Here is a 72,089-nt window from a genome sequence, read left to right as displayed (position 1 = left end):
TGCTGGGTCATTTCCGCTTGGGTGGTCTCGTGACTGCTCACAGAGTCCAGAAGCTGCTGGGTTTGATGTCAGCAGCTGCGGCGGTAGTTCCTCTTGGCCTTCGGTCTTCACCCGAAGAGCGACAGGCAGGTGAGGCTGCGTGTGTCCCAGGCTTGCATCAGAGCCCTGCGCCCTTGGAGGGACCGGGAGTTCTTACTCCGAGGTGTCCCACTGGGGGGCCTTCCACACAGGAGACGGGTCCTTTCGATGGACGCGTCCCTGACAGGCTGGGGAGCTGACTGGGAAGGACGGACGGCGAGGGGCATGTGGCAGCCCCCATGGACGTTGGAGCACATCAACGTCCTCGAACTGAAGGCCATCCATCTTGCCTTGCAGAGATTCCTGCCGGTGTTGCAACACCAACACGTTCTTGTGAGGACGGACAGTACCGTGGCGGTGTACTACGTCAATCACCAAGGGGGAACGAGGTCCCAGCGGTGCCTCAAAGTGGCGGAAGCCTTACTGACTTGGGCATGGCCGCGGCTGTCTTCACTGAGGGCAGTGCACATCCCGAGTGTGGAGAACAGAGCAGCCGACATTCTCTCCAGGACGGGGCCACTCCCGGGAGAATGGAGATTGAGCGCGGAGGTTGTAAGCCAGATCTGGATGCGGTACGGGATCGCACAAGTAGATCTCTTTGCATCGGCGGAGACAACGCACTGCCCGGAGTGGTACTCCCTCACAGGGCAGGGGGGCAGTTTGGGCCTGGATGCTCTGTCACAAGAATGGCCGACAGGCTTGTTGTATGCTTTTCCTCCACTCCTCATAGCGCAGGTTCTCCGGAGGATCCAGGAGGGCCATCACTCAGTCCTGCTGGTGGCTCCACGGTGGCCAGCGAGGCCTTGGTTCCCGGACCTGCTCCAGCTGTTGCAGGGTCATCCATGGCAGTTGCCATGCAGAGCGATCTTTTGTCACAGGCAGACGGGCGGATCTGGCATCCGAACCCAGGGACCCTCTGTCTGTGGGTCTGGCCCCTGCAGGGCCCGTCGTTGAGCAGGTAGATGTATCTGTTCAGGACACACTAAATAACGCCAGGGATCCATCCACTAGAGCTTGCTACGCACTCAGGTGGGGGATCTTTTCAGATTGGTGTGCTGGCATGGGCCTCGAGCCAGCGACTTGCCCCGTGCCACAAGTTTTGCGTTTCTTGCAGTCCGAATTGGATCAAGGCAAGGCGGTCAGTACCGTGAAGGTATATGCTTCAGCAATTTCGGCCTTTCACCGGGGTGTGGACAATGGTCCCCTTGGTAGGCATCCCTTGGTTTGCCAGTTCTTGAAGGGAGCCCGCCGGTTGCGTCCAGGTCGCACTTTGCGGGCACCGGGCTGGGATCTGCCCACGGTTTTAACGTCACTTACTGTAGGCCCGTATGAGCCTATTTTAGACGCAGATTTGCGTTCCTTGTTGCTTAAGACTGCATTTCTCTTAGAGCTCTGTTCGGCGAAACGTGTCGGTGAGCTGTGTGCTCTCTCCGTTTGTGACGACTGCCTTAGGTGGCAGGCAGGAGGTGCTAGTGTGTCACTTTGGCCGAATCCAGCTTTCCTGCCAAAGGTTCTTAATCCGCAGTCCATTAACCAGGTTCTGGAGGTGACTCAATTCCAGCCTTCTTCCACCTCACAGGCAGAGCAAGACAAGTTGCTGACCCTGTGCCCAGTCAGGGCCTTGAGGGCCTATCTGGCCCGTACGCAGTCCTTGCGGAGAGCACACTCTCAGCTTTTCATATGCTATGGGACAGCAAGGCAGGGGCTTCCACTCTCCAAGCAGAGACTCTCGCATTGGCTGGTGGAGGTTATTTCCCATGCATGCAGGACGCAGGGAATACCGGTTCCTTCTGGTATGAGGGCTCACTCTACCAGGAGTATGGCTACGTCCTGGGCTGCCCTTAGGGGTGTAGCAGCAGACGATATCTGTGCAGCGGCCTCATGGTCGACGCCATGCTCTTTTACCCGTTTTTACAGGGTGGATGTCACTCGCCCGCCTCCAGTCGGCGATGCCACCCTCATGTCCGTGACCGAGCGAGGTTTTAATAATTGATTCTGGGTTCCTCGCGACCCTTTTGGTATGTGTCATCAGAGTGAGGTCGAAACAGATCGTAGGTTACGAATGTAACTATGGATCTGTGAGACCGAGGGATGACCGTCACTATCCTTGTCACTCGGACCATTCTGAGGCGTTCAGGGATAGGAGACTGACCCGGGAGCATTCTCTGCTATTTATTAAAGGTGCACTATGAGATCCTTTTTGACGTCACTTCTGTTGACGTTCCATAAACACCAAAACAAAACAAACGCAAGGTGCGCAGGATTTTAGAATGTTCCTTGTGGAGTCGGAATAAATTGTTGCAAATCCGACATCAGCGTTCTATGCCTCCCCCTTCTGTCGGACTGACTGTCAGCTGAGTTATAGCCAGCCTCTGTAACTTGCTAACTTTAAGACCGTTCATTTGGATAACAACGAGATACACTTACTCACGTAACCTTCTGCTGTAGGATAGATTATCGAAACACGTTCTGCGCAAACATTTCGTTTTCCATGAACTTGTTCCATTAAGTCTAATAGTCAGGCTTTTTAAAACACTGCTAGCTGGTATAAAACGAGTGGAAAAGCCAGGCCACAGGCAGCCCTAGGCAAACATACCAATGATTTCCATGCAAACTGAAAATAGGACGAGGAGTTATGCATTCATTCATCATGTCACGGGCAGACATTTTTTGGGGGGTGTGAGGTCTCTGTTAAACGATTTCCCCCCTCTTAATCCCCCATAAATACCAGTGGCCTAGGTCTAGTGAGGGAAATTAGCTTTATTTGTTAAAATATGATGAGGAGGATCCCAACTAATTTCCCTCCACAACATCGGAAATCCTTAAATAAACAGGCTGATAGTCTATGGCGCTGCCATATCCTACTAAACATGCCTTAAACTTCGTCAAACTTCGTTTATGTCCCGACTCGACTGTATGTGGCCTCGACACTTTGCGCACAGTAGCCTAGGCCTAGAGATAATGAAAGGGAGCGATGAGCGACATCTTTAGCCTACTGTCTATGAACGACACAGCACAGCAGCCAATTATGAAAAAGACGGATACCGTAAGACCAAGTTAACTATAAGGATACGCTAGGCTGTCGTGGTTAGGCTAGGCTGTCTGTCAATGTTGCAGTTGAGAGAAATAAGAGAATATGGGCTACGATGAACCTCAAGTCAGTCGACAACGAAAGATAGGTAGGCTACAATATGATGAAATCGGTCTTAAATTAAGCTATGGCATAGGCGTCTTGCAAACGACCGCTACAGGCATCAAGCTTGTGTTTTTTTGTGCTTTCACAGACTGCACAACAAGCTTTCACTGGAGGCAGCATATGCGGCGTGTTTTACGATTATGATTATGATCACTGCTTCTTCATTACTCACAACACCTGTTCGGTCCTGTTCTGGACTCCCGTTTGAAAAGTAGGCGTATAGTGGTTGTCGTACCATGTTACTTGACTTAGCCTACTGTTGCGTTTTGTGTCTACTCTGGTGAATGTAGGGCTACTACAATCACAGTTGAGATCGCTACTCCGTGGATGTGTGTGTATTTCTTCAAAAATCAGCGAGGCTCTCGCTTTTTCAAGAAGAGTGGTGTGGTGTATTTGTCTTTGGATTCTGTGTTTTTTTTCACACCTTACCAAAGAGTATGCTTGTCTTTAGACTCTGCGAGTTCTTCGCCTTGCTAAAGAGTGTGTGCTTCCCCTTCTGTCTCTGCAAAACTTGCCTTGCAGAAGAGGAAGTGACTGTCAGTATCGTGTTTTTTGCAGGGACCCCTTTTCAAAGGGTTTAGGATGTACGAAAGGACTGATGCAAAAGAGAGAGACTTTCTCTATTTGGACCAAAAATCCTTGATCAGGACTCTGGGGTCAACAAGTGAAACTTTTTAGGAGGCTCTCTTTAATCTAGTCCTTTTTCACTGCTGATCCTATTGCCTGCAATCGTACCTATAATAAAGTGTCTTCACACTTTCGGAGAAAATAGATTGTGTTTATGGCAGCTGACTCTTGACTATGGTTACTGAGGTCAACCTCCGGTCACAGAGACCGCATCGCAGACGTTGTCTGTCGAACAAGGGACCGCAGAAAGCTTCACAGTCACCATCAAAGCTGATCACACATATGTATTTTCTTTCTCCAGTGACAGACCTTTTGCAATCTATGAGAATAATTCAGTTAATCTAAACTAGTATGATTTTGAATTACTGAAAGATAAAAATTCTCAGTCATTAATACACATCTGATTTCAATAAGTTAAAGTAAGTTGTTTGCTCACAACGAACTTAGTTTAATTTACTAACAGTGCAAAAAGATAATATGAATTTTTCAAGGATGAAGCTGCATATTATACATGATATTACACAGATTTTGATTTTTATTTGTAACAATTTGTGCTCAGTTTTTACATAAGTTTATTTATTAAAAACCGATTTCCATATCCCTGCTTGTGTGGTATGCATTTAGACCTTATTTTACAGAAATACAACTGTTAAACGAAGCCTAGTTGGTTTTGTGACCGCTACGGTGTATAGAACTTTCCTTCCTAAATACACAGCTGAGTTCGCTACTCCTGTATGTGTCAGTGCATTGTGCAGTAAGTATTTGCCCATTAACGGTGTCTTAGAAAGTAAGCCCAAATCACAGACAAACTTACCCACTGGGTCCCCTCTGTAGGCTTGCGCCTCTTGCGAGAGGATCGATGTTCTCTTTGACACAGGGGAGGCAGGAAACACGAAAAAGAAACTCTCGGCGGCTTTTAAACAATGCCCTAACAGAAGGTTAGGGCTTTGACTTTATTAAAGGAGTCCTAGAATTCAAAACCACATTCACCTTGTTACTGTTGAATTTAGGCTGCGAGCAGTGTCCAAAGGACAACACCAAAGACTTTACCGCGTCCCCCGCCTGCTTTCGTATGCAAATTGGGAAATAGAAACAGCCGTGTTGAAATGCTCCAATCTGAACAGAGCTCAGATAACACGTAATAGGCGCCCATCCCCCTTTAGATACACCCCTCGGCCCCTCTCATTTGCATACCTTCGATTAATAATTCTTGTTAAACTGCTCTTACGATGCTAGTATCTAGATATTTGGTCTATGGCAGAGACGTTGTAATGCTAGCGTTATTACAGCTAACTTTGGAGAGTTACTATACTAAGAAATGTACTGATAAAACTTACCAATCTAACACATTCATTCTGTTGGGGAATCTGCTGCACTTCATCTTCGTCAGAACCTTCTTCTGACTCGGTTTATACATGTACGGCTGTATTCCTTATTTAAATCCATTGTTGATAGCTTTATCAAAGACTTTGCCTTTATTTACCAGCAGTAAACGTAGTTTCACTTTGGTCTAGCTTCAGACCGGTGGATTGAGCCAATCAACTTTCAGGACATATCGGCCAATAGACCAATCAGCGCGCATCTCATTTGAATATTCATGAACTTGCTGAGTGGGCGGGAAAAACAAACTGTTTCATTGCAAGGCTTATTTATGACCTTGTATTAGGCGATCTAGCAGTGCTCCTGGGGCGTTTTCAGCCCCACAAATTTACATATGACATTATTTAGGCTCAAAGATCAATTTGTAATGGTCAAAAAATGCGTTCTATGACTCCTTTAAAAATAAAATACAATATAAAAAATTCTATCAGTCTCGAAGTGCAAAGTTCAGAGTCCAAAAGAAAAAGGAGAAGAAGCCCAAGACACCTGCGAAGGAGACCTTTTATACTACTTTCACGCCCAAGTCTAGACCTATTGCGCTTCGACACGATCAAGTGTCTGTCTCTCTTCTTTTTTTTTTCTTTCTGGTGACCTTGCTTTGAACTCAGACCTACACATGAACTACAAGCTTTTTCCTCTATACTTATTCTAAGCACATTTCATTAAACATGACATACTATATACAGTAAGTTGAATTAAAACACTTAAATTGTTTGATTAAGCATTCTATCAAATTCAAGGAAAAAATACATTTTAAGTCTAAACAGTTATTCTTTAAAGTTTAAGTAAGAAATAGTTTTTTGAATCTATTGCAAAATCATACTTCTATTCTAAGTAAAGTTACATGTTTTTATTTAAGCAGAATCACACTTTGAAAATCTGAGTAAATATTCTTTTCATATAAGTTTATCTATCATTGCTGCATTAGCACATTTTTATTTGGTTTAGAGCAAGCTGGTATCAAGCAAGTCTATTTTAGATATATTTCTGGCAAACCTTATGGGTACAATCATACTTTTCCACGGTTTCACTTTCTACCACCTTCTACACTACATAATAGTGATTGGTAATGCGCCAGTGGCCGTAAACAAAGGTTAACTTAGCCTACGGATAGAAAATAAGAAAAAAGATGATAATATAACGTAGCTAAGTTAGTTTGCCTGCTAGCTAGCTTAACAGAATCTCCCAATGGGAATTGATGTGATCTATTCACCAGCGCATTTAGGCCTACATTATCTGACTAAGTAAAGGCTATTACCTCCTTATTCAGTGGAAAGTTGAAAAATAATAAATCGTGCCTTTCACACGGCCAGATCTTGCAGTTCATTACCGTGTAAACAAAAAAAAAACAGCTGACAACGGCAAAAACAGCTGTTTAGGTGTTATGATTGAACTGTGTCTGAAATGTTGCGCTGAGCTTGTGGCGCGCCTGACGTCGAACTCAGAGCTTCATTCTTTTGACGTAATAACTGATCAATCTGGCTCTGTTCTAGAATCTTTGGTTTGTTATTGTTTTGGTGTACATCCTGTGCCCCTTGTTGTTAACGTTTGTTTTGAGGATCACAGCCCCTGTGTTGTCTTTTGATATCGGGTTTTTTCACATCGTATTCAGTGGACAGACAGCAAGCTGATCAAGGGGAGAAACATACGATTTGAGATACAAATGAAATCTCGCTAAGATCAAGCAGGATCTCATAGTGCACCTTTAACGCAAGTCGTTCTGCTTCCGGAGGTCATGGACATGACTATTTTGACATATGGTCTCGGTGATAGGCAGAACGAAGGTGATCATTCCTTTTTAGACCGTAGTGACGGTCATCCCTCGGTCTCACAGATCCAGTTACATTCGTAACCTACGGTCTGCTTCCCTGAGCTGTTCCACCAAATCACGCTTCTCAGTCTCACTTCGCCAAATCCTCTTTCTGAGTTCTGTCTCCAACTCTTTTCCAGACTTTCCTGCCTGGGATCTCAATTGGGTTTCAAGACGCTCTCTTGCGAGTGTCACCTCCTGCGAGTGTTCTTGTCGCGTAGCACTCATGAAAGATAGTCTAGCTGACTCATGATCTTGCAATATTTTGTCAGTAGTGAGGCAGGGATAATGTGATGACAATTTTATAATTGGCTTAAACAGTACCTGATTGACAGGCTACTCTCTCTCGCCAGCTCTCCTTTCCTTTCCTTTCACACACACACACACACACACTTTCCTGCCACGGGGAAAAAACTCTTTTTTTCCGCAAAAAAACTCTCTCTCACCAACTCTCCCCTGACCTTGCCAGTCTATTAGCCTACTCAGGCTACAGATGGTACGGGTTGAGAATGCTCCTTTCTTTCCCGCACATCGGGAGTCCCGATGCTTCGGGACTTTGTAATTAAAACTGCAACCGGAGGGGGGCAACATAGACCGCCCTAATAATATGAAGGTTCGGCTCATGGAAAAACCCGAGGACACCGCGCTGATGACAAGCGGAGAAAAGATACATGACGCTCGCAGAGCAACGTTTTGGTCAATGGAGAGGGAGAGAAATGCTCCGCATATCCGTCTCATTTAATCATTAAAATGAAAGTGATGACTGGCGAAATTAATCAAACGACGTTTCAATAAACCATTGTTGAAATGAATGAAAATGGTTTTAGAAAATTGCCTATAGGCCTATCAGAAGGAAATAGCCTTCAATTCAACCTGAAATACTCGAAAGGCAACCTTAGATTAATTCATGAATTCATTACGGTTACAAGACCGCATTTCCGTGAATAGGCTATTAATTATCAATGTCAAGGCGAAGACGAAAGAGATGGACAAGATGGACATTTTGGCAACATTTACATGCTAGGAATACTTAGAAATGTGTATAGGCTATTTTAAAACGGAGGCATGTTCATTTTAACCGGCGACGCTGGGTAGCCTACATGTACCCAGCACTTGTTATCACAGATTTTGTCCCCACCACTTTTGACGACTGAAAATAAAATGTATTTAACAGAAATCTCTTTAATACATGCCTATGCTTGTCACTTTACTTATAACCGTAGGCTACATGCATGGAGAAGATCGCGCATTTTGTAACATTGTAACAATGGATGGTCAGATATGCGATAGGGCAGTGAGGGTGATTCATTGTAACCATCGACTAGCAGGCCTAGCTCCGCAAAATAAGTTTCTAGCAATGTATGTATCGTATGCATGTTCATGTTGACTCAGAGATAGCATAGACTACCATAGGCTGCTGGGCGTCAAGCTATATGACAGCATTTTACCATGTGGTGAATTAATAACTAACGTCAGTTTAACATGTCAGAACTTTTGATCGGCGTTTCAAGTCCATTTGCCGAATAAAGCATGTCGGAGATCACAATCTAGCTGTGGCGCAACTGGTTGAAGCATATGTATCGAACGCCAGCGACCGGTGTTCGACTCTCATTCGAAGAACCTCTCTGGAACCCATCAAGACAAAAGGCATCGTTTTATTAAAAGAAATGAAAGATTTTCTGTTTTGAGATTCTTTTTATGTTTGCGATGTCTGCTGAAAAGAAAAGTTAATATGTTAATTTGTGGTTCAGCGCACACTCACACATTTTTACATTGACATAGTGTCGGGCTCAAGTGTCGTCCTCAGTGCCGCATATAGGTAGGCTATAATGTAGTGAACTGGTTAGAGGAGTGTGGGGGAGGGGGAATGATCGCACAAGACAATTGCTCTTCATGAAATGGATCTCACAGACGGCTGTCGATTTTTAAATGTAGCCTACTACACCACTTGCGAAATCGGACGTGGCACATAGCCTAATTATTAGGCTACTGGATTTAATATAGCAAATCCATAGACTTTGTTCTTTGTTGACAACACAAAGGCCTTCACGTTGTGTGGCAGTGCTTGCTTGCCCTTCGATCCATCCCAGTTGGTGGTTTTGCACCAGGCTCTGTAGTGCTCCTTTGGGGTGATGGCTCTGAAGAGCAGGCATCCGTAGTCTATCTACCAACGTTGCCGCGACTCTGTTGGTGAATCCGAGCATGTTGTTCTGGGCCAACAGCAAGCAAGGTCGATACGAAGACTGACCATCTCGTTTCTCCGCGTTTCCCCCAATACCATGGCGACAAAGAGAAATAAATATGATTTGACATTTAAATGTTTGTAGCGCGCCAGTTTACCCAGTGTGTGTGCATTGAGTAGTTCCTTAAAATAGCCTACGGAACAAAGAGCGTCCCGTAGGCTATCTGTTCAATACGGAAGAAGACTTTAACTATTACTTATATTTCTTATAACGAAACGCGAAAAAAAAATACGAGGACTGACCATCTCGTTTCTCCGCGTTTCCCCCAATACCATGGCGACAAAGAGAAATAAATATGATTTGACATTTAAATGTTTGTAGCGCGCCAGTTTACCCAGTGTGTGTGCATTGAGTAGGCCTAGTTCCTTAAAATAGCCTACGGAACAAAGAGCGTCCCGTAGGCTATCTGTTCAATACGGAAGAAGACTGTAACTATTACTTAGGCTATATATTTCTTATAACGAAACGCGAAGAAAAAATACGAGGACTGACCATCTCGTTTCTCCGCGTTTCCCCCAATACCATGGCGACAAAGAGAAATAAATATGATTTGACATTTAAATGTTTGTAGCGCGCCAGTTTACCCATCCCCTACATCAAAACAGCTTAGAATCAATCAAAGAATCAGCTGTGTCGGCGTTAGGCTGTAGGCGATTTCTATAACCATTTTCATTCATTTCAACAATGGTTCATTGAAGCGTCGTTTGAATAATTTCGCCAGTCATCACCTTCATTTTAATGGTTAAATGAGATTAAGGAGTCGACTATTGACGGATATGCGGTCTTCATCATTAAATGCAGTTGAAACTTTCTGCCACCTGGTGGTTGTTTGGGTACATTGCCTTAGCCTCGAAAAAAATCGGCTTGACGGCCTGCGGGATCTCTTCCGGAGTCCCGCGGGAGAAGGTGCATTCTCAACCCGTACCCACTGTATGTTATGTAAGCCTACACATTTCCTCATTTTGTTATCAACCTCTTTATTCAAACGTCTGCTTAAGTGACACCTCGAAACATTATTGCACATAGTGCTGTGCGATACTACGGTATATATCGTTGTACGACAGAAAAATGTCTATCGTACGATATAGTCCTCTACCATTTATATCGTAATTTTAACGCGTGTGGCTGTGACTGCTCAGACAATTTAACTGCAGGTGCGTTGCCGCTTCTCGCAGCGGGCAACGTAAACTTAATTTACTGACTCGGGATGGGTGGCCAGGCAAATGAAATGCAGGCAGCTAATAGTAATCAAATTACACTTTTTTGACGTTGGCATAAAGACTAGTGTTGCACGGTGCACCGATACAACGAAAGTATTGCAATACCCTGAAATTAAAAATGTCACAACACCTAATGTTAGCCTACTTTACAATACGTTTAAGAATGACTGTGTTCTTCTGAAGAAGCGGTGCGCGCAAGGCAGGTCTCCCCTAAAAGCTAGACTGTGGCTGTGCGTCTTCCCCCCCCCCCCCCTCACACACACTGGTATGCGCAGCAGTGCTATTAACAGCGAGACATTGCTGCTGGTTTAAAGGGATAGTTCGGGTTTTAAGACACAAAGTTATATGGGTTCCCTGTCAGCAACGTTGTGCATCAGCAATGACTTACCCCCCGACAGCGTCCTGTGAGCCGAGATCCAGCCGGTTTTTGATGCTGAAGAAAGTAGTCCGGCAAGTTTCTGGGGTCACGAAAGTAAAGTGTTTTTCTTCTCAAAACCATACGTGTTCAAAAGAGTGATATATTTGCACCACAAAAACGTTGTCCAGGAAAAATTCAAACCTCGTTATCTTGGTACTATTTTTCTCGATTCCTATCACTGCGCGCTACTGACAGCTGGACAACGTTTCTGTGGTGCAAATATATCACTCTTTTGAACGCATATGGTTTTGAGAAGAAAAACACTTTACTTTCGTGACCCCAGAAACTTGCCGGACTACTTTCTTCAGCATCAAAAACGATCAAAAACCGGCTGGATCTCGGCTCACAGGACGCTGTCGGGGGGTAAGCCAGTGCTGATGCACAACGTTGCTGACAGGGAACCCATATAACTTCGTGTCTTAAAACCCGAACTATCCCTTTAAGTGATGCTAATTGTAACACACAAGTATAGGCTAATATCAAGTTGATTTGCTCACTTGTTGCATTTCTCAAATGTGTGTTGCTAACCAATCTAGGCTATGGCATTTAGATCATTTAGGCTTAGATTTTGACGCAGCACAGACTATAGCCACATATTCCTTTCTCTGTTTTTACCTCATAAGCCTAATAAAAAATAAAAAATAAAAGGCTACACAAAAAGATAATGGCAAACCTTTCTGGCAACGTCTCGTTTCATAACCTATTTTTGTCCGGTTTTAATAATATCATTATGTCCATTGAATGAATGCTATTTTCCACGCTAAATTCTGAATCATCACAAGTAAATACAATAAAGAATGGTAACGTAAGTTGGATCATTATATTCTTAGTTGTAATCCCCCTGCATATCCTGCTGGTGACTCCACTGAGGCATAGCCTTAAGACGCTCTTTGTCAGTAAGGAGAACTCTGGAGCACTCGTAGATCTGCGAGTGTTTTCACGATGCTCTTAAGTTACGATGGTTTCGGGAAACAGTCGGAAAACCTTAAGACGGTCGTAAGAGGGACTTTACGATCATCTTAGGCTTACGATGCTTTCGGGAAACGCACCCCTGCTTTATTTGGGAAAAATGCAGGTAACAATAACATGATTCCTATTGGTTCAGATTGGTATGAGATTTATGACTTGATTGATGTAACTAGAACAGTCCGGCTTTATTTGGGAAAAATGCAGGCGCTATTAGTAACATTGTCAAAGTAGTAATTAAACTGACAAATTAAGACAGTAAACCAGATTAAGATGTTTGTAACATGATTGTTGGGAAAATATGTCTTTTGGAACATTTTTTATATGAGGTTGTCCACAGTAAACCCAGGTTGTCCCACACTGCAAAGGTCCTGTGGGGTGTCCTACGAAGCTCGATTAGTGGCTTAGCGAGGTATGTTGCGCTCAAAACCAGGGTATGCTGTCATACGAAAGTGGATTTGTTTTAGCGTCGCTGTATCACCATGGGATCTTATGCTCGCAACCAAACCTGGTCGGGAGCGGGTTATGTGCTTAGTTATAGCTCAAATCGTGAAATATCACCGCCCTCTGACCAATTCTAACCAATCCATTATCTTGAAAAACGAAGTTATCTCACGTGTGCTAATCTGTCTACTTTGAACAGGTCCAGCCCCGCCTCTGCAAACATTTTGAATCTCGAAGGCGCTTTTAACTATGTTGTGCGTGCAAATATGTCACTACTATGGACATGCATGCCATACAATATCTGATGACCATCGACTTTTTGATGTTATAGGTTAGACACTAAAAAAAGACCACCCTAGATTTCGCTACCGCTCATAAATGCGGAAGTAATCGTTTTTAAACCTAGGCTGTCTTGTGCGTCTCCACGTTTCCCGATTGGTCAAAATCACCCCAACCACGAGAACGCGCACAGATCTGAGCTGAAAGCCTAGTTTGACAAATTTATCACATACCTGCTGTCGTAGGATCACTTAACTTAATACCCGAGTTGAGGCTTTGTGCAGCCTCGATATGTCTAGATAACCTAGATTTGTCTAACTTGCTTCGTAGGACACCCCACTGGTGGGGACCAGAGGCCTAGATACAGTATATACAGACATGAAAGGTGTTCAAGTTCTGTGCATAGTATTACCGTAAACAGAAGTTATTTGTGTTTTTGCATTTGCAGTTTTACATTGGATACATCAACCCTTTTAGTTTGTACTTTTTTTATTTGCAAACTTGTTTGTAATGTCTTTATGCCTGTGCCAAGTTACGGAAATGCCTGTGAGTCTTTCCGCTCACTTTGTGTAAAGTGTATTGAGGCCATGTTGCAATAAATCAATAATTGCTATAAACAATAAATTGATTGATTGATTGCATTGCATTCAAGAACAGTCACATAAGGTGACATAAGGGAAAGGAGAAAAGGGGAAATTGTTGCTTTTATTTGAATTGCCAGACTTCATAAGCCAAGTAGAGTATAAAAATCAACAGACATTTTACTGTATAGCTGACATTTATAAAATAACAACAGGTAGAACTGACCAGGCTACATCAATAAGTGTTGCTTCAGGGAAGTTGCACTTGTAAACATTTTTTGTCTGCAGCACTATTCAAGTAACCAAAAGGAATACTGATATGCAAGTGACATGGTGTCCACTACCGTATCGTACTCTGATTAAAAAAAGTTTAAGCTTGCAACATTCTGCTAAAAAGGATGCACAGCACAGATCTATGGCACTGGGAAGGCAAGTAGACTTGCTCTTATTGGACAAAAACACAATAGACAAGTGACTGCAGTCTCTTTTAGTACAAATGCAATTGAGCAATTCAGGAGAGTTGACTTCTCAGTCACTTCAGCCCATTGCTGTTACCCTCACTAAGCACACAGTGGATAAGATGATATTAAATACATTCAATATTGCGGTCACATAACAATACGTACAAACAGCTCAATACAGCAATTTGTGGTGGATTCTATGACAATATGGTTTCATGTGTTTAATATGGCAGGCACCCAAAGCAGATATGTTACAAAGCCTTCTCACCAAGTCCATGTCAAAATTAGTGTATTGATTAACATACTGTACTGCCACCAATGTTGAAATAGCACTGCATTATAATCTTGTTTTCATTAACAAGAAATTAAATTGGTTTCTGCCTCCCATCGAGGCAATGAATAACACCATGGAATTGATGTCTTTGAATCGTTGTCCTAATGTGAGCCAGTTACACCATCCACTGATTCACATTTTACCTTCACTCTCTGCAAGAAAAGAGAACAAAGTTAAAAGACAAGAGAACAGAGGAAACATGATGTTATATTAACATTCATAATGGAATATATTTTAAAATTTACAATGATTTCACCATGCTTTGAAATGTTAAAGGAGAAATCCTTTACGTGGATCTTGATCGCTACACATTGCTGAGTACTGTCTTAGAATTCAAACGGTTTCTTCACAATTAGTGAATTGAAAACACATCATTTTGTCATGTAAGGACCCTGTTCATGTTGCACAGAACAATCTGATGACATTTTGAGTCTGTTAAGAGGCAAAAAGACATGTTTAGAGATGCCCCCAGAACTAGCTCACTAAGAGCACTGGCTATTAGCTGCAGCTATTCCAGTTTGGTAGCACCGATTTTAGTCATTTTCTTTTCTATCAACAGTCCTCAGTCATGTCTAGTGATCAAGATGCTAAAGGGATAATCCGGAGTGAAATGCACTTTAGATAATTTTTTCGGACTATTGGGAGTACATACGTTGAGTTGACACCAAAATAATGTCATTCGGATGTATTTTGAGAAAGTTCAAGTTCACCGTTTTTAGCCAAAACTCGTTAGCCTGGAAGTGAACCGGGCATGTCCTTTCGCCGCTACAAAACCTCTTCTACTGTTCCAAACAACACTACACTTACGTGGTAGTGAGTAGAGGGTCCCTTAAGCCAAACCGAAGTATCCCCACGTCTTTATGTGGTCGGATAGAGAGTCACGAATGAATTTAATCGAGTCCGTACCTTTCCGGAAATGTTATTAAAGTGTTTGTAAAGCGTTGCCAGCTGCAGCAGCGACATTTCCGGAAAGGTACTAACTCGATTAAATTCATTCAGTCAATAGTGCCCAATGACCAATATCGTCAGTTTTTGTCGTTGACAAGGTAATCCTTGCATCAAAAAAAGCTGATTTCCAAAAATACAGAAAAAGGGCCAACTATAGGCCACCATTGTGTTATAGGCTAAATGAAGCTCACCACTCTCACAACCTTGTTCAAAATCTTAGTCAGGTCAGGCCCTGACGCGAGCGCCTCCCTATGAATGAAACAGTCCGTCCGTTGCGCATTGGGCGCTATCCTCCTCTCTCACGGTCTGCAGGCCATTTATTTTACTATCGTCTGTGCGCCATCCGAGTTCCTCACAGTTTTCCCATTTGATGTCATATTCTGCCAGGTAGACTAGGGTAATTGTTGAGAATGTTGAATAGCTCATCAGCAGTGGTCCTGCTTTTGACAGAATAGAATATCTTCGCTCGCTGTCAAGTTAACAAAGCGGACATAACTAAACCACCTTTGTTAGGCTACTGTCAGTGGCCTTGTCCACTTGCAAGGAAAAACATGCAGTTCTTTGAAATCGCAGAACAGCAATTTATTGTGTCGTTGGACAGATAGCCAAGATATCGTTCAATTTCACTGCGCTCGTGTCGAACATGAATGTTTGTTTCCGCTGCAATTACATTCCGGCACCATGCTGCATGTCTCTGCGCCCTAGTGGGCCGTGCCCCACAGTTTGAGAAACGCTGGCCTACTGCCTGAAGCTGGCGAACAAGTAGAAATGTAGGCCTATTGCAATTTAAAAACTGGAATAGGTTAGGCTACTCGGGAACGGCTTATTATACAAATTAACTGCATTAATGTAGCCTAATAATAGGCTGCCATCGGAAAGATCGCGCTCTGTCAAGTGTCATTCATATCAGTGTGAACTTCGTGAGCAATCCGACAGAAACGAATGGTGCGCATTTTGCACCTCACCCGCCGCAAATAATTTCTCTGCGCTGTCTTCTGTCTACAATATGCTCTGCTGTGGTCTAGTCACCAACTGATTATGAACGGGTTGAAGAAAAAGAAGAATGGATTTTGGCGTGACATTTGTTGTGTCTGCGTGAGAGCGTGACATTGATGCTGAAATCGTAAGTGTCACGGCGGGAGCGTGAGAGTTGGCAACCCTGCTATTATTTACGGACATTTTACTCATTGTCTCGCAAAGACTCCGACGGTAGACTACAAACTTAACACTTATGTCCACCGAAAACAAGTTTGGACATCAACGACCTCAATTTCGAAATTGAAAAGACGTTTGAGTTGAAGCGTCCAGAGTGTCTATAGGGGAAAGCATAAGTCATCGAATGGAATGAAAGTAGAAAGAAGAATAAAAGTGAAGTAATGATAAGCAAAAGAAGTCCAAGTCCCGAACCATGGGGACCGTTTAGGAAAACCCCAAGTCATATAGACTATTAAATGCAGCATGGTCATGCTCTCTCCCACACTCTGTTGTCTCGGCTGTTGTTTACATCTCTCGCAATGCGTTGCACGTGTCACAGGTGACTCAGTCCTTTGTTAGTTAGAAAAGTTTGTGTGCCAAAGCAGCATTAAGACATTAGGGCCTTATTGTGTGCAGTGTATCACTTGCTGCGTTTACATGAGAGCTTTAATTCCGAATAAAACCAAGTTAAATCGGAATAAAAGTTAATTCCGCTTTAAAAGAGACCATGTAAACGCTTATTCCGCTTGAAAATGATTATTCCGAATTAAACTTAATTCCGATTTAAGTGGTTGGTTTATTCCGATGTTAAAGCGGAATTAACTCCCCTCCTTGATCATGTAAACCTTTATTCCGATTAAAAGTTTATTCCGTTTGTTTGGCGCATGCTCGTACAAGGAGGAAGAAGAAGCGCATGCTCGTTTCATGGTTAATTCGGCTCCGTCTTCTTACCCCCTTCTCCGACAGTCTTCTCCTCCTCAGCTAGCAAACGTGAAGCTTGACAATATTCTCGAGCTGCTGGCTAAATAGTAGCCTATTATCAGAGTTACTGTGAAACCCGTTTTCATTATGTTATTGTCCATGCTGTAACGTTAACCCGAGATGACAAAAAAGTTGCTAGCCAGCTAAAGTTTGTTTTCTTCCGGTAGACCTTATTAGGCTACGTTCATGCGCCGCCTGTCCAATCGGAACCCTTCCCGACCCCCAGACGTTCAGCAGAATACAATAAAGCGTAATTAACGTATGTTCCATGTAAACGCCAATTCGGAATTATTATTTCCATGTAAACACGAAGGAGAATATTTTAATTCCGATCTATTTAATTCTGAATAAACTAATTCGGAACTAAAAACATCATGTAAACGTGGCCACTGTGGTGTTTAGTTTTTTTCTCATTAAATTTTTTTATTGCCAAAAATATCATCAATAACATGAAATAACATGTTACATATAAACACACACAAACAATTTTACTTACTGAAACCCCTGCCCTCCCCACCCACCACACCCCCCTCCCCATACCCCCCTCCCCCCACCACCACTCTCCTCCCACACCTCCCAACATAGTACGAAGACATTCATAGACAGGTTATGGTGACAGCAGATCTTTCAGCTTGTATATCAAGTTCTCCCACATTAATATTGTACATGGCTGGGCATTATTTACTCTTGCTGACGACAGTTCCATGTAAGATATGTCCAAGAATGTCCGCAACCAGTGAGTTTTAGAAATGTCATGAGGGGACTTCCAGCGCTGGACAACAATCTTTTTAGCTGCAGTGAGCCCTGCAAGCCATACCTTACGTTTTTTTTCCGCAAGAGAAAGATGGGAATCATCATTCAGAAGATGCACAGCCGGGCTCATAGGGAACTGAACCCCTGTCAAATCTGAAATGATTTTAGTCACTGTGCCCTATAATCTGGATACCTCTGGACATTCCCACACAACATGCAAAAGAGAGCCAAGGGTTCCATGGGGGCAAAAGGAGCAGTATGGATCGGGCACAATTCCCATTCGGTGTCTGATTCTTGGTGTTACATATGCCCTATGGCAGAACTTTAAATGTATATATCTATGATTTGGATTTTTTGACGCACCTGAGACATTGTCCCAAATTGCTTCCCAGTCCAATTCTTGTCCGAAATTTGTTATGTCCCTATCCCAGGCTTTCATTCCTGATGTGGGTGTGTATTTTTTAGAGTTGAACCTATCATAGAGGAACGACACTATTTGTTTCGGTGATTGCTGTATCCATTTTAAAATAGGATGATCCCCTAACTCTGACCCCCAAGGAACCCTGTAGGCTTTACAGGCTGATCTTATTCTAAAATAAAAGAAAAGAGAATGTTTATCAATGTTATAATGAGATACCAACTCTTGGAAACTGAGTATAGAATTTTCCCCACTAATGTCCTGCAATGTGTTGATACCTTTAGCTTCCCAATGCTTGTTGCAGAATGGTTTTCCCCCCGACAAAAAGTGACTATTATTCCATAATGGGGATAACTTGCACCATATGTTTTTACATTGTATGAATCGTTCTGCCGCCCTGAACACTTGGACCATATAAGTCAGAATTGGACCATAATGTAACGCACATTTCTTGATAGACACACCTGAGAGAAGAAAATCTTTTAATCTAATTGGTGCTATTAGATCTTCCTCTATACTCTTCCACGATGAATTATTGTCCTCACCTATCCAGTGCCTGAAACTTCTTAGTATAAAAGCCCAGTGGTATAACTTAAAATTAGGACAGGCAAGTCCTCCATCTACCTTACTAACTTGAAGAGCTGACCATTTTAATTGCGGTCGCTTACCATTCCACACATACTTTCTTAGCATAGCCTCTAGTTTTGTCCAGTATCCAGCTGGTGGTGCAAGTGGGATCATTGAACTTACAAAGTTAATGCGGGGTAAAATATTCATTTTGATTACTGAGATACGAGCAGGTACTGAGCTTGGTAAATGTTTCCATCTGTTTATATCCTCCTCAATATTTTTTAAGATTGTAGAGTAATTTACTTTCGCCACAGAGTTAGGGGAACTAGTTATTCTAACCCCCAGGTATAAGACCTCTTTCATGACATTAATCTGAACTGGTAGAGATACCTTATTTGGATCTGTATTGATGAGCATAAGGGCAGATTTGGAAAGATTTACTTTATACCCTGAAAGGTATCCAAATTTCTCCAGTACTGTCAAGACACAAGGAAGCGTATGCTGAACATTTGCCAAATAGATCAAGATGTCATCAGCATAAAGTGATATTGAATGTGATGTAGAGCCAATTGTAATAGGAGAGATTATGGGAGAATTTCTAACTAAGTGTGCCAGGGGTTCTATAGATAATGTAAAAAGTAAAGGAGACAGAGGGTCTCCCTGTCTCGTGCCCCGTCGTATGTCAAACAACTCAGAGCTACATCCCCCAACATATACTCTGGCTGTAGGATTGGCATATAGAGTTTTAACCATATTAATGAATTTATCCCCAAACTTAAATTCTTTCATTGTTCTCCAAAGAAAAGGCCATTCCAGACGGTCAAACGCCTTTTCAGCGTCTAAAAAAAGGAAGGCACTGTCTGGTGGAATTTTATGAGATGCACTAAGTATGTGTAATAGCCGACGGACATTATCAGAGGCTAGGCGCCCCTTGATAAAGCCAGTTTGATCAGGGCTTATGATGTCCCCTATTACTTTCTCAAGCCTTCTAGTCAACATTTTGGAGAAAATCTTGAGGTCAGCATTAATCAAAGATATTGGACGGTGGTTAGCACACTCCAGGGGGTCTTTACCAGGTTTAGGAATGACTGTGATCAGAGCTGTGTTTAGGTCCCTATGAAAGGCACCCCTTTCAATAGCATAATTTAAAGTGTCCAACCACACTGGTCCAAGCATGTCCCACAATACAAGGTATAGCTCAACCGGTATCCCATCTAATCCTGGAGTTTTGCCCTTATTTGTATTTTTAACTGCTTCAAATAATTCTTCCAATGTCATAGCAGAGTCTATATATTGGACATCTTCTTCTGTCAAAGTAGGAAGCTCTATTCCACTGAAGAAGTTGGAGAACTCATTTTCTGTGGGTGTTTGTCCCTCTGTATACAAGTCCTTATAAAAATCTCTAAACGTCTCAGCAACTTCTACTGTTTCCGTCACCATTCCCCTCCTAGGACATCTAATAGCTGGTATTGCTCTTTTTGCCTCCTGTTGCTTAAGAGTTAATGCCAGCAGGTGACTTGGCCTGCTACCTTCAGCATAATATTTGTGTTTGGTTATGTGAATCATATATTCTGCTCTGCGTCTTAGTAAGTCATTCAATTCTGCCTGTTTTATTTTAAGCAAATTTTCTGTTGCTGTAGTGTAATTTTTCTTGAGATCATTCTCCAAAGACCCAATTTCTTCCTCTAGGGTGTTTATCTTTTGAAGTCTAGTTTTATGTAGCTGAGAACTAAACATTATGGCATTATTTCTTATGAATCCTTTGATAGAGGCCCAAATCACAGTCTTATCTGAAACACTATCTCTGTTAAGATTGATAAACTCTTCCAGGCCGGGTTTTAATTGTGCTATAAACTGTTCGTTTTTTAAAAGAGAAGAATTAAATCTCCACCTACTAAACCTATTCTTGATTCCACCATAATGAAAATTAGAAATTAGAGGGTTATGATCCGATATGTGTCTGGGTAAGATTTCTACAGCTACTAGGTGTGATAGACTGGATGAGACAAGGATATAATCTATTCGAGAGAAGGTTTTATGTCTTGACGAGAAGAAGGTATAGTCTTTAACAAAGGGGTTGTGCACCCTCCACACATCTGTCAAGTTCAAGTCAGCTATAAAGTGGTTAAGTGCTTTAGAAGCAGAATCTTGAGAGGTTGATACAACTGAGGAGGACTTATCAAGATTGCAATCCACAAATGCATTCATATCTGAACCAATGTATAATTGGTAATCATTAAGTTTTAACAGCTGTGAAGTAACTGCCGGGAAAAAATCTGTTTCAAATACAGCATATAGGCTTACAAAAGCGACCTTTTTGCCCTGAATAGATGTACAGCAGAATGCCATTCGTCCTTTATCGTCAGAGCCAGTCCTTTCAATTGTCAGGTTAATACTACGTCTCATTAAAATCATTGCACCTTTTGTGCGAGTGCCATCAGTTGAAGCTACAACTGGTTTGTAGAATCTATTTTGAATTCTGGTAACATCATTGGGTTTTAGATGTGTCTCTTGAAGAAGTGCGATATCTATTTTTTTCCTGCGTAAGAAGTCTAATATTTTAGTACGTTTGTAGGGAGAATTTAGTCCTCTAACATTGAATGCCATAATAGAAAGATTTTCTAGCCTGTCTGTGTTCATGTTTCCCTGGGAAAGTGCATTGGTGGTGGAATCCCTCCCTAACCCCCCATGTCCCCCGTATTACTGATGTCATCTGAAATTAAGATTCAGTCAGTGAGTCTGAAGAACTGGGGACTTAGCCATGTAGGCTAAATAGCTAACCAAGCCAACCAAAATATCCCCTTTGCAGTTAAAATAAATTGAACATTCTTATCCATGTCTAAAATCATTGACAAAGTCATTCGGTAATATAACCATTACTCACAAAACTCGATATAACTTCCTCCAAATGCAACAGAAAGTTAGCTTACCGCTATTTGTCCATCATTACAGCTCACTAGATTAGCTGCTAATCATTAGCATACCCCAAAGCAAAAGTTCTCATCGCCGCGTTTTGTTGTTGTGAGTCAGGCATCGCTGCTAGCCGCATCCAGTCGTGAGTTGCCTTCGTCGTCTCCCAGCACCGATGCTTTCAGGCTATCGTTGGCTTCCTCCGCTGAGTTAAATGACATCTTCTTGCCTTTGACATTCACTTTCAGGATCGCAGGATAGATGAGATACGCGTCAATCCCCTTCTGCCATAGTTTGGCTCGAATCTCTTTGTATTTCTGTCGCTCTTTCGTCGTCCCCGGGCCATAGTCAGCGAAGAATTGCAGCCGGGTGCCATCAGTGTGGGTTGGCTTCGCCTTCCTCGCTCCCTCCAGGATGGCCTGTCGGTCTGTGTACCGCAGCAGTCGAAAGATCATAGTTTGCGGTCTTGACGTGTTGTTGGAGTAAATCCTATGAGCTCTGTCGATCTCGAGTGCGTCGTCAGAGCTCAATTGTGGAATCCAAGTGGGAAGCATTTTCTGGAGGTAGCCTCTTGGGTCTTTCCCCTCAACTCCCGTTGGCAAACCCACCAATCTCACATTATTCCTCCTGGATCGGTCTTCTAGGTCATCAAACTTTTTTTGTAATTTAGTGACCTCATCAGCACATGAGCTAGTCTCTTTCTCATTCTTACGCAAGCTAGCCTGTATGTCATCTATTCGGTTGAAGACCGTGTCAAACTTTTTGGCATGGATGTCAGCCTGTTCTTTCAACGACCGGAGGATATTGCCATTTTCAGCCAAATGCTTCTGTATAGGGTCAAGGGCTTTTCCCAGCGAATCCTTCAACATAGACGCAACAGTATCTTGAAGAGACTCCATTTCGGTTGCCATTGCTTGTTTGATTAGAACACCAATATCGTCGGTGGAGTCGTTTGACTGAGGTCGTCTATTTGAGTCTTTTTTGGTTGAGGTTTGGTCTTTCTTGGAAGCCATAATGCAAATAGAACTATCCCTGTCTGGGATATTTAACTAGGTGATTTATAAGCACTTCTAGCACTAAAATAAGAGGGTTTCGTTTAAGAGCTCAGTGCACCGCTGCCATCTTGCCTCGCGCCTCACCGGAAGTCTTCCGCCACTGTGGTGTTTAGTGTGTGTAAACATATATTTTACACCCTGATTTGTAGTGGCTGTTTCACATGAATTGTAGTGAGTTTTGTCAAAGATCCTTAAGGCGTAGCAAGATACGTCGTCGTAGTTCATGTCTATGGGCGCAAAACGGGGATCACTTCCTCTGCATAAAGAGGCGCGTCATTGCGTGTCAGACGTATTCATGGGTTTCATCAGGTCCCTTTCCACAGGTGTACAAAATCAAGCACTCGATTATCAATGCTTGATGATGTTCCAAAATAATCTTGCTGCTCTTTCAAGCCCTCTACATTTATTAGTTCTAATATGGAAGTAACACACACAAAGCATACATTTCAAGGAATTGAATAAAAACATAAATGGAATAATGGAAATATGTCGCTGCTCTCATTAAGTTACCCCAGCGCCATCTGATCGTCGTTAGCACAAATCAGGATTTGGTTCAGCTGGCTGGCTAATGTGTTGTCAAGGTAGAGCGTACGTAGCAACCGGCCAATAAGCAGAATAAACAAGAGGGGCACACCTGATATAAAGTCGATTTTCTCCAGACGGGAATGCTCAAAAATGCTAAAAAGGTACCTGAAGTGGTCAGAAGGGGTTGAGGGTCATGAAACCGTGCCCAAAATTCACATTCCTAACTCTAGAGAATGGAGATTTTAGCATATAGTTGAAATTCTGATCTATGTCCATAGACTTCAATGGAACAGTTGCTGCCTCTGCTCTGCATAAAGGGGGATTTTGACCCCCCCTCTTGCCATTCGGGTTCCAGGAAGTGGCTTCTCATGAAGTATCTTGCTCCGCCCTTAATGATCTTTGGTTTTGTTACTGTTACTATCTCTTGCCTTAAAGAGTCACTTCACCCCATAACTCCACCCACTTCACATTTCTGAAAACGGCTTTCAAAATGGGCGAGACGTTCTGAAATTTGGAGAGAGAGTGCAGCACTGCTGCAACCAATCAACCATGGTGATTTTGTGTCAATCTGGGAATGAGTGCTGCAGACATGGCTTATCACAGGTAGGCTAATCAGGGCAGCAGGTGTTGGGGCGTTTCAGTCCTAATTTGTAACGACCCGGTGACGTAGTGTCGGACTAGAAGTGCAGGACAACGTCAGCATTCCAATAGTATTTTGGACCAACATGCCATGGCATGTTTTCGAACTGTAGTATGCGCGAGAGAGCAATATATCCAATACAAAATCAGACGAAATGTTACTTTTGTCGAGAAACACGATTTTTGTCAATATTAACCCTGGTAATAGTACAGTTCACCACTTATGAGTATTTTCAATCAATCAACAGCTCAAAAAACCTATTTTAGGGTGCAGTGACCCTTTAATGACTTTTGGACATCTGCTTAAGGCTGGCTTACATTGCACGATTTTGACCTGTTTTAACAGTCGGCGACTACATTTCCAAAATCGGGCGGCAATCTTGGGAGTTGTACTAGAATCGCAGCGCGCTCCCGTCATCTAAATCGTTTAGTGTAAGGTGCCAATCTTAGCGGTTTTAAGTCCGTCGGAGGCAGTCTTTTTCTAGTTTTGCCGTTACGACAATATCAAACATGTTTGATATTATCGGAAGTCTTTTCAGTCGTGGCTCATGCAAATAGTGACGTGAACATTAAAAACCAATAGTAACCACGGTCGAACATGAAACAGGAAGGGGCAAAATAGGCGACAGCTGTAGCCTATATGATTATTTGTTATTTCATTTCTTATAATTTATTAGACGGCTGTTCTACGTGACAGAACAACTCTATATCTGTTAGTGATGTCACACATCAAACAATGCTGCAGAAACGCGAAAAAAATTACTTTGATATGAGTAGGCTATCATGTGAGTTCCTGTTAATGATGACGTGTAGCCTATTGCACGATGGAAATAATTTGAAGGAATCTAGCAGCAGTCTTGTAAATAGTGACCCACAGTCTTTGCAAAATCCTAATCTGAGACTGGCCTGTGACTAGACTGTGACTAGAAACTCAATGAATTGTCTTTAGATGTGAGAGGGTCTGAGACAGTAGTCTTTCAAAAATCTTTTCCAAATCTTTGCAAAGTCTGTCAATGTAAGGTAGGCTTTAGAGACAAACTTGGCAACTAACTTCCTCTTTCTTACCCTGTGCCCATATTTGGACTATGCCTCCTCCCCTGCATTGTGACTGAACTGTGAACAAATTGAACTAGTTGTATGCTCCATCTCTCTGCCCATATTTGGACAGTACTTCCTGTCAATTGTTCATTGCCTCTGCCTTGATGCTTATTGTGGCAATGAGCGGCTAATTGACTAATGACTGGCCATGCCCTGGCTAAAGCATTCTAGACTTTTGCTCTGGGGGCGCTGCTTCCGGGGGGCCTGGGCGGCGGGGCGGATCGGATTGCAGGGTATCTGCACATTTTTTATCAACAAATTTAATGACTTTTAAGACCTTTTTAAGACCTCTAAGAATAAAAATTAAGACCATTACCACGGCAAAAATATATATAAAAAGTACGCTCTAGGCTGTTCAGTTTACCAAAGCACATTTGCATTTGAGTGACAGTGCAAATAGTGCACGTCAGGCAACTGCCTTCTCAATACTACAACAATACTGCTGTAAATAACGTACAAACAGTGTGTAAACAAATCAAGTTGCAAATTACAAGTTAGACACAGTTAAAAAATGGACAAGGCTCCCGACTAACTTTTTGCGTTGGTTGCACTGGTGCGCCTAACTTTTTTTTCAGGTGCACCAGCACAAAATGTAGGTGCACCCACATTTTTCATTGCATATCTTTCTAACAGCAAAAGGTCACATTTTTATCGCACTCCTTTCATATAATGTGAATGATTTTTTATAAATATATTTGCTAAAAAATCATTCACATTATATAGATAATCATTCAAACTAAATAACCCCCCCCCCCCCCCCCGATTTTTCTTCCCATATACTGACATTTCTGATATTCATGACTGCACACTTTATGCAGATTATATAGTCTACTATTTGTATTACAACTCTAGGCCTACCTCTTTAATTCAGCTGTCTGATTGATGCCTCAAAATATTGTAAACAAAGTAGCATAGTTGGCTAGCTTATCATAGTCTACTGGTTGGACTGTTCAGTTTCCCCCACATGTGTTAAAGTTTCAAGGAGTGCTGATACTTTTTCTCCTTGGGACAGGTCCTTTTAGTCTTGGAGTTAGAAAACATTGGTGATGAGATGATCACTCAACTTGAATGCAAGAGTTTTAATAAAATGTGCAGCATGCTGCTAACCGGATTTCATAATAATTTAGCTAGTCGTCATTGCTTTATTCACGATTGTGAATGTTTTATTTGGATTAAATGTGCATGTCGAGGGGTGGGTGTCCATTGAGCGCGCACGAGAGAGAGAGAGAGAGAGAGAGAGAGAAAGAGAGAGGGCCAAGCCGAGGAGGTTTACAGTAGGCCTACTTCTATATTGTTTGGTAAAGTTGCACGCATACAATGAAAACAGGCGAAAGAAATGTATGCTCTCACCCGAAAAGCGTCAGGTGCACCATTGCAACCTCGAATATTTTTCAGTCGCATTCTTAAAAATCTTGGCTCGCGTCTGCCACTCTGAAACACTATCTCCGTCTGTAGGAACGAATACGCTACTTTTTACTGTGTTGTTATATTGTAACACCCACAATATTTGAGTGTGTCTACATTCGCAAAGCTGACGAAACAGACTCGGCACGACATGAAATTTAAGACCTCCTCATCGGAAATTCTAGAATTCAAGACATTTTAAGACCTTGAAAATCCAAAAAAATAAATACGACTTTTTAAGACTTTTTAAGGACCCGCGGGGACCCTGGATTGTGTGTCCTGGGGCCCGTTGCACAAAAGCAGAATTAAGACATCCGGGATAAGTTACTGAGCCGCGATCACTGAATCCTAAACAAGAGCATACCGGCTGAATTGGTTGCACAAAGACCAATCCAGGATTAGCAGACACGGATTCATCAAGCCAGGTGTAAGTTATTCGGTGTATGTGCGCGTTCGCGTTCTCCCCCAAATAACTCGCGGTTGGAATAAAAAAGACGCGAAAAATAGCGTCTTGCACACAAAGTAAACAACCGCTTTTGATGTAGACTAACAACGAGGTAAAGTTTTACTTTTTTGGATGGGGGATCATGATTATTTCTGTTACATAGCGGGAGTAGGTGTGGCAGATCAACTGAATGCAAAGTTACGTATGCACCCACGTGTGTGAGAGCTTCCTTGTCTCGGCACGCAACGTCATTAGGAAGCGCTTTGCCACCGCAAAGATGCACAAAGTATCTTAATTTGTCTTAAAAGCCGAATTAGTTCAAAACACCTTCGAAAAATGTCCCCTCCACTTCCAATCAACTACTACAGCAGCCTATTCATCAAACATCTGTCAAAAAAGAAGCAAACAACGAGTAGGCTATGTTATTAATTATAAGGCCACCATAATTTAAATGACATCCATATGGTATTAGGCAGACATTCTGCTGTGTTTTGCGAGTAAATGCGTGTTGCAAATAATATATAAATGGAATCTACAGCTCTTTAAAAAAAATCACGTGGAGGTCTCATTTGAATGACAGCTAGCTGAACCAATCAGATGATGTAATTACCATTAGAATCAACTTATCTTGGCTGTGAGCCTGGTCAGGAGCAGGCTAGCTCCACAGAATAAATCGCCATGGTAACTTATACCATAACATATCCTGCTGCCCCCTATCCCGCTTTTGTGCAACTGGATCACGGATAAATTGAGCCAGGATAACCAAGATATCCCGGGTTAATCCCTTATCCTAGTTTTGTGCAATAGGCCCCTGGTCGGGCCGTGGTGGGTGTTCGCGCGGTGTTGTGGTTGGGGTGGGGCTGGCGCGGGCCCCGTTCTCTCTGCTCGCGGATGGTGGTGGGGGGTTGTCTGCGGATGGGTGGCGCCGCCTGTGGGCGGACTCTGGCTGGCCATGCTCAGCCGTGCTGCTCCGACGCGCGGTTCAGGGGTGGTGTATGGGTCGCCTGGGTGGGGGGGGGCATTGTGGGTGGGTGGATGTTGCGTGCGTGGTGGGTGGGTGGATGTTTGCATGCGTGGTGGACGATGTGCGGGATGCCTCTTCGGGTTTAACGAGTGTAAAAGCGTTTTGTAAACCCTCTATAGCAGGGGTGGCCAACCAGTCTAGCATGAAGAGCCAAAAAAAAATCCACAAAACTCAAAAGAGCCGCACAACAAAAAAGGTGTCCATACTACAACAGCACAACATTAGGCCTACAGTTATAGCTCCTTTGTTTTTCATTTAAAGTAAGACACTGGCAGATGCTCAATGATCATTGAAAAATGATCAGTAGCAAGCAACAAAGATCAGACACGCATCAAATTCCCCCTCACTGAATGACTTAGTACTGTTATGTATTGAAGTCGTTTTGATCTGCTGGCCACCGTAGTAATTAGGAATTGCACTATTCTAGTTTTGATATATGACGGCCACCGTATTTAGGAAGTTCGAGTGCTTGGTGTTGTTCCTGACTGTAATGATGCACGTATAACTTCAGTAAATGTTCCTGAACATTAAGCCTGGTGTTGCCTTCTTCCTCTTCCACAACCGACTTAACAAGTACCATGAGCAATGCTCCAACAACTGATAATGCAATGTGACCGTCAAATAAACAAAAAGAAAACGAGTGACGTCTATAGCCATTTACCTTGTAGCCTACTTGCAAAAGTATGCAGGAAATGTTCAGGTTTGAAGCTTTATGAATCAGTGGCATACCAAGTACCAAACTAATGTGTAGGCTAGAAACATATCACCTCCGCAAATGAGGTTATGTTTTCATCGGGGTTTGTCTGTTAAGCAAGATGTTAAGCGGAGGCGCGAGATGTTAAGCTGCATGCGCGAGGCGGCTTGCGATCTCGGAGTGCTTTTGTTTTGATTACTTTGACATATTAACCAGAGGGGTTATGCTACAAAACAATATCAACCTCCTTTTTAATGGCACGTGTTCCTTCTACTTACGATTAGCTTCAGGGTATTCCTGATTGCAACAGTAGCATTAAACCTGGCTGAGAATAAACACGTCTGCTTCTTTTTGGCAAATTCCTATCCATATCATGACGGTAAAATTATTATTATTAATACTTACTTTTGGCAGTAGGCTACTATCAAATTCTGAAATTAATTATTATTTACCGGAAATAAAGGCTATTTCAAAAAGAAAAAGTTTAAGTCCGAGGAGAATTGAGAACATTAGTTGAGCAGCCGCGAGCCGCACGAGAGGAGGCAAAGAGCCGCATGTGGCTCGCGAGCCGCGGGTTGGCCACCGCTGCTCTATAGTATAACCATTTATATCACCATTGATATACTTATTAATACTTAATATGACTTACAGTAATACTAACACACTCTATTTCTCTTCCCTTTCCCCTATACCTCACCTGTGAGGTAAACCATTACCAGCCATCAACCATCTCTGTGCCTGTCCCTCATCACACCTGAAGTCACATCCTTCTGACTGCCCTACCATCGCCTGCTGTGGTTCCCTGCCCGAATCTTTGGCCCTCGGATCTCAGCGACCCATCACCTTCCGAAATAACTAATGGATTACTAATGGACAATTTATTCCCTACACTGGACTATTTGAACGTTCATTGTCATTGTAACTTTCAAACTACAAATGACTGTACTGTAACTGACCCAAGGCAGATGGGTTGGGCCCTTGAGTCGTGGGTCTGTCTGAGGTTTCTTCCTATATGTATCTCCAATTCTAGGGAGTTTTTCCTTGCCCCTGTTACTCATGGGCTCTCTTTGAATGTCTAACACTCTGTAAAGCGCCTTGAGACATGTGTAATGTATTGGCACTCTATAAGCGACATTAAATTGAAATTGAATTGAAATTAAAGGGTATAAAAGCCAGTCTCCCGTGAAGAGAACGGGGCGCATTGCTGGATAGAGAGTGCCGTCTGCCCTGCTGCCATCGCCCTGCTGCCATTGCCCTGCTGCCATTTGGTTTCAATGCACTCTATTGCTCTGCAAAGGGCCGTAATTGTTGTATTGCTTTGCCGTGAGTGATCGTGTTGCCATTAGTTCTCTTGCTCCTGCCTAAGTGTTGCTTTTATGCTCCCTTCTGCGTCCAGAAGCCTCCTCGCCTGAACACCAGTGACTGCAGCTGTATGTCAACGCTCGCTATTGCAGACCAAAGGGCCGTAACTACTTCCTACCTCAGAAGTGTGGACGTGCTTGTCATTTGTCGTACTGTGGATCACTATACTATTCTCTTTTAATCCCCAGCCTCGGCCATCCTGTGGTTCCCGTTTTGGATCTGTCCCCGAAGACCGTGGCTGCCTCACCGGTTTCTCTCCAACGCCCCCTCCTTGCTCTGACCAGCCTCGACTACACCGGATTCTCCCCAATGCTGACTCCTGTTGAGTTGTAACGCTAGACGCACCGCCGCGTAGAGAGGGCGTTCGACGAGGCCAGTACTTTGGACCAGAGACTTTAACTGAACTCTCCCTTTTTTTAACTTCTCTTAATAAAGTATATTTTCTTATAATAAAGTTGGCTTGTCTGTTGGGTTTCTGCCGCTGGGACCTGGGCCCTTATTTAACTGTTGGCCACTAGGTGACACACGTTATACTGATTTGTCACCAGACAGTCTCAAAGCAATTAAAATCACAGTTTAGTAACGCAGTAACGCAGCCTGCTTGCAGTAAAGTAACGGTAATCCAATTACTGATTTTGCAATTGTAATCCCTTACTTTACTCGTTACTTGGAAAAAGTAATCGGATTACAGTAACGCGTTACTGCCCATCACTGCTCACGAGATTAAAAAAGTATACATACTTATACTCTTAAAACATCAGTGTGAGACATACCATTGGATGAATTATGTTTCTTTTGACTGGAGACCACAGCCGTGGGACTTAACCCTAAGGGGACAAGACAGATCATTAAGACAAATATCTGACATTTGACTTCATATGCAATTTCAACAAACCTGAAGCATTTTCTTGAAAAGGTAGGTCAACATATACGGTCACCTTCATAAGTATTTGAATAAAAAGAGGAATATAAAATCATCTTTTGGAAATGTATCTTAATGCCTTAAACAGAAAAATGAGGAAATATCCAACCTTTAAGGACATCAATTTTCTTTGTGAATGAATAATGATACAGGGGTAGGGTGACCAGATGTCCCGGTTTTCCTGGGACAGTCCCGATTTTGAGTGGCGTGTCCCGAGTCCCGACAAAAGCCTGTCGGGACGCTAATATGTCCCGGTTTTCACCAACAACTATTGAAGTGTGGTTTTAATAGGCTATAGCCCGATCAGCCCGAACTAGCATAAAGCGTCCGACATATGATATGATTTGTGTGTGTGTGTGTGTGTGTGTGTGTGTGTGTGATCGTGTGCCAGTCAATCGCAACAGTCTGCACAATCTTTGCAGTCAACGTTACATTGTTTCATTGCCTCGTTTTAATGGCTAGCAGGTTACGCTACGACAATGCTGAAGAGAAAGTAATCATTCTCAATAACCTAGTCCGTGAGCCAGAGGGGTTGGTCGTTACCAAAAAGGTGGCAAACCATACCTTTTCTGAAAGCCTTGAATCTCAGCTTTTCAATGATGTATAATGGCCATCTGACAAGAGTTGTTTAGAGTTATCACACATAATGTAAACTCAGGTTGAGAAAATAATATGGCTGAGTTTCGTTTTCAAAAAATGTTTTCATGCATAGATCTGGATAATAGGTGAGGAATGTTTAGGAATCAGACAGTGCAGGCCCTAATCTCTGACTGAAAGTGCACAGAATTTGTGCATTTACACAGCAATATTTAAGAAATTTTCTCGGGGGTGACACCCCCGAACCCCCACTACCATTTGGGCTTAAGGACAGCAACGAAAAAAAAAAAAGTTTCACCCGCATGTTGACGTTACATTTGGTCACGCACAAAGTGTCCCGGTTTTAGCTCAGAGAAATCTGGTCACCCTATACAGGGGTCAAGTATTGGAAATTCCCAATGGAGGCAGGCAGATTTTTATTTTTAAAGGCCAGTTATTTCATGGATCCAGGATACTATGCAATCCTTGGCCTTTGGAATTAAAATAACCCTACATCACATACTAGTGAGGGGAATTGTGTTATTTTAGGAACGATTCATATAGATTTTTGCAACTAGTGTTTTTTTACTTGCTAGGACCCCATTGAATACAAAACAACCTGTTTCCAATTTTTTTCATCATTTTTAGTGCCAAAATTCAAAATGGCGGTCAATATATGCAGAAAAATCACAAAAAATAACATATAGTATAGTAATTCCGTGACTATTCTCTGGCAAATGTATTTTGTTGACTGATTTGACTTCTATACACCCTATACATCTCATTTTGAGATTTAGACATCATCTTGGCCCTGAAATCCAAGATGGCCACCATCTGGTAGAGCGAAAACATCATTTTTAATACACAAATGAACTTTTTAACCAGATCGAGCACCTACAATGATGCATGAAGACAGTTTTTGTGGTAAATTGACCATAATGATTGTGATTTTGACATTATTTTGACATTAGCTCATTGTTTTGACCCCAAAACCCAAGATGGCCACCATCTGGGAAGGCAAAAATGTGACGTTTAGAAGAAACACTGCCTTTGACACCATAGATCATGACATACTACTTGATAGGCTTGAACATACCATAGGCATCAAAGACTCAGCACTCACTTGATAAAGATCATACCTTACCAACTGTCGACAATTTGTACTGGTCCATAACGAACCATCTACCCAGATTACGATAAAATATGGAGTGCCTCAAGGCTCAGTACTGGGGCCCCTCTTATTTTCCCTGCATTATGCTTCCCCATGGTTCTTAAATTAGGAAACATGACATTCATTTCCATTCTTATGCAGATGATACACAATTATACTTTTCCATAAAGCCTGATGAATTAACCTTGTTAGGCAAACTTGACACAATCATGTATAAGAGATATAAAAACCAGAGCACCTAAAATGATGCATGAAGAATTTTTATTGTGGTAAATTGACCATAAGGATTGTGTTTTTGACATCCTTTTGACATTAATACATTGTTCTGACCCCAAAACCCAAAACGGCCACCATCCAAGAAGTTTAAAGTAATAGAAGATTAGTCCGAATCAGAGCATTCTGCCTCACTAGACTCTGAATCACCACTATCTGATGAAATTCTACTCTGCACATCATCATTTTCATTTTCTTCCCAATCATACTCGCACTACTATCTTCCGTGCTGTCTTCAACTGCCCTTAATGCAGGTAGATGATTTGGAAGAGCAGGTATTGTGTTGCGGACAGGGCGACAATGACCATCCACCAACTCCCATCCATGTCTGATTGGCATGGGATGGTGCTCAGGGAGGGATGGCGTACTAGATATGCCAAGTAGTTGTCACAGAGGCAGTGTTGGCACAAGCTATCTTCATCTGGGGTGAGACTGATAGATGATTTATTTTTCATGCTCTTCCACTTCACTGCACCTGCCTCTGCCATGGTGCTACTCTTTTGGTACTCTTGCGACCACAGATGACATGTCTTGTGAACTTGGATACTTCCTGCAACACTTCCTCCTCAAGGTCAAGGCTAAAGCATTTAACACATTGCTTTGTAGCGTAAGTAACATGGGGCATCTACAAAAATTGATATGAGGCTACCTGACTGACATTGCACAAACTGTTGATGCAGAGATTGTTTACTCTGGTGGCCCCCACTGTACTAACTTGTCAACCCAGCAACCAATGCAGAACTTCTGCTTTCACCAATCTGAGGCAAACACTACCCAGATAGCAAAACTGCACTGGGACGGAACTGGGCCACATGTACCACAACATTCGGCACGGATCTTTATAATGGACCTGATCCGGCGTCCAAACGCACATCGGTCCAAAATTGTTTTGGATCTGTTTGACGGATTTGCGGTAGATATGAACTTGCACTCGTCCAGGTCCGTCCCAGATAGCAAAACACACCTACCACGACATCCGGCATGGATCTGAATAGTGGACCTGATCCGGCATCCAAACGCACATCGGTCCAAAATTGTTTTGGATCCGTTTAACTGATCTGGTGGCAATAAGGGCTAAGACTGCTCCCAACAAACAAGATAACGTCCCGGCGATAATTCAGAGCATTTTAAAAAACGTATTTTGTCACTGCGACGGAAAAATCGAATTTCACCCAACCACCTGTTCACCGTTTAGCATTTGCACGGAGTGGCTTTTATTCGAGCTACTTCCTTGTTCCGAAACGGGATGGTGGGTTCCGCCCGATACTAGATTTGAGACCACTGAACGACTACCTCCGGCCGTTATGTTTCAAGATGCTTTCTGTCAAGCAGATCCTCCAGTCAGTTCAGATGGGGGACTGGTTCACAAGCATAGACCTGAGAGATGCTTACTTCCACATCTCTGTCCACCCCGATCATCGGCGGTTCCTCCGGTTTGCATTAGCAGACAGAGCTTTCGAATTCAATGTTCTCCCTTTCGGCTTGTCTCTAGCACCCCGCACATTCACAAAGTGCATGGATGCAGCTTTGAGCCCTCTGCGCCAACAGGGCATCAGAGTGCTAAATTATCTGGACGACTGGCTGATTTGTTCACCATCAAGACAGCACGCCATGTCGGACACAGCGGCGGTGGTAGCCCACTTGCAACTGCTAGGCCTGTCTCTCAATGTGGAGAAGAGTCAGCTGACTCCGTCACAACATATCGTCTTCCTTGGGGTAAGTCTGGACTCTGTGACCATGTTAGCAAGTCTGTCGGACCAGAGGATTGTCAATTTGTGTCAATGCCTTTCTCACTTCTCGGGTCGAAGCAGTGTTCGGTCCCACCGTTGCCAGAGGCTTCTGGGCCTGATGGCGGCGGCCTCTCAGGTGGTTCGCCTCGGCCTGTTGCATATGAGACCCATACAGAGATGGTACTTGTCCAGGGCACTCCACCCAGTGAGAGATCGGAACAAATCCATTCTGATAACATCGAGCTGCTTAAAGGCTCTCCACTGGTGGAATACACCCCAAAATCTGAGCAGAGGAGTTCAGCTAGGCAGGGTCTGCCGACGCGAGGTCTTAACTACCGATGCCTCCCTTTCAGGTTGGGGAGCAGTGTTGAACGGTGTGGGAGCTCAGGGACTGTGGTATCCTCCATGGGACTCCGCCCACATCAATGTTCTAGAATTAAGGACTATCTACCTATCTCTCTGCCACTTCCTGCCGGCACTACAGAACAAACATGTGCTAGTGCGGACAGACAACATGTCGGCTATAGCTTACATAAACCGCCAGGGGGGACTGAGGTCTTCAGCACTACACGGTGTGGCTCAGACACTCCTTCTTTGGGTAGACAAACATCTCTCCTCCATCAGAGCGGTCCACCTTCCGGGTTCGTTGAACTCCGCGGTGGACCTGTTGTCGAGAGGCCGCCCGCATCCGAGCGAATGGAGGCTGCATCCAGCCACAGTGCACCTGATTTGGGTTCGTTTTGGGAAGGCACGCGTAGATCTTTTCGCCTCAAAGGAGTCGGCCCACTGCCCACTGTGGTTCTCCTTAAGCGGAAACGACGCTCCTTTGGGGGTGGATGCACTGGCGCACGTGTGGCCCCAAGGCCTCCTTTACGCCTTCCCTCCAACCTCACTCATCCCAGCAGTGCTGGAGAAGACAAGGAGAGAGAACTTGGAGGTTTTGCTGGTAGCACCACGCCGCCACCAAGCGCCTTGGTTTGCCGAGATTCACCATCTCCTGTCAGGGGATCCATGGGAAATCCCTCTGAGGAAGGATCTACTATCCCAGGCAGGGGGGCAGTTGTGGCATCCGGATCCATCTCTGTTCAATCTTTGGGTCTGGCCACTGAAAGGGAGGCACTCCTTGCTCGGGGATTGTCCAGTGCGGTGACAAAGACTCTGCAGTGTGCTAGAGCCCCCTCTACAAGAGCGCTCTATTCTTATAGGTGGGAGACGTTCAAGACTTGGTGCATACGCCGAAACGAATGCCCAAGGTCAGGTCCACTAACGTCAGTACTTGAGTTTTTGCAGGAGCTCTTTGAACAGGGCAAGTCCCCTTCGACTTTGAAGGTATTTCTTGCAGCGATTTCAGCCTGCCATGAGCGCATAGATGGCAAAACTGTGGGAGCTAACCCCTTGTCTGTACAATTCTTAAGGGGAGCTCAGCGACTGCGCCCAAGACGGCTTCCCTCTGTGCCTGCATGGCAACTCAATGTAGTCCTCCAGGCACTGACAAAATCTCCATTTGAACCCTTAGCAGATGTAGATATAAAATGGCTCTCTCTGAAGGTAGTTTTCCTACTGGCTATCACGTCTGCTAAGCGCATTGGAGAACTCCATGCTTTGTCTGTGCATGCAGACTGTTTCTATGTCAAGCCGGACGGGGCTGGAATTGTGCTTCGCCCTAATCCAGCCTTTGTGCCCAAGATCCTCTCAGCCCAGAACTTGAACCAGGTCGTTGCCTTAGACCCATTTCATCCCCCTCCCTTTGGGTCAGAGGAGGATGAAACATTGAATTGTCTGTGCCCAGTGCGGGCCCTCCTCTGTTACATCAATCGAACACAAAGTTTCCGGGTGACAGATCAGCTTTTTGTATGCTATGGTGCAGGGCAGCGTGGAAAAGCCATCTCCAAACAGAGATTGTCTTACTGGGTGGTTGAGGCTATTAAGTGTGCTTACGAGCTGTCAGGACTTTCTGTGCCTACAATGACTGTGGCCCATTCGACGAGGGGTATTGCTACGTCGTGGGCTCTCCTGAAAGGAGTTCCTTTGAATGAGATTTGCCAAGCAGCTTGCTGGTCTTCACCCTCAACCTTTGCCAGGTTCTACTCCTTAAATGTGACATCCCGCTTATCTTTCGGGAATGCGGTTTTGAGTTCTTAACTGAGTATCCTACTGAGTTCCAGATGGTTGCTTTGTGTGCAGCATTCAATAAAAGTCTGAAAGAAATTTTTTTGTCCTGTCTTTATTGAACTCTGTTGGTTGGTCCGTCCTCCGTGACGTTGTGACATACATGTATTCCAGCCCCTTGGGCTAGCCGTCTGGCAGCCTTTCTTGAGTGAAACAGAACGTAGGGTTACGGATGTAACCTTGGTTCTGTGAAGGAAAGAAAGGCTGCCAGACTTTGTCGTCACTCTGGACTTCGCGTTCAGGATTGATATGAGGACGAATGTGTGCCGCGTTCTGAGTTATATTGGGTGACGCGACACACTCACGTGGGTAATGTTTTGATATAAGTCTTCCTCAGAATTCTCGCGCATGCGCGGATTATATTCCAGCCCCTTGGGCTAGCCGTCTGGCAGCCTTTCTTTCCTTCACAGAACCAAGGTTACATCCGTAACCCTACGGTTTGCATGTTCAATATTACCCCTTTTCCACCGACGCGGTTCTGGTGCTGGTTCGGAGCCAGTGCCAAGTCTGGAACCGGTTCTTTGCTTTTCCACACAAAATAACCTGGCTCTGTGCCAGGAAAACTGGTTCCAACTCAGCACCAACTTCGCGCTGGACCAGAGATAAGAACCAGTTACGTCAGGTGTTGTGAGTGGGATTTCAGCAAATCAGAAGTTTGCGTTGTCCACAGAGGCGGGAGTAACAAAAAAAATCTGAAAACAATGGCGGCAGCCCTGGGGGTCGTAACTGGAAATATTCAATGTGAAGGTTTCTTGACCACTTTTAATGGCTAATTTTGATACGGTTTATTGTTTATGCGACACAAATGTGTCCCGGACACACAGATCATTGCAGGTTGCTGTAAGCTCCCGAACGGTAAAGTTAGCTTGTTAGCTTGTTGACCAAAACATAGCAACCTAGTATGCTGATATAACTACTGTGGTGTTTCTGTCAGGCTAACGTTAGCATCAAAAAAAGCAGCGTAGCATGGTCATAACCATAACAAAGGGTGCTAATCAAGTGCTAATGTTGGCTAACATGCTTTTCTAGCCACTGCAATAAATACACATGCAACATAGGGCACGTCCGGTTTTATTGCACAAATGGATACAGTGATACAGTTGAACTCTCTCGACATTTGAGCTTTTTGTGCTCAAAGTTAATCGTAATAAGTTTTTCCACCACATCTCCATTTCTGCTGGTTGTTTTGGGATACAAAAGCGCACGTAAACAGTGACGTAGCGACGCAGCACTACTCTGGAACTCAGTCTGTGAAAAAGCGAGCTGGTTCTTGGATAATCGGCAGGGAGCACCAGCACCGAACTGGCACTAGCACCAGCCCGGAACCAGCACCTGGTTCGTGGCGGTGGAAAAGGGGTATGTGACAATATTTGTCATCAATAACCTAGCCTTCAGTTTATGTTCTGGATAGGTTAGCTGGCTAGCTAGGTAAGAAAATGAGCCCTGTAGTTAACATCAGGTAGGCTACCAAATAAAACGAAATGTGATTTGTTGAAATATATACGAATGTGTATTTAAGATACATCAGGACTATACAGTATTTATTCATGCAACTGCCCTATGTGCTAAACAAACGATGCCGTTGAGGTAAGTCATAATCATGGAGCGATGTTGTTGATTAAAGTTGGTGACTGAAAAAAACGAGGCTAGGATGTAGCTAGAGCCAGAGGGTTGAAGCGGATCTAGCCTAACCTATCGACAGGATTTTACTGTAGCCTTGCCAGGTGTAATGTAGCACGGAAGTTAGAAATAATGTTTTGTTTTTAACTAGTTAGTTAGGTTGCTAATGTTTTACTAGTTACTAGTACTAGGTTGTTCAGGCTATGTTCTGTTTTTTCCACTTTATATTGACAAAGGTGAACGTGTCTCGCAGTCAGGTTCAGAATAAGAAAGACAAAAAAATAAAAATAACTGTATGACAGAAAATTCATAAATAATTCCATCACACCAAATAGGCTTCAGACAGATGTTAATTGTAATCAGTTTTGTGCAAAGAAATGTCCTATTGCCCCCAGATCATGGATTAATGTTTGTTGGGGGGGATTTTGGTAGTTTTATGGTTGTAAAACATTCATAGTTTTATTTTGAATTATAACATGACACATTTAACATAGAGCTTATTTTAGGCCTATTTGTTTTCTCACTACAGGTTCGTCCTCTGTAGGGCTGCCAGCACCTGAGACTGAGGAGCAGCCACCACACCACACCACCACCATATTGCACATTTTGCACAACTTTGAACGTCTGTTCTGAATTTGAAAAACTAAAGAAATTAAACTGGTTAACTTGTTACTGTAAATCCAGTGTTTTGTCTGCTGATGTTACTTTCAAATAGTGAAATTAATATTGCACACATTTACACCCCACTGTATTTAAAAATGCAAAATAATTAGAACATTTTTGTGAGTTTGCTACTCTGGTAATATCAAAAACAGCCAGAATGACACCGCCGGTATGATGTAAGTAAATTACAAATTAACGCACAACAGAGAGAGAGAGGGAGTGAGAGAAAATGGGCCAAGGAGAGGGGTTTGAATCTACCGTTTGGTGAATTTGCACGCATAGTCTACAATGAAAAATTGCGAAAGACATTCATGCTTTCACCCGAGCAGCGCAGGTGCACCAGTGCAACCTAGATATTGTTTCAGTCGCACTCTTAAAAATGTTGGTCCAATGGTTCTATCGAGCAGCTTGCCGAGTTCACTCTCTGATAGACTGTTTCAAATATTTGCTACTTTACGCTCTCATGTCACGTGACCAGAGGGTAATCGCAGCCTTTGCGGTTAGAAAATTGCACTTCATCATATTGCGATATTATCGCAAATGCAATATATTGTTCAGCCCTAGTTCAGATCCCCTCACTTCTATCCCTGTGGCTCTGGATATAATTCATTAATTTGGTATGGTGTCTGGCTATAACATTAATTTAACCAAAAGCGTACTTTTCCCAATTAACGCTAGTGCAACCAGGCTCTCTCTTACACAACTGCCTTTCAAAGTGGCTACTGACTCTTTTACGTATTTAGGTGTGTGTGTGACGAGAGAGTATGCAGACTTATTTAAAAAGAATCTCAGACCAGCTCTGGAGAAGGCTAAAGATGATCTCAAACGCTGGAAAACTCTCCCTATATCGCTGGCAGGAAGAATTAACTCCATTAAGATGGTTATCATGCCCAGATTATTATATTATTTTAACACAATCCCCACTTTTATACCAAAGTCTTTTTAAGGAATTAGACAAACATTAGCACGTTTATCTGGAACAAGAAAATTCCACGTATTCGTAAATCACTTCTAGAAAAATCTAAATCAGAAGGTGGTCTTGCATTACCTAATTTCCTGCATTACTACTGGGCTGCCAATATCCATAAAGTCACATTCTGGATGTCCTCCTTCGGAGATAGAGTTGGCCCTGACTGGTGTGATATGGAACGGCAAGCATGTGGGCCAGTGGATCCCGCCGCACTACTCTGATCTCCATTGCCACTCAGTAGGATATGGTACTCAAACAATCCAGTCGTCAGCAACTCCCTTCGAATATGGACCCAGTTTAGAGTTCATTTAGGATACAAACATACTATCTCATTGATCCCTATATCCCGTAATCCTAATTTTAAACCTGCCCTTCTTGATTCTGCATTTAACTTCTGGTCTCAGAAAGGGCTGAAATGCGTCGCCAACCTTTTCCATGAAGGGGTATTTGCCTCCTTTGGCTATCTTGACAAGGAATATGACATACCAAACACACACTTTTTTAGATACTTGCAAATTCGTGACTTTGCACAGACGCGTTTTACATCCTTTCCTTCAGCTCCACCAAACAGCCCTGTGCATAACTGCATCTGTCTCAATCCTCTTTTACCAGGATGTGTCTCCAAACTATATACTATAATTCAAGGTATTCACAGCCCCTCTCTTAATCATGTTAAAACTGCATGGGAATCAGAATTACAGTCAGAAATTTCAGATGAAACATGGGAGATAGCAATTGAGAACATACACAAGTCTTCAATCTGTGTGAGACACGGCCTACTTCAATTTAAATTTTTGCACCGTTTACATCTCTGCAGAAGCAAACTCGCCAGAATATACCCAGGCACAGACCCCACCTGCCAAAGATGCTCCAATGCTCCTGCCACATTATCTCATATGTTTTTTTCATGCCAAGCAATTGCCCCCTTTTGGTCCTCAATATTTAATACATTGTCTCAGATGTATGGCCAGGACATGTCACCAAATCCTATGGCCACCATTTTTGGTGTTGTCCCGAGAGAGTTACCCCTCCCAAATGGGCAGTCACGAGCTGTGGCCTTTGCATTACTTCTTGCCCGCCAGCTCCTCCTTCTAAAGTGGAAGGACAGATTCCCACCATCATATGGTCAATGGGTCAAAGATGTCATGGCACACCACTAGAGAAACTCAGATGCAGTAGCAGAGGTTCATGTCAGAAATACAACAGGATATGGCAGCCCTTCTTAGACTACTTCTGTAACTCCTTCCCCTCAGCAAATCTCATGAATTAAAAGCAGATTGTTCTGTTAGCAAGATTCAATTTTGGGAGTGATCCGGATCACCATCTGGGAGCAAACCACAAATGTGGGGGGAACTAAGGCGCTTTAGCGACGGTCTGCGCTCTCGGAGTGCTTTTCTATTATTTTGTATATTCCAGCTGTCTCTTTACTTATAAATCTACCAAATCATTCCATATTCTGTCATCACACTCCTTTTAGGACTAACTGTTGGTGGTTCTTATCTATTTTGATATAGCTCCACTGATGTTGTTGTACTGTATACCTGGATACGGATCATACTGGCCAGGCATGAGAGTGTAGCCCATGCCGAGGTGAGTGTGATGGTGGGTATGGAGATGCTGAGAGTAAGGGACAGGCTCCCTCTCCTGCTCCAGGTCCCGCTCACGCTCAGGAGATCCCCTCTCACCAGGCTGTGTATGGGACAAATACAGTGGATAAGATAGATAAACAAACCATATTATGCCTTGAGACTCCATGCTAATGTAATGCTGAGAAAATATCCAAAAATAAAATATTAAGTGTATTCAAATGATTGTGACTGTATGTGTAACGGATGCCAGCTAGTTAGCTGTGCTTTTTGAACGATAGTAAACCTCACTCCCCGAGGCCTCAAGATCGCTGCTGGCATGAAAGCTAGTAGCCTGGGCTTTTAGCTGGAATGTTAGCGCACTCGACTCCCAATCCGAGGTGCTGATGGTTTGAGTCCGGGCGTGTGCAGGGCTGGACCGCAGTGGTTCCACACAACGTAGGTTACATATGGCATATGCAATCATCTCTGAACTTTCAGCATAAGGCCGCTGTCTGTTTTCCAAGACTAATCAGGACCCTGGGAATGTGCAGAGAACTTTCACCTCTGCTGTCATCCATCCAACTGGTTGAGTGATTATGTTTGGAGTAGCACAAGACCAGTAGCTGTGTGCAGTGGGAGTACACTGCACACATGTACTTCGTTGGCAGAATGAATCAATGGTAATCAATGAAATCAATTATCAACAAAACTGACAATAATATCAGGAAGAACAGAAACGAGACATGTCTGCCTATCATCAGTCAAGTTTACTGGTCTGGTCCTTTAGAAACTAGTGGCATTCTTGTGACTTTTGAAAACCTAACCCAGAATCACTTTCTGGATTACAAGACACTAAAATTATGTCATCCAAATGGTAAAGAGGCAAATACATTTAATTTAAACAGGAGCTAAAACAATAGATTAGATTAGATTGAAAAATGTATTAAAATATTGTAATATACAGTATGATCACATACTGGAGTTTCATGTAGAACCCACGATTTGAATTTAGGGAAATGGACACCCCTCTAACTGAATTCGGGAAAATGGACACCTCTCGATTTGATTCAGGGAAATGGACATCTGGACAATGGTGACACGTACCACAGGGGATTTGCCATGGTATGGCATGTTATGATGTTGGCGCAGCTCCAGGGCGGTTGAGTCACTGGGAGGCTTGCTGTTCATGCTGCTGTTATTAGACTGTGATAAATCTGCCTCCTCTCTGCCCGCAGTCTTTCCATAGAGAGGGTAGTGAAAACCTATTGGAGGAGACACACACAGCTGCTGAAAATAGTGCAGCCATCTACTCTCCCAACTTCATTCAAATACATTAGGTCATATCATTGTATTATGGCAAACAAAACACTGACACAGGTGGACTGAACAAATCGTGGTATCCCCAGCTAATTAGCATAGCCTGCCCAGGCATGTCAGGTCTTCTCAAAATAGAGTGCTTCATATGGCTATCTGCCTGCCATAACACTAAGACACATGGATTGTTTGCCCCAGAATACATTGTCTACAAGGATACAATGAGGTTTATTTGTCACATGCATATCATTACTAAAGTAAAGAATGCAGTGAAATTTGTCAGTTCCTTCGCCTGTTGTGCATATGGGGGGGGGTCTTCATGTCTTCATGGAAATGGGATGTATCACATCGTATCAGATGTATCAAAAAAATGCCAGCCAGCCTGACTGTTACATCATAATTATGACTGCTGCTAGCATAGCCAACGTAGCGGCCATATAGTGATTGTCAAAGTTCTTATTTCTTTATTATTTTTTTCCCGTCATCTACTTCCTGAATTTTTAGTCAACAATTCCAGAGACATCGAAACACCGGGGGCATGTGAAACTTGGTGGGCATGTAGTCCTACTAGCAACGAAGATAAAGAATGTTTTATGGTATGTTGGTCTCAAGGAACCACATCAACTTAGCCCATAACCAATCATTTGTGATTTGCACCCCCCTGGTAAAAAATGTAAATGCAATATTATGTTGCTTGAATCACCCCTTAACCCTTAAACAGGCAGAAGTGAAAAATGAGTTGAAAAAAATCATTTCATGTTATTATTTGTCTCTTTTGCACCTAAGGAAAAAATTCCCATACTCATTTTTTAAATATTTTGTATATTTTGGATTTTATGAGTTGTATCTCCCAGGATACGTTGCCCTATTAAGGTACGAAAAAATTCAAAATGGTTAACATTTTAATGTTTTATTTGATATGCTTAACTGATACAAGCTTTATTTTCTTGCCCATTTATTTAACAAATATTATTTTTAAAATTAATTTTCATCATTTTTTATGAAGTTCTTCATGATATGAATAGCAACATTCTTAAAAAAAAAGAAAAAAAAAATCCCGAAATTTTAAAAAAAATTAAATTTTTTGATTTTTTTTTTTTTTAAACTGATGATCACAATGCCCCACATTTCCTCTATAAAGAGTCAAAATCACAAATATTATCTACTTTGTCAGTATTTGTGAACACTAATCTAGCCTGGAAAATCCAGACCCTGGCAATCTAGAAAGGTTAATGGTCTGGCCACGAATAATGTAATGGCCCAACTCAAGGGACGGCACCAAGCATGCATTTGAAAATTTCACCACATGTAATTGGATAACACTACAACCAATGTTTACTCTGACTGATTCCGGACTTTGACGCAATTGGATATCACTATGACCAATGTTTACTGACTTCCAACGTTGCAGCTCTATCGTCATCTGTTTAGCTCGCCTCTGGGCCGCCTATATCAGATACACCGATGTGATTGGTTCTCCGCAATGCAAGGGACAAAAATAATGTGCATCATTACTCATTGCCAGAGTCTGTTGCAGACACAATTCAAAGTGTGGTCTCGCAAGAATTCTGAATTTCCAGGGTAACGTTAATCTGCCAAATCTGCAAAATATCAGCAACACATAGCCTATACAAACTCTAACAGTGCTGTGTTGAGTGTATGATAGGGAAATTCACAGTTTTAGGAAGCTTTCCACACCAATAAGGGCCAGCATATTGGTTAAGATGGTTGGCCTGCTCACAAATATGACCAAGTGTCCCTCAATGAAGGCACTGTCACCTAAATTCCTCGGCTTTTTTGGGCGTTTGTTCCATCGCCCCCCCTCCTCCCCCTCCCCCATCAGAACTATCCTCCTTTTCTAATTCCTCATTGTGCCTGATAATTGCTTCCTCATCTTCATCCGCATCACTACTGCCTGAGTCTGAAAAGCCTTCAGGGTTAGGGTTCTCTATCGCTCTCATAATCGTCCTTCTGTTGCCATAAAATGAGCTAACTGTGATACCCTGTGGGGATATATTTAAGGTTATACTGTCATAATGTACATACCTGTACCTGATAACATTTGTTTTTGCAGTGTATATTAGTTTATCTTCCTATCTGAAACTAAATTTTCAATACCACATAGAATACACATTGACCACATGTTATACCGCTAATCTGGCAACGTATCTCGTGGGATACATACATTTCAAAGTTGCTAAACTAACACCATGAGCATAATAGGCTTTATTTCTCTTCATACATATATTTAGACTATAGTTATAATCAGTTATAAGAGTTAATATGGTTGTTTTATTGAATATAACTATGATTTATACGTAATTACTCATCTCATGGTTAGCCTGTGCTCAAGCACTGGTGGCCATTTTGATTTCTGATCAGGCTGACGAACCAATGACTGATAACCTGAACCAAGTCATGTGACCTAGATATTGATAACAGACAAGACTTTTGATAACCGATAACTTGATTTGAAAAAAAAATATATTGTGGCCCCATACAGGATGTTAAAAAGTATGTATCCCGTAGTGCACATTGCCTGTTTAAGGGTTAATTCAGTTGAGATGTTCTGAACTGCACCAAATTTAAAGCGTTTTATTAACCTGACATCCTCCAGGGGTATGCCAAGTTTCATCCATGGGATTCATTTCACACAACCAGGCGCACACACATACACACACACAAGCATGCACATACAAGCATACACAAGCGTTGCAAGAGTAGGGGATGGAGTAGGAGATACAAATCAAAAAGCATAACAAGTGGGAGAGGATGTACAGGACTGAGCGGCAGTCATATTGTGTACCGCTATGCGGTCTATCTAGTTTATATCATATTTATATATCTTATCTGCATCACATCAACTTACACCCACAGAACTGAGTACAGAAAGGGACTTATTGATGGTGAAAGCAATTAGTTACCACACAATTTCTTCTACCCAAAATGTTTGAAAACAACAAGGACCATACAAAGCTCTATGAGAGATTTGCTCACACAGAATCCCATTTCAAACAAATGTACTGATTGGCCATGTGGAATATGTAGACATGTTTGAGCCCTATAGACAACCCTCTGCTAAGAGGCACACAATTCACAGATGTACAATTCTTAACAAATAAATGTTACATTCAATTTAAAATATAATGCTGTTAAAACGTGTTCAGCTTTTATGGTAATCTTGACTTATTTTCATATATCTTAGATCTTTAAAGTCATGCAAGTAACATTTTTAATTCAATTTCAAAGTCAGTATCAATGTTATGCTACTACACTGACATACATGTACATGATCTGTTGTCTTACCTGCGTAGCTTGATACTAGTGCTGGAGACATGACCCTGTAGGCATGGTTACTGGGGTCACACAGGTGCAGGTAAGGGTAGGAGTGCTGGTACTGGACGTATGACTGCTGCGGGCTCAACGCAGAGGCCCCAGACCCCAGAGTCGCAGTCTTCAACTCCTCAGTCACTTCCCCGGACGTTTCTTGATCATCCGTTTTCTCAGCATCATCCTGGTCATTCCCAAGAGCCTCTGGCCTCTTGTTTAACAATTCCACTCCCATCTTACTGCCTGACTCTGGAGGCACATCCAGATCTTTAGCCTTGTCTGAATGGAGCTCTGCAGAGCCCTTGCTGATCTCCTGATTCAGCAGAGTGGCATATTTGGCAGGGTAGGGCCTGGCCCAGCAGAGAGACTCACAGTCCTACATCAGGAGGAAAGACTACTATCAAACGTAGGGTATACTCATTCCCTTCTTTGTGGCTGGTGTATATGACACATTTCATGTGTTTATCAAGTGTGACAAGCACACTAGTCATCCATTATTGCCGATGATTTTTCTTAAGATGTTTACATGACATACTGTATGTACAAAATCAAATATGAAAAGTTATGAATCAGCAATGGGACTGAAAAGATTACATGACAAAAAGATTGGTGTTTATGATGTCAAACATTTTAGCATGGTATAAATCCTCCTCACCATATCAATTACATTCTTCATATAGCTCATCATTGCCATGAATGTCAGCATCAACTAGAGAACACATTATGGCCACTTACATTAACATGTGACACATTTGAGTCCACTGGGATCTGTTCAGTCAAATCTTTGCCAGATTTGAGCTCCTCAGACTCTAGCCTCTGGTCTTTCATCATTGTGATGAGGGTAGATTTAACCTGCTGCTTCTCCAGCTCTAGGTAAGGGTGTCCGACCTTGCTGCCACCGGTTTTGACTGAGTTGACACCTTTAGATATCACACCTGTTAATGGAACCTCTCTCACATCCTCTTTCTGTTGGTCTCTGTGCTCCAGGTCCCGCACAGCTTGAGCTCCCTTCTGTTTGTTCTGCTGTATGTCCTCAGACCCTGTCTCCATAGGCGGCCTACTGTGGGAACCAGCTGACAAAGTTAGCAGCTTTTGATCCACTTTGATACTTCGAGAATACTGTCCATAGTATAGCGACTGAGCTAGTGCGGTCTGTGTGTCAGTGATGGCCATCTGAAGCTGAGACTGAGTGCCAGAGGGGCATATGTCCTTTTTCTTAGTGTCGGCTGCTTCCGTGATTTTAAATTCCTCTGCAACCTCCTTCAAATCATCCTTCTTTGTCTTGCCGTCATATGCTGCAGATACCTTGAGAAATGTGGAGTTGGTCTGCCCCGCATGCACAAACCCCTGGAGACAGTAGGAGTCATAACCATGATAAAGGGGGGAGGACTGGGCTTCTTTCAGTGCACCAGGGACAACCCTGGCATTTGCACTGTGGCTCGGGTTTGGCTCAGTAGCAACGTTTACCTTCAACTTTGTGTTTAAGCGACCATCTGAACCACCATCATCAGCTGCATCTGAGATGTCTGAGTAAGCTGGGCTGTTGGTCTTGCTGGTGGTCCCTTCCCCATTGGCCAGAGTGTTGGAGTCAAGTCTAGAGCAACCTCCAATGGAGGGACTGGGGGCATTGTCAGTGAACGTGTACACTTTGTCTGCCTCTGCTCTTATGCTTGCCATTCGGCTCTCCTGAGTTTCATTTGGACCATTGGAGACCTCCTGCTTACTCAGATGTTCCTTCAGGAGGCTGATAGAAAAGTCTTTTCCAATGACCTTTGAGTCATCCATCTTAACATGTACATTTTCAGACTTTGTACTCCTGATGTCCTTACAATGTCTGTCTTTCAGTCTTTGTTTCTCTTTTCTTTTGCCTTCTTTGCAAGAGGCCAGGGTTGGACTTGGTAAATTGGGCTGCAAAATCATGTCCAGTTTTGGTTTGATGGGTTTTAGAGAGAGGCTCTTGGCTTTTGTTAGAGCCACAGTGGGTGATGAATGGTGACAGCTGGCTTCAGCGCTGCTTGCAGAGAACGTTGTTGTAGGAATGGCAATAAGCTTCGGTGGAGCAGGAGGCGTCACGATAAACCTCCCAGCTCTAGCCTTTGATGAGCATTTCTCAGTCTTCCCCATTTCTTTTTTACTTGGGTCATCCACCTCGCGCTTGTCAATCACATCCTCAGCCTCCAACTTTGGCATTTCGACTGAGGAGCTGCGATCTGCAATGAGGCAATTCTCTAAAACCACTGTCATGTTGGAGATGATCGGTAGGTTGCTCAAGTCGTCTGCGGGTCCTTCTTTGGTCACTGCATGCCTTCGTGATTTAGAAGCCATTATGGGGCCTGGCTCGTTATTCAGCATCATCTTTCTGCCCCTCGGGGGGCCCAGTGCTCCAAGCTTAGGTGGCGAGTTTGCTTTCTTCGAGGAGGAGGGGGTGATCTCAGTGCAGCTGAAAGCCAGGCCTCTCATGGGGCCCCCCTCCTCCTCATCAGTGAGCCGCTCTTCATTCTCCACCTCAAACTCCTGCTTCCTGTCAGTGTCTAAGTGCGCGTGTGACTGATGGTACCGCAAGCCATTGATGTGCTTGTACTTCTTGTTGCAGTTTGGGTGTGGGCAGTCAATCAGCATGGGTGAGGGACACGCTTGGTCAAGGAATACTGGATCAGACTTCCCCTGCGGTGTGGAGGGTGCGCTTCGGGATTTGGCTCGTATCCGTTTCCCGTTCCCATTCTTAATGTCCTCAGAGACTAGTGTCAGATCCAGGTCAGCGGGAGCTTTGATTTTCCTCTTGCCTTGCGACAGTGGACTAGTCTTGATCTCTTCCTCCGTGTAATAGGGAGGGGTCCTGCAGTTGCTCAGCAGGTTCAAGCTGCCTCTACGTCCTTTGCTGCTTATTCCAACCCCGCGTCTCTTGTGGGGCAGTGCTCGGACTTTAGGAAGCACCGGCTCTACTATGGCCTGCTCTGGGATAGCCAGTCGCATGCGCTTGCTGCGACCACGTCCTCCTTGTGTCTCAGCATCAGTGGTTGGCGAGTCACAGAATCTAAAAATGAAAGCAGGCCAACATTGTGATAGTATTTTATTGACAAAGTAACACATATTTCCTTCTGTATTTACTGTGCAGCTTGCAGCTTGCTGAATAGTCTTGCTATAGCTCTCTATTGTTTATTCAAGTCCTGGCAGTTGCAGTTGCAGTGAGTGATGACAGTCAAGGGTTTCTGTTGACTGTCACCAATGCCAGATGCAGTTTTTCCACACATTCAGTCTTTACTGACTTACCTTGGTGGTGCCCAGTCATGTTTTGTACAGTCCAGGAGGGTTCCTACATATGTCCTCTTCCTCCATGTGACGTTAACTACAAGTACGCCTAGAATTGAAACAGAAATTAGTGACAGCCAGCAACAGCAATGCACGTTAATTTATTTATTAGTTACACTCGATGTACACAATTCTATAGAACGGAAGTATTTACAAAAAGCCTCATATACATATTAAAATCATCAATATGTATATTGGGTTAGCAAAATAATCAACATGTTGATGGCAGAAATTGAACTGATAACATACTGTACTGTACAGTCATTAGCATTAATTCTAGACCATCAGAGGACCAGGGTCTTCAATGATCTTCTTGCCTCTGTTTATGTTGGCTATACTGTGTAAAGACTATGATATATGCCTGGAGTATGTCACATTTCAGTTTAAATTGTAATAGATAAACTGATTATTGGCAGACTGTTTGTATCATTATCCCAAATCTAGCCTTTCCTTTGTGATAGGCTTTCCTCTGTGTATGTGTAGGGTGAGCAATAAAATGGTGGTTAGCAATTACCATGTGCTTAATTAAGGTATCCAGTGTCTGTGCTTCCTTGACACAGCACAGCAGAGAGGATGGTCCCTTGATTCAGCTACAACAAGACTATTAAATGTTCTTTCCAAGGTATTGCTTCACTTTCACAGCATTACATGCATACATGTAGGGGTGTTCATACAACTAAATTGTTCAGAGAAGCTGAAACTACACTAATTTCAACAATTTTCCATTACAAAACCAGATTGACAGCCATAGCTGTAAGTAGCAGCCTACTACGCCATGAACAAGGCATAAAAATTTCTTTTGCTTTAAAGACCAATACATCCATGCTAAAAACCATAACCAGCCACATTTGTACACATGTGTTTTAGTCTCATCAGTATTACTTGCTATATACTGTTGTGGCAGGGATCTTGCTGTGATTTAGTTAAGCAATATGAAACAAGTGGGTGTGGGGCTGGTGACGGATATCTCCATGGCTGTATTTCGGCCATACATAGTCCAAAGACAATTACAGCTGTGTGGATATCCTTTACCAACCCAATGACTTTGAGTGTCATATTGCTTTTATACATAAGAGTGGAGCTGGGATCAGAACCATGGACAGCATCATTTACAATTCCAGCCATCTAAAGGCCTTTAGATGCCTACATGGTAATCACAGAGGTTTGCCACACAACTGCTGGATTTGGGCCTCAACTGTAAGACAAGTGCATGTGTCTGTGCATTCAGATCTGCAAGGCATTGAAAATTGAATTGATGACGTAGAAAAAAGTTGTAACATGAGTTATGCTATGATAATATACAGCGCTCCATTCAGTAAATTGACGAACTGAAACACTTTCCTGTTTGTAAAGTTATTGATGGACATACCCTGTCTTGCACTGTGTACACATTCAGCAATGTGACTACATCACTATACAAATCAGGAACGGCACTCACTAGCTATGTATTATTACCAAAGATTCTAGAGCGTAGCGCTCTATGATCTTTGATTATTACTGCTTATTACAGCTCTTCAGAGTGCTGCAGAAAGCTCCATTCACATGAATGGGCCTTGCCAACATTAGGAGGTCTGTTAAATCTATATGATGACCGCTGCAAAGTATATAATGACCGCTGTCAATGGCAACGGGTTTTGTGCTTTTAATTCACGGCTTCCATACGTAAATCTGCAACAAATCTGTTCGCTTATTGCAATGGAATTTGAAACTCAGCTAGTAAGACGTTGCCTCGCAACACCTGCAACTGTCAAGTTTCAAATAAGTCCCTTCAGGACAAAGTAAAACCCCTGTCGGGACTTATTTTCTGATACTTACCAGCCGACAATACATTATCCCTTACATATTCCACAGAAATTTTCTAGAATATCTGACAGTGGTAAATCATGAAATGTTTGACACTGGACCATAAACTGATTGAAGGCTTTGGGTCAGGATTAGACTATCCAAAAATCAGGACCAAACATTGTTTGTCACATTTCATCATTCAAACAGTGTCTAGCTTCCAGTCAGGGAGAGTTAAATGAAACTCACCCTCTTCTGTTTCATGCCACACGATGCCCTCCAGATTGACACTGGTGCCCGGCTGGCACGGCCCCATTTGTGCTGCATCGCTGGTCTTCCCTGGCTCCTGAGTGTTGGTTCCGACTGAGCGGGTCCGCACCTGCAACTGCACAGAGTGAAGGGACAGTACAGCTGAATAAGGTCAGCAGTGGCATCACTTGGTACCATGTCAGGGTTAAGGTTGTTTTCAGAGGACAAAAGTCCAAATGGAACATGCCAGGTGAAGGTGAGGTCATTCAGATGTTTTCTAAACAAATGAGTCTATCCACTTTAGTATCGTTACTCTACTGTGTCAGGCGAATCTGTCTGTACAGCACATCTCATTGAGTGCATTACCAAAACATTGACCGCATTACCAAAACATTGACCACTAGTATTTCGCTCATCCTCATTTCTGTCATTGTTATGTGACCACATGATAATAATGATGCTGGCCAATTCATACATGCCAAACAATGACATGACATCTATCAGAAATTAGTATTGATAATTCAATAGCTCATGTGTGCATTCTATATAATTACAGGCATGTAATTCTATAGATTTTAATTCGATAGAATGTTAGAAAAATGACAATATTGACATTTTCCCTTTTTTAGTAAATGCCACTGGAAGCGACTGCACCAGTGCGATGTAGGCTTCATGTAACAACACATCATGTAAGGTATATGGCAATACCTTATATGTGCATCACTCATATTCACTGTCACAAAGAATTACATTTAGAGATATTACATTTCAGAACTTAAGTCCTAATAATGTTGAAAATGAAGTGCTATTTGTTCTCTGCTCTGTTAACAGCTAAAAGTAATCAATGAAAATAATTGTTGGGAATAAACAGTAATTTTGAGTCAATTAAGTCTTTCATTACACTTGATTTAGTGCTAACATAGCCCATATTTCCTCTTGTCTTTAACAAAATGTTTCCACGCAACTGCCAGATTACATCTGATGATTCTCAGTTAATATTGATATATAAGCCTACAAAAGAAATTTGGCTTCTTGGCAGCATACCTCTTGGTTGCATTGTTTTCTCTTTGCCATCACCTACACATTGCTGTAGTCTACCATTAACAAACATTTACTTGACAAATCTAAAACGATAGAGAGGGGTGGTGCAGTATGTAAAACAACATATGGATCTGATCTGAATAGCAAAAGGCCTTGGCTAAATGAGGGCAAGAAGGTAGAGCTACCTAGCCATCACCCCACACCAATAAAACAGTAAATAACGTCTGACAATAACCTGCAGAGGAGACCACACAATGATGCCTTTGTGATAGAAGGACAGTCTCAGGGAAACGGCAGCCAGACACCAATTGGAGGAGCATCAAGAGTACTATTTAACAATGGAGGAAGGCACAATTGCAAATAGACATACAATCCATTGTTTTTGACTGCACAAAGATAAGATAAATGCCTACATGTCTACATTGACTATTTTATATAAACAACCTCAGTAAACTTTGCAGAGAGAGGTACTGACAGTATTTTTTCATCCACAAAATTATTTGATCTGGTTTAAGCAAATGTATGCAAGCTGGGAGATCCCAGATATAGCCTCTCTCAATTTTATATTAGGCACAAAGAGTAAGACGTTTCAAAAATAAATATATTTGTAATCACCAAAAGGCTACAATGTCAAGTTGGTTGAAGAAGAAGAAATCTACTTTAAAGGGGAAAAAATGCGTTTTGACAACATGACAGAAAGGGAAATTTCGGACACCTTCCTAAGGGTGTTTCTGGCCTACTCCACCCACCCACTTGAGCTACCGCCACGATGCTTTTCCTCTGTTATTGGGGCTATTTTCATAGATGGTATGGTGATTCACACTGACACACCTCCATGGCGACATCGAGGTATCCACAGATCCAACAACCAGCTGACATTTTGACACATTAAAAATGGAAAAGATCATTTGTCTACACACACAATAAACAAATGCCGACGAACATTTCAAAATAGCCCACCGTCTCCTTCTTACCGTTTTCTGTGTCCTCGCCGGTGCGTCAATTTCCTCGAGCTTGTTCACAACAATAGCGCTGCCCATTATCCGAGCGCCCACTCCCCCTTTGCTGTCTCCCATTTCACTGTCTTCACTGTGACATGGATTCTCCCCACCTTCGACAGCGCAGTCATTCTCAGACGCACGCACCCCACTAAAAGCAGGGCTGGCAAGTGCATCAATTTGCTTTTCCTTTCTCGTCCTTGCAGCGTCCCTCTCCCTTTTCAGAGTCCTGCTATGGGTTTTACCCCTTTTCTCCTCTTTGCCTTTGGCGCAAGAAATGGTTACATCACTTGTGTTTAGCTTGCTGTTCTCCTGGTCCGCTGCCGAATTCATTTCAGTAGCCTCTCTGAGGCGTCCTTGACTTTCCTGCCGTTTACCGATGCATACTTTAGGAATTCCGTACAGCGTGTCAAGTGATACAATTTTATCCTTCACGTTCGAAGAGTTGCTCTTTTTCACTTTAAATTTCTTCGACTCCTTGCATGCATTTCCCCGGGCTACAGAAGGCGGCTGTGAGGATGGATTCGTAAGGCCATCCAATACTGTGGTCGCACAACTGAAGGCTAAATCCTCACACCGTTTTACGTTGCTTTTTATGCTCAAAACGCGATTCATTTCCAATTTGCGTTGATCTTTCTCCAGATCAGCATCCAAATTTATAATCAGATTTCCGAGACCAATCTCCCAGTCATCGCCACTGTCGTAGGTGTCGACTCCGTTTGCCTTAATACTCTCGTCAACTGATGAAATGACTGACATTCTCGAGATAGGATTTCTGACAGAAAAACGGTGATGAATCCTAAATCAAGTGGGAGGGCGAGAATTAATGAGGTCCAATTGCACCTGGCAAGTGGAACACTATTTTCGGCAATTTGCTGTATCATTATCCTAGAACTAAAGCCTTAAGGGAGGCTGGCGCAATCTAAAGGTTTATTTAGTCATAATTTGGGCCTATTTAAATGTCTTCATCTGTTAATCAAGTAGGCTAGCACCGTGTGTTACTGCATAGGCCTACTACAATTATTTTTGCTTTTGTGATCTATATCAATGGTGTCTCCATAAAAACTTGAATAATAATAATAAAAAAACTTCCTATCATATTCTATATTTTCTTTTGCATCTGTAATATATTCTGAAAATAAACACAATTATTTTTTTACTTGAAATTGTAATTTTTAATTTCTTTGTAGGCCTATCTTGTGCAAAACATACACAAGAAAGCTATGTATGTAAAGATGTAAACATAAGTGTGTAGGGTATGTAGAATCAGGCAATCAGAGAAGCAATTATTCAAACCAGACTCACCAATCCTCACATAAGCTGTCTAATAGTTTCAACTGGTGATGCAGTGAAGCATACAGATATGACAGCCCCTCTGCCCCAAAAGGTATGATAGTTACATTGTGTTGTTGTTTATGTTTTTAATAATGGTGTAATAATGATAATAAAGATAATAATTATAATAATTTTGATGATAATCATCATCGTCATCATCATCATCATCATATCATGAGAAATCAGAAACAACCTGTCACCTCTGTCTGAGCAAAATTTACCAAGATATCCAAAATGCCTCTTAAAAAAAAGAATCATCCCAAATGAATGTGACAATCACCCTCTGTAGTCATCCACCAGCTCCACTTTGTTTGAAACAAAACAACAAAGGCAGGGGTGCACAATGACTCTTCAATTCCATAAGCGTGTCATCTCCTCCAACAGTCTGCACTTGCAGCCCTCACCACAGCGCTCTCTACGACATCTCTCGTCTCTCGCCCTCCCTTTGGCACTGATAAGTCATCCATCAGAGTGGCACCACCGCCACTCTCCAGCAGAGGGGCACCACACTCTCCACAGCACCCAGCCCTCGACTCCCACACACCCACTGACTGGACACTCCACTCTGTGTGCCATGGAGAAGCACATCCTAGTCAAAGGCAGATTCCCTAGCCACACAGGTAGAGTCCCATTTGGTGTTAATCAGAAATGAATAGATGACATGGTCTGGTATGATCGAGCAGATTATTTGAATAATTTATTGTGAACAAGACTCATGTTCCTGCTCCTGTTATTGCAGATGTATGTTCATGCAATGTTTGTTACCTAATCTATTGTTACCATTCTCACAGGAGCTTTGATGTACAGTAGGCCTACAGTAAAAACTCCACAGGATTGGATGAAACGACAGAGCGAGAGAGGAAAGAGAGAGAGAGACAGAGAGAGCAAAAGAGAGAGAGAGATGGCTTAGTATTGTGAAACCCTTTGGCTCCCACCAAGTATTGGTTCCTTTAATAAGGTTTTGTTCCCAGTGTTCTTCTCTAGGGAACCATCCTGAGATGCTCTCTCAGATCCCCTCTCCTATCAGAAGAGCAGCAGCCCCAGAGCACTGAGAGGAAGGCTGGCCCAGATGAGAGGTAAATCACTGACTAGCTGATAACCAGTGGAGAGCCGAGGACTGTGGCTTCACTGTCATGAGGACGAGGACCAGGATGCACCAAGCCCCCCATACTACTGTGCCAGCTTTGGAGTCTCTCTCAGTGGGCCCTCATGGAGAAATACTTTGCCTATGATGACTGTGTCCTATCCAACCAGAGAAGGAAGCCCACCGGAGCCAGGCCAGTGTGTGCGACCTGCAAGGCAGCTTCAGGAAGTAGTTCTGTGCCACTGCGGTAAGCTATGCCCCAAAATATGTTTGTTTCCATGCAACAAAAAAAAAACTAATGCCTACACATGACAATTGCATGTGCAATCCTATACAATGATTTCTCAATTATGAATCAATCAATTAACACAGAAAGCGTAGTAGTTTTAGTTTAGTAAGACATAGAAATAGTTTTGGATGGGGGAAGGTGGGGGTGCATAGTGTTTGAATAGTCAGTATTTGTTCTACAGCGCTGCTTAGGGGACTTTGTCATGTATTTTGGAACCTGTTAGGCAAACAAGAACAGTAATTATTTACTTTGTAAACATTGTGTCCAGATTAGATTGAGTGGACATCTATTGTACTCTCAAATACAAGTACATAAATTATACCTTTAATTTTTCATTTTCTCTGAAGTGGGTGTTACGTACTGTAGGTAGAACAGTTTTTTCTTATTCTATCTTTTTTCATTTGCCTTAGTTGTCGTTCCACTATTATTTATAAATATGTGTAATTATTATACAGTATAATGTTATATTATCAAAAGCCCATGATGATAATGAGCCTTCTGAGCTCAGGAAACCACTGAAGGGTGTTAAGTTAATCCCCCCACAAATGACAGTATCGGAGTGCTGTTACCTGAGACGATGTCCAGGCAGGTGTGCTCAGTGGAGGTTGAGGCTAGCAGGAGGCACAACAGACTTGTGCTTAGCCGTGCTCCATGACCCAACAGCAACCAAACGGGCAGGCCTTTCAAAACATATCCAAGTGTGTCAAGGGTGCTGTCAAACATGGTGCAAAAGGATACTGGTAAGGTGAATTAAACAATTGCGAGATCACATGGTTAATGCTGTTACAGAGACAAGCATGGAGGCCTTCATTATGTTATGGAGCTTAACTTAGACATTTTGTTTTCCTGAAATACTACTGGTGTTTCTATCTGTGTCTGTATCTGTAAGTCGAACATAATTGTGGACCCTTGTGTTTAAATCTAATGCATATGTAAACGACATTCTGCAGCTCCGACACCGAAAATGGGGGAGAGGAGAAGCAGCGGCGAACTGTCACAGCCAGTGGAACAGCAGGCATAGAGCCACAGTCTGAGTTATTGAGGAGGAGACGCAAACCAGCCCTCGTCAGGTATCACGCTTGTGTTGTCTATTGGAGTCTAGATAAATGAGATTGGAAATGCCTGCATATTCTGTGATGTTTTCACAAGATGAAATATACCTTGAAATCAGTCCAAGTTTTTTTGAAATTATATTCTGTGCCTAGTTCAAATCGTTTTATCACTCTCTCTGTAAATGAAACCCATTTGTTTTGAGGGTGATATCATTAACCTTTTCTTTAGGTCAAAAACATTTGATCCGTCACTTCTGTCACAAGTTCAAAGTGACACAGAAGCCAAACTTGAGAGGAAAAAGCCTCAGTCTAGTCAGGTCAGTGTTTCTAAGCACCATGACTAAAAAGCCTAAGGCCGGCCAAGATCATCTTAGTTTTATTCAGTAAGCTTTGTGATCTCATAATGAACTGACGCACCAGAGTGGATAATATGAGTGTCTTTGTTTATGACCAATTTCAGTTTTCCAAAACAAACACCCAGTACCACAAACTGTTTAAAGGGATTAGCAAGGATGAGCAGCTGAAGCAAAGTAAGTTGCTGTTTTTGAGAAATCTACAAACACAAAGCATCGCCATTTTGTAACCCTCTCCCTAAGAGCGTGTACAGTGTGTTGGCTGATCTGTGTGTCTCTGTTCTTCAGGTTACACTTGTGCTTTACAGAAAGACATCCTCTACCAAGGCAGACTGTTTGTCTCCGATAACTGGATCTGTTTTCACTCTAAAGTGTTCGGCAAAGACACCAAGGTATGGTGTACTTGCTAGACAGGCAGTTAGCAAACTCACCACTGCCTGACTTTTAAAGACCTTTCGTAAGTCTATATAAAAATGTAGAAGCCTCCATGTAAGGCTGGGAAAGAGGCGACTTCAAAAGTGAAATACGAAACCAATGGGTGTATTGGAATATCAAGTAAACATCAATGTTTGCTGAACCGTTTACAGCAATCAGTCATACTTATCTGGGATTTGCTGTCAGTTTATTGATATCAGATACCAATCAGATTCTTTTTGGAAGGACATGCTTAAACTTGATGCCTGCTCTAGTTCTGCCAGATACCAAACAATTCCTCAGACAGTTTTCTCATCTCATGCAATACTATTTGTTGTTTCTAGATTGTGATTCCAGTCCTTTCCGTAGCTGTCATTAAGAAAACAAAAACAGCCATATTAGTGCCAAATGCACTTGTGATCGCTACATCAAATGAACGTGTAAGTGAAGCGTCTCCTTTTCCTTTTGTCACATCGCTTTTGAAACCAATGCTATGGACATATTTATTGGAATGTTCCAATGCTTTGTGATTGTTTTTCAGCATGTATTTGTCTCCTTCTTGTCTCGAGACACGACTTACAAATTCCTCATGTCTGTATGCTACCATTTGGAGGTAAGCATTTATTATTTTCAAAGCTAAAATTCAAAAAGGAAATCATTTATATATATAGTGTGTGTCTCTTGTCCTACATTATAGTTCTATCAGAGAAAATGCATCCTAGAAACCAGGAGGCCTGTCTCCAGTACTGAAAGGAAAAAAGTTGAATTATTATAAGCTGGTGCCAGGTTGTTCCTAAAACGGAAGGTTACTTAACGTAACTGTGGTTCTCTGAGAATATGAGTGAGGTATCTCACTATGGGAGAAGCGCCTTCAGGCGTGACCAACCACGGAAGCACCTATTGCACCACGTCTGTCTAAAGACAGACCAATTGCAGCCCAGGGGAGGAGCCCATACGTCACCCCTTTATATTCGGCTGCGCAACCCTCTGTGCTCATTCTCAGGCATGCTTTCTCCCGTGCACAGATGCAAAACGGGCGTATTGGTGAGATACCTCACTCATATTCTCAGAGAACCACAGTTACGTTAAGTAACCTTCCGTTCTCTTTCGAACATTCGTTCGGTATCTCACTATGGGAGGATATAGCCAACTCCCGTATTGCATGCCTTCCGAAGCAAAAAGTTCAATATGACGAACTTAGAGGGTTCATTTTACTCGTCCGAAGTTCCCACACCAAGCACTGTATGCGCCAAGGACGGTGCTGTCACATCCAGTCTATAATAACGAATAAACGTGTCGGGGGTTGTCCAACAGCCCGCTGCACATACGTCTTGAACAGAAATCCCTCGGAAAAATGCCCAAGAAGTGCCCATTCCCCGAGTAGAATGCGCTCTGAGGCGCTCGGGGGGCTGAACTCCGCTGGCTGCATACGCCGACCTGATAGCGTTAACCAGCCAGTGTGAAAACCGTTGCGTTGAGATGGGCTTTCCTGTGTGAGGAGGAGCCCACGACACGAAAAGCTGGTCGCTTTTCCTCATACCCCTCGTCCTGTCTACGTACGTCTTTAGTGCACAGACAGGGCACAAGCAATGCAGCCTCCGCTCCTCTGATGAGGAGAAAGGAGGAGGGTGAAAGGCCCGTAGCTCTATGGCCTTGCCGACATATGACGACATGATAACTTTCGGAATGAAAGCGGGGTTCGGTTTCAACGTTACCGCTGTCAGACTTTCGTTAAACTTCATGCACGTCGGGTGAATCGAAAGTGCCTGTAGTTCGCTCACTCTCTTTGCTGAGACCAAAGCCAGAAGCAAAGTCGTCTTCAGCGTGAGATGTTTCATCTCAATGCTCTCCAAAGGTTCGAAAGGGGCTTTCGAGAGAGCTTTCAGGACCATGGGCAGGTCCCAAGAAGGCATAGTAGGTCTGGGTGGCGGGCGTAACCGGCGCACACCTTTCATGAATTGCTTAATCAATGGGTGGCAACCTACCGAGAGTGTGCCAAACCCGACATGACAAGCAGATATAGCTGCCAAGTAAACTTTAATAGTGGAGAAGGCTTTGCCCTTGTCTAGCAGATCTTGCAGAAAACACAATACATCGGTAACTGAGCACTGGAAAGAGATGACTTCTCTGTTCTCACACCATTTCTCAAATACACGCCATTTACAGTCGTAAAGTGTGCGCGTTGATGGGGCTCTGGCACTCTGAATAGTGGCAATGACCTCGGGAGGGAGACCTGCAGCATTCAGGTTTAACCGCTGACGGGCCAGACCCAGAGTGCCAGACGGTCTGGTCTGGGATGTAGAATTTGCCCTCGCGCCTGAGACAGTAAGTCTCTGCGGAGAGGGAGAGGCCAGGGTGTCCCGGCTAACATCTGGCTGATCTCCGCTAACCACAGCCTCCCGGGCCAATTCGGGGCTACTAACAGCAGAGATAGCCCGTGCTCTCTTACTCTGGCGAGTGTTGGAGATATTAGGCTGAGTGGTGGGAATGCGTAAAGAAGCGCATTCGGCCATGGCTGTGTCAGCGCATCCACACCCAGCGGTGCATCTGCGTCTTTGAGAGAAAAGAACAGTGGGCATTGAGCGTTTTCGTGCGAGGCGAAGAGATCTACGGCAGCTTTGCCGTATTTCTCCCAGATCTGACTGACAACTTGCGGGTGTAGTTTCCATTCTCCGTAGAGGGGGTTCCCCCTGGAGAGAAGGTCCGCCCCGGTGTTCATGATTCCTGGAACGTGCGTCGCTCTTAGCGAGCCGATCCGGGTGCTGCCCCAAAGAATCAGTCTGCGCGCCAGGCTGTGAAGTTGAAGGGAGCGTGTCCCTCCCTGGCGATTGATATAAGCCACTACAGTTGTATTGTCTGTTCTGATTAGGACGTGACAACCGTGTATGCGTGGGAGAAAATGTTCCAGCGCTAGGAACACTGCCAGAAGTTCGAGAAAATTTATGTGTTTCTCTCGAAGCCATACTGGCCATGTCCCGTTGGCAGATCTGCCCTCGTGGACTGCCCCCCATCCCGTGAGGGACGCATCCGTCGTGATTACCTTTCTCTCGTACACAACTCCCAGGGGAGAGCCTGAACGGAGCGTTTGTGGGTTTTTCCACCAGTTGAGTGCTGTGAGGCACACCGGTGATATTTTCACTATGCGTCTGAGGTGTCTCCGGGGGCATAATCGCAGGGAGGCCACCCACCTCTGAAAGTCCCTCATTCTCAGTAGTGCGAACGGGATCACTGACGTTGATGAGGCCATCAGCCCCAGTAAACGGAGGCATGTCCTGAAGGAAACCGTCTTGTTCCTGCGAAACAGGCAGAGGCATTGGTGAAACGCTTTGATTCGCTCTTCGGACAGCGTTGCACGGAATGAAACAGAATTGATCTGGATGCCCAGATATTCTATCGTCTGAGAGGGAGTCAGATGACTCTTTGTGTAATTGATGTTGAAACCCAAGCTCGATAGATGGGCTATGAGTGTTGCAGTATGACGTTCCGCCTGATCGCGCGTCGCAGCGCACAGGAGGTAATCGTCCAGAAAAGCAGATATTCTGATTCCCGACTGTCTGAGGGGAGTCAGTGCTGCCTCTATAACTTTGGTAAAAGTCCTGGGGGCTAGACTTAGCCCGTAGGGGACTGAAAGGAATTCGTAAACCCTTCCCTGAAAAGCGAATCTCAGGTATTTTCTGTGTGGGTTGAACACGCCAATATGTAGATATGCGTCGCGAAGATCGCATGTAGTGAACCAGTCCCCTGGACGTATTGAACGAAACAGAGTGTTGTACGTGAGCATTCTGAACGTGAATTTTCTGAAGTGTTTGTTCAGAACTCTTAAGTCTAGAATAGGACGTAGTCCCCCACCCTTCTTTGGTACAAGAAAGTATCGGGAGAAAAACCCTTCCTGACTCTCTTGTAGCGGAACCTTTCTGATCGCCCCTTTGCTCAATAAGGAGTTTATTTCTGACTCCAGAACGTGAGCGGCTTCTCCAGTTGCAGCTGACGCTATTACCCCGTTGAACTTGGGGGGTCTCATAGCGAAAGACAGCCTCAGGCCCCTTTGTATTGTCGAGAAAACCCACGGGTTTACACCGCACGCTTGCCAGCTCGCTGCTCTCGCAGTGAGTGATTCTGACATGTTCGTTATTGACGGCGCTCGAGTACACTCTTGTGGACTGAGGGGAGAATGACTGTCCCCAGTTCGAGCTGATATATTTTTTATTTTTATTTTTATTTTCTCTGCTGAATAAAGCTGCGCCCTTGGCATTATGCCTGGATGCGTCAGCGTGAACTTTATTTGTGAGTGTGTGTGGGGACACCATGTTTGTGAACCGTGGGCTGGGGGGGAAACAATGCCCGTGCCACGGTGAACAGAGGGGACGAACGTCACCTGCCGTCTCGTTCTCTTCGGAGAGGGAGGGTGGCAAGGTGAATGCCCGGGGGGAGAGCATTTCAGGTAGCCCGTGGTGCTGACTGCCTCCCCCGATAGGAAACACATGTCCTAATTCTCTCGCCTCTTTTTGTTGCCCGGAGGGTAAGAGGCGCGGTGCTTTGCAGCGGTGGCGGCAAACGAAGGTCTATTTCCCTGCCGGTAGTTAGAGGCTCTCGGCTGCTGTCCAGGAGGCGGGTTTTCCGCCTGCCTGCGGGGTTCCGCCTGCTGGGGTCTCGGTGTACGAAAAGCCGGTCGGTACTGATAGCCCTGTGACTGGGCCGGGGCTCTCTGTTGAGCAGCTGCGAACGGAGGTCGCGTCGCTGGTTTCCTGGGCAGGCACACATCGAAAGCTTCGCCCTCTTTCTTCTGTGTGTCGCATCTCTTCCGCATGTTCTCAATAGTCGGCCCGAAGAGTTCCTTCGTGTCGACGGGAGCGTCGAGATAGGAGACCTTCTCTCTGTCGCTTAGGCTAGACAGGTTTAGCCACAGGGAACGCTCGCCTGCGACCGCGAGACCCATCGCGCGCCCGCAGCTCTGGACTGCGCCTCGTGAGGCGCTGAGCGACTGATCTGCTATAATGCAAATCTCTTCCCAGATCGCCGGGTTCGCTGCGCCGGCGTCTAGCTGTCTACCCATCTCCTCCAACAGCTCTGCTTGATAGGCAGTGAGGAGGGAGGTAGTGTTCAGAGCCCTCACGGCCAAGCCACAGGACTTATAAATCTTCTGGTACATGGAGGAGGTGAAGCGCTCCATTTTACCAGGAAGCGTGAGCCCAGATGTTGTAAGCGTAGCTTTTGGATTTAGGTGGCGCGCCACAGAGGGCTCGATCACGGGCGGGCTGGAGAGCCCTAGCTCTTCCATGCCACTAACATCCAACATGGCAAAACCCTTGACGGGTACGCGGTGAGAAAAAGGTTTATCCCAGTAGCGTGCCATTTCCTTCATGCACGCGGGCAAAGCTGGCAGCAGGTGTTTGGCAGGGGGGAGGCGCGAGGGGAGCCTCTTGCCGTCGTACAGATCCCTCTCAGCTCCAGGAGCTCCAGGGGAAACTGGCCATTCCACTCCTAGCTTAGCCGCGGCTCGTTTACAGACTTCTACGAAGGCGAAATCAGTCGAAGCCTGGGGTTCGCCGCCCTGAGAGCTAGGCGGACGGGACGGTTCTGTGCGGAGGAAAGTTCCCTCCTCATCGTCCTCTTGGTCATCACGGAGGATGTTGGAAATCATGTCCTCATCCTCCTCTTCCTCAATGTCGGCCGCAGCCGCGCCGCAATCACCCAGCAGGTCCTCTTCCAACGCCAGCGCTGGCTGCGCGCTGGAAGATTCCAAGTCCATAAACTCGCCCCAGTCTCGAATTGAAGGCGGTAGGACCGTCTTAACGACGTTTTCTCCTGCCTGGGAGTGGGCATTAAGAGGGGGGTCGCCTCTTGAGGTCGCTGCAACGCGGAGGCGACGTTCCAAAATTTTGGCCGACATGCCGCGGCAATGGTCGCAGCTGTCCGGATCCGCCAATGATGCCTGGGCATGTTTAATGCCCATGCACACGATGCACATAGCATGCGGGTCTTTCCCGGAAATCATGGCTCCACAGGCGGCGAGACAAGGACGCGATGAAGCGTCCTTCGCCTGGTCGGCCAGTCCACTGGTGGATGTGGCCATATCGAGCAATGATTTATTTTATTTAAATATGTTGTCTTTTGCTCGCCTTAACGCGTTAGCAAGAAGAAAAGTGCTAATGAAAGCGCTCAGCCAATAAGCAAACCTACGCCCGGGGATAGAGCCTTGACGGTCTATCGGTGGACAGTTAAGCAGGATGCCAAGCTGAGGAAGGTAGTGGTCTTCACGGGGAAGAAAGCGAGAATGAGCACAGAGGGTTGCGCAGCCGAATATAAAGGGGTGACGTATGGGCTCCTCCCCTGGGCTGCAATTGGTCTGTCTTTAGACAGACGTGGTGCAATAGGTGCTTCCGTGGTTGGTCACGCCTGAAGGCGCTTCTCCCATAGTGAGATACCGAACGAATGTTCGAAAGAGAACACTGTTTACTTTGCCCATCTATTTTTGTTAATTTAAAACTTTTTTTGTTCTTGAACAATAATTTCTTAAAGATAAGTTGCTCACACTATACTCACACACTGACTCAAACGTGTGAAATGACTAAGAAACTAAGAAATGACTTTGCAACGCATATCTCACTCAGGGAAACCGTCAGTTTATAACGTTCAGTCTTTTGCAGTTGCTTTGATTCTAATGCGGCTACAGCATGATTTTAACCTGTCCAAAGAGTTCAAAGCAGAGCAAACCCACTGCACACCAGCACTGTTCCCTCTGTTGCTGACTGTTTCATTTCCAGGAGAAGAGTACAGGAAACAGCCCCATGGCATCTTCAGCAGAGTGCAGCTTCAGAGTGGAACCTGCTGCTACCCTGCCTCTGGTCAGGGAACTTCATTTGACGTTCTAGACTAATTGTTCCGTCATGTCACAACTTGCACTCTAAACCCAGGGTCTCTCTGCTCAGCTATTCTTTTTCAAAATAAAACTCGCCCATTTAAGCATTGTCACATAGTGAAAGTGAGATTATTTATGAACTCTTTGGCGTGATTCTGTAGATGAGCCTTTAAACTTTTGTAGAATTCTTTACAGTACATGTCGAACCCTTTTGTACAATATTTACTGTATGGGAATTCTTTGGTGTGGCTATCAGACTTCTAAAGTTTTTAGTTTTGAAAAAGCCTGCTTTTCAAGCCTGCGTTTATGGAATGCCTCCTTTGGTCTTTTCAAAGTCTATTTGAATTGTTTAAGTTGTGTAGTTGTGTTGTGTGTAATGTTCTGTTCTCTGTGTGGTCTACCTGGTTGATGACTGTGTGTTGTCCATCTGGGCAGGACTTCTGTGCGGACTTCTCGGATCTGGACGGGAAGGTGAGGAAGAGGAGGCAGGAGATGGAAGACAGCAGCAGCTCGGACTCCCACTCTCCAGACTCTCAGAAGATGGCCGGTATGTTATCCCACTCCTTTTAAGAGCACAGACTTGGTTGTTTGCTTGTCTATGACAAACTAGTTGTATAAACTGAATTTATGCAAATGTGCGAAACAAATATCTGTTGAAATGAATGTTTAATGTACTTGTTGTGTGTGGCCGGTGTTGGGGCAGTGGTAACGTCACCACATGGTAGGTGGTGGGCGTGAGCTTGATCCCAGAAATGTGTGAGTCTCTGGGACTTTGGATACTGTATGCACCTCTCATCAATGCGTGAAGCAGAGAGAAGAGGCTAAATAACTCATGGCTCTCAAATCTTGTCACTAACACAGCTTTTAAGGGATGTATGGTGTACTCACTGCGCACTGTCCCCACTCTGTATCTTCTGTCTTGCAGACTACTCAAAGCTTCCCCAGACATTACTGAATGTGACTAAACCAGGAGAGCTGCCTGTTGTCCCTGAACCTCTCCAACACTCACCTGAGACAAGAAGCACACCCCCATATAATGGTGCTCTCATACAGTCTTGATTAATCCCTTAGATATTTAGCTACATACCACAGTAACAACATGTCTTAGCTTTAAGCTTAATCCTGCACTGTTGGTTTCAACATTACTGATCAACCTGAAGAAATGCTCTAGCCATACTTTTTTATTAAAATGAATACTTATTTTTTAGAAATAAGTATTAATTTAGCACAATTTCACACCTCATGCAGAATAATTGGTTATTGGTGTCTGGCTTTTTGGTGATTTGGGAATCAGCTTTAATGGTTATGGAATTTAGCATTGGTCCATTTAGCTTTTGTCCAAAGCAGTTTACAGAGTATGAACACAGTACATTAGCTCAAATTAACCGTTTTAAAAAGGTTGTTAAGTCTGCATTATGCAAATTAGAAATAATAAAAATAATATCAATCTCAAATATCAATAATGAAAAAAAACAGAAACCATAATACACAGACCATAACTAATTAGCTGTAAGCTGAACAGAGGATGGGAACAAAGGGACGGTCTCCAGATAGTCTGGCTCTGCCTTCCTACGTACCTCCGCTCAGTTTTCATTTCACTTCACTACGTAGTCTGGGTCTGCGGTATATTCACAGGTTTTCTCAAGACAAAAATGTGCAGGTCCAATCAGCGAACAGAGGGAGTAGCTGAGAACGATAACATTGAGGTTGTGCGCAAGTTTGAGCATGTCATGTCATGACCAATCATTAGCGATTGGTTATGGCAGATCTGAGTGGCTCTGGGCAGATCCAATAGTTTTAAAGGGATATTCCGCCATTTTTGGAAATAAGCTCATTTTAGATAGAAAGATAGATAGATACTTTATTGATCCCCAAGGGGAAATTCAAGGTCCCAGCAGCTTAAGACACCACACACAACAATACAATGTAAACAGGAAAATAAAAAGCAAATCAACAAATCAACATGACTAAAGGAGCAGTAAAATACTATAGATAAGATGTGCATTAATGTACTGAGGATTGGTACTGTGATCCAGTATGAGGTGTGTGTCAAGTTGGTAGTGCAAATAAGTCCAACAGTGCAACAGTGCAAGATTAAATTCTAGTGACCAGCAATAAATATGTACAGTACAAAATGTAAGCATAGTAATAATAATAACAATACTAGTATAAATATATGGACAATTAAAATAAACTTAACAAAGTAATAATATAAGAGTTAGACATGAGGGTAGACATGTAAGTCATGCCATGTAAGTGTATAAGAGGGTGGAGGTGCAGATATACTATGCATAGAAGTCCAACTCTCCTTTTCCCTTCAGTGAAGCATTGTACAGTTGTATGGCCCTGGGTACAAATGACTTCCTCAGCCTGTCTGTTGTGCATGTCATGGAGCGTAGTCTCCAGCTGATCAAGCTCTTCTGCTGTATGATAGTGCTGTAGAGTGGATGACAGTCATTGTCCAGGATGCTGTGTAGCTTGTTCAGGGTCCTTTTGTCTGATACTGAAGTGATGCACTCCAGATCAGCTCCCACAACAGAGCCAGCCTTCCTTACCAGCCTGTCTAGTCGCCCAGCATCCCTCTTCTTAGTGCTTCCTCCCCAGCATGCCACAGCATAGAAGAGGACGCTGGCAACAACAGACTGGTCAAACATCCAGAGGAGCTTGCTGCAGACATTGAAGGACCGCAGCCTCCTCAGGAAGTACAGCCTGCTCTGCCCTTTCTTGTATATTGCTTCAGTGTTGACTGACCAGTCCAGTTTATCGTCCAGATGTACGCCCAGGTACTTTTCCACCTCCCCTCGAGCAAAACAATCGATATTTACCTTGTTCCCGTTCATCCAGCCATTCTGTGAGTCTGGCGATACAACTTTTAGCTTCAGCCTAGCATAGATCATTGAATCGGATTAGACCGTTAGCTTCTCGCCTGCTAGCATCATGTTTACAAGTGACTAAGATTTCTGGTAATTTTCCCATTTAAAACGTATCTCTTCTCAAGTTAGAAAGTGCAATAAGACCAACTGAAAATGAAACCTGGCGTTTTTTAAGGCTGATTTGACATGGAACTACACTCTCATCTGGCGTAATAATCAAGGCAAGTTGCAACCGTACCATGGGCGCAGTGATATCACGCACTACTTCCTGCTTGTTGCCTATGGGGACTGTTTTCAAATATCACTGCGCCCATGGTACGGTTGCAACTTGCCTTGATTATTACGCCAGATGAGAGAGTAGTTCCATGTCAAAAGAGAAGCTAACGGTCTAATCCGATGATCTATGCTAGGCTGAAGCTAAAAGTTGTATCGCCAGACTCACAGAATGGCTGGTTGAACGGGAACAAGGTAAATATCGATGGTTTTGCTCGAGGGGAGGTGGAAAATGATCTTATTTCCAAAAATGGCGGAAAATATCCCTTTAAACATCAACACAGTATCCGCATTCACAGAAGTTCACGCTTGGCAATGGAAAGTGGCCAGACTCTCTGTGCATTATGCATGTATAAGAGTATGGTACCAGGCTAGTCCCCAGACTGACCTGCAAAGTAAATTCAAATTTGCTAACAGGTTTGTTTGGGTTCACCCAGACTAGGATGCTTTGGTGGTGCAGCACCAATCATGTTCATGCTAATCCTTTGTTAAGCATTACTAAGCCACCTGTGTCTTATTGAAACTACAGAGTCAGTACAACAGAGCGCTTGAGTGAGTCCTGCTGTGTTTCCCAGGTGTGCCTGAGACAGCAGAGATAGCGTACGAGATCAAATCCCTCAGACCCATCTCCCTCAGCACACTGCTTATGGTCTATCTGTTCTTGTGAGTTTCCCACAAATCTAGTAACTCCTCTCGCAGAATGTTAATATGTGTCTTCTCATAGTCATGTACTTAAAAGGTAATAGTGGCTCATTAATACTGTCTTTTTTATGTCTTCATGATAGAGTGTGTGTTTTAGTCTTGTCCTCTTGCTACATGGCCTTCAGGATAGTTTCACTGGAGCAAAGACTGACCTCCCTGGGCTCCATGAGTGAGCCACCTGACAATGGGTAAGAGCAAAGGGGGCGTGCACCTGTGGACAGACCTGCAGGCAGCACATTTGTGCTGGAGATCATAACAAAATTAAATAATTAAATGACCAGGTATTACAACTAGCCTACCTTTAAAAGCCAATGAAGAATGTTTAGTGTGTGTTTTAAACATTTTTCAGTCCCCTTTGTTGATTCACTGATCGGAACAGCAGGAAAGGTTAATTTTGTTAATCACATTCTGTTTCAGAAATGACTACAAAGGAGATTACCTTGAAGATAATGCTGAATTTTACTCAATGTTATCTGTGAATCTTTTGAAACTGGAAAAGGTAAGTGGATCCAGCTCTGTATGTTTTGGATAAATAAAGCCTGGTGAAAAAACAGATCCATGCTCATGTTATGTAAACAGGAGCTCTGAAAATACAGCAGGGTAGGTCATTAATCAAACATTTATAGTAACTGATCCACAAGTGGAAGTTGTATAGGAGGTAGTAATGTGATCTCCTGCCTAAAAGGGCACATCACCAGCTTAACAAACCCATTAACCAAAGTCTGAATTCACTGTTAAACCATACATTTAGAATTAAAGGAACACTTCACCATTTTTTTTTTCATATTGAACTGTTATTCCCGAGTTGATACATACCTCTCACGTTTCAATGTGTGCTCTGGTGCACAGTGCAACTTTGATAGCACTTAGCTAGCCCAGTTCATTAATTAGGATCCAAACAGAGATGAAGTTAGAAGCGACCAAACACCTCCATGTTTTCCCTATTAAAATACAGTTACAGTACACGAGTAGTCACACGACTAATTATGGTGAGACAAAATAAAACGTGGTGCATTTCTATATTGTGTGGCGGAATAAGAATTGGGAGCACTTAGATTTGACGCAGTAATATCCTCACTCCAAAATGAAACTGAAAGTGCAAGAGTGAGGATATTACTGCGCCACAGATATGCAGTCATTCCTTTGACAATTAGGTAAGGTCTGCTACATGACACAATATGTTAGCTAACTGGTTTGTTCTTCTCTTCAACAGCTCCAAAGAAACTTGCAGAGATTGCTGGAGGAGACACAGTGATTTTAACTGCATATGTCCTCTGTGTTAACAAAATGTGTAACTCTTTGTTGATCTCTGTCGACATGTAACCACACACACACACACACACACACACACACACACACACGCACACACTCACACACACACTCACACTCACACTCATACACACACACACAAACAGAGAGGGAGAGAGCAAGAGCGTGTGAGAGAGAGAAAGAGAGACATTTGAGACATTTGTGTATATTACATTTATTTTTATAATTAATCCACAAGGAATTCACAAAGTTTTTGTCCATGTTTTGGCTTCACATTATATATCACTTTGGTGATGGCTTCTCATGTTTGTCTTTTCTTGAAGTTGGCTACAAGTTATGTGGAAAAAAGAGGTAGAAACACAATTAGTTTCCTAAGCAGTTTCACTGCTTGCACCCCAATAATTACTGAGACACAATGTCCCTAATCAGCTCTTCTGCTTGGCCCCAATAAGAGAAGACACAGTGACTATGTACTTATGTTATGAGATGCCTACTGGGCCACCAGTTATTTGTGCCAACACTGAACAAGTTATTACAATCATTTGGAAAACCGTTACATCATTGGGTCAAAAAATGAGGTTAAACCCAATAATGTATTAACCTCCCAGGAGTAGTTCGGAATTTTGGACACAGGACCTCATTTCCAAGTTAGCCAGTGTGATATTAATCAGTGGAGACCGATCTCAGCACATTTCATCCAGTCCTTCTACTGCAGAGTTCACTGGTGCTAGGCTAGCGCAAGTCAATGGTGCTATACCCTGCCACTAAAGACTATCGATGTAAACATACACTTTTTATTTCTAACATTATTCTATCAACACAGACATTTACACTGTATTATAATTGCCATTATATTATTACATTTCATATTACATACATTACACTTACACTGTATTATAAATGGCACTATCATTTATTTGCCTCGGGTGTAGTGGAGTGGGTAAGACTGTTTTTAAATGGCAGGCTATAGCACATACCATTGACTTGCGCTATCTCAGCACCAGCAAACTCTGCAACTACACTGGATAAAATGGGCTGAAAACGATCTATTCTGATATACTGTATATCACTCCAGCTAACATGGAAATGAACTATCCCTTTAATGTTATAAATACATTGTATTGTAGGTATTGCATGTCTAGAGAAGATTTTATTACATTATTGGGGGTTATTAACTGTTTTAATTCTACACTTTATCACACTGTAATTTACATTCACTCAGCAAGACGATCTGTATCATTAGGAAGGTTTACAATGCATTGTGTGGGGGGCATTTATGGCATTATGGGTTTACTGGTCTTACTTATTTTAGCCACTTGGGGGTGTAATGCACTCGGTTTGTCAGGTACATGAACAGAGGCTGTTCAATAGCACGTTTTGCTCTGCTTTGCTAGGATTTGCAGTTTAAAAGGCATATTTGGCTGTAACAGGTGCAACAATGTGCAACAGGCTTTTGAGGTAGGTTTCTCTCAGTTGGAGTATCAGAGGTGCTCAGCACTGCCATACAAACCCATCATATTCAAAATGACACTGTATTGCTTAAAGTGTAACTGCACCCTAAAATATGTTTTTTGAGCTGTTGATTGATTTGAAATTACTCATGAGTGGTGAACTCACTATTACCAGGGTCAATATTGACAAAAATCATGTTTCCCAAGAAAAGTAACATTTTGTACGATTTTGTACTGGAGATATAGCTCTCCGCGCCTTCTACAGGTTGAAACAGGTTGTAAAATGCTCACGTAGTCCTGCACTTCTCTGGCGACTCTATATCACCGGGTCGTTACAAATTAGGAATGGAACACCCCAACACCTGCCCTGATTACCTGTGATAAATGTCTGCAGCACTCACACATTTTGAAAGCCTTTTTCAGAAATCCATTAATTACATCAATTAATCAGCTGATTATATTAAAATCAGTTACACACAAATATACCCAATAGAATACACTTGAAAACAAGGTTTCCAAGGATATAGTGTATATGCTTGATTTTTATTTATCTTTTTCAATATTGTTCAAGTGGGATTAGAGGATATTTTGAGCCACTTTCCCACATGACTT

The 72,089-nt window shown here is 43.4% G+C and overlaps 2 protein-coding genes across 6 annotated transcripts; one reads left to right on the top strand and one right to left on the bottom strand.

The window, feature by feature from the left end:
- Positions 1-13,348: 13,348 nt before the first annotated feature.
- On the bottom strand, positions 13,349-56,990 carry znf608 (zinc finger protein 608). 4 transcript variants are annotated; one of them, XM_062543779.1, is made up of 10 exons: positions 53,500-53,543; positions 52,761-52,853; positions 51,485-51,620; positions 49,415-49,502; positions 46,880-49,178; positions 46,121-46,520; positions 42,605-42,762; positions 41,474-41,621; positions 30,612-30,665; positions 13,349-14,189 (listed from the first exon to the last, which is right to left on the bottom strand). In XM_062543779.1, exons 3-10 carry the CDS (start codon positions 51,549-51,551, stop codon positions 14,170-14,172), a joined length of 3,234 nt encoding a protein of 1,077 aa, XP_062399763.1. In that variant the 5' UTR covers positions 51,552-51,620; positions 52,761-52,853; positions 53,500-53,543; the 3' UTR covers positions 13,349-14,169. The 4 variants fall into 4 exon arrangements, with proteins under 4 accessions (XP_062399763.1, XP_062399765.1, XP_062399764.1 ...); XM_062543781.1 differs by lacking the exon at positions 53,500-53,543 and adding an exon at positions 53,275-53,291; XM_062543780.1 differs by lacking the exons at positions 52,761-52,853; positions 53,500-53,543 and adding an exon at positions 56,801-56,990.
- On the top strand, positions 55,452-70,330 carry LOC134089337 (GRAM domain-containing protein 2B). 2 transcript variants are annotated; one of them, XM_062543782.1, is made up of 14 exons: positions 55,452-56,189; positions 57,182-57,301; positions 57,513-57,600; positions 57,744-57,813; positions 57,925-58,028; positions 58,395-58,490; positions 58,592-58,663; positions 64,815-64,895; positions 65,345-65,456; positions 65,835-65,948; positions 68,631-68,718; positions 68,841-68,945; positions 69,175-69,256; positions 69,971-70,330. In XM_062543782.1, the coding sequence occupies exons 1-14, from the start codon at positions 56,068-56,070 to the stop codon at positions 70,010-70,012; spliced, it is 1,296 nt and encodes a 431-aa protein (XP_062399766.1). In that variant the 5' UTR covers positions 55,452-56,067; the 3' UTR covers positions 70,013-70,330. The 2 variants fall into 2 exon arrangements, with proteins under 2 accessions (XP_062399766.1, XP_062399768.1); XM_062543784.1 differs by lacking the exon at positions 55,452-56,189 and adding an exon at positions 56,210-56,971.
- The last annotated feature ends 1,759 nt before the right edge of the window (positions 70,331-72,089 follow it).

This window comes from Sardina pilchardus, chromosome 8 (assembly GCF_963854185.1).
Source record: "Sardina pilchardus chromosome 8, fSarPil1.1, whole genome shotgun sequence".
Classification (NCBI taxonomy): Eukaryota; Metazoa; Chordata; class Actinopteri; order Clupeiformes; family Clupeidae; genus Sardina; species Sardina pilchardus.
The sequence above is the reverse complement of the archived record's forward strand: the minus strand, read 5'-3'. Positions and strand labels throughout refer to the sequence as shown.

Excerpts from the sequence above, each read along its gene's own strand:
- znf608 (XM_062543778.1), bottom strand. The coding sequence starts at position 53,856 with ATGAATTCGGCAGCGGACCAGGAGAACAGCAAGCTAAACACAAGTGAT. Across the intron at positions 42,763-46,120 it reads ACTAGTATCAAGCTACGCAG|GTTTTCACTACCCTCTCTAT; the intron begins GTAAGACAACAG and ends CTCCTCCAATAG. Across the intron at positions 30,666-41,473 it reads CCAGTATGATCCGTATCCAG|GGTTAAGTCCCACGGCTGTG; the intron begins GTATACAGTACA and ends TTGTCCCCTTAG.
- LOC134089337 (XM_062543782.1), top strand. The coding sequence starts at position 56,068 with ATGGAGAAATACTTTGCCTATGATGACTGTGTCCTATCCAACCAGAGA. Across the intron at positions 57,601-57,743 it reads AAAAGCCTCAGTCTAGTCAG|TTTTCCAAAACAAACACCCA; the intron begins GTCAGTGTTTCT and ends GACCAATTTCAG. Across the intron at positions 68,946-69,174 it reads AGTGAGCCACCTGACAATGG|AAATGACTACAAAGGAGATT; the intron begins GTAAGAGCAAAG and ends ATTCTGTTTCAG.